This window comes from Bombus bifarius, unplaced genomic scaffold, assembly GCF_011952205.1.
Source record: "Bombus bifarius isolate JDL3187 unplaced genomic scaffold, Bbif_JDL3187 scf7180000008038, whole genome shotgun sequence".
Classification (NCBI taxonomy): Eukaryota; Metazoa; Arthropoda; class Insecta; order Hymenoptera; family Apidae; genus Bombus; species Bombus bifarius.
The window spans coordinates 4,920-77,008 of record NW_022884408.1 but is presented as its reverse complement, the minus strand read 5'-3'; the positions used below and the strand labels follow the sequence as shown (position 1 = coordinate 77,008).

The 72,089-nt window shown below is 37.6% G+C and overlaps 1 protein-coding gene and 2 long non-coding RNA genes across 8 annotated transcripts; 2 read left to right on the top strand and 1 right to left on the bottom strand.

The window, feature by feature from the left end:
• Positions 1–12,817: 12,817 nt before the first annotated feature.
• LOC117207556 lies at positions 12,818–66,220 on the bottom strand. 5 transcript variants are annotated; one of them, XR_004487545.1, is made up of 4 exons: positions 66,020–66,220; positions 15,508–17,351; positions 14,187–15,319; positions 12,818–13,699 (listed from the first exon to the last, which is right to left on the bottom strand). It is a non-coding gene; the product is annotated as an uncharacterized LOC117207556 (long non-coding RNA). The 5 variants fall into 5 exon arrangements; XR_004487547.1 differs by lacking the exon at positions 12,818–13,699 and having other exon boundaries at positions 13,706–15,004; positions 15,113–15,319; XR_004487548.1 differs by lacking the exon at positions 12,818–13,699 and having other exon boundaries at positions 13,706–15,156; positions 15,225–15,319.
• Positions 23,136–33,306, top strand: LOC117207557. Its single transcript, XR_004487549.1, has 3 exons — positions 23,136–23,311; positions 33,078–33,185; positions 33,254–33,306. It is a non-coding gene; the product is annotated as an uncharacterized LOC117207557 (long non-coding RNA).
• A 280-nt stretch (positions 66,221–66,500) lies between the features above and the next one.
• LOC117207555 (nucleolar and coiled-body phosphoprotein 1-like) lies at positions 66,501–67,874 on the top strand. 2 transcript variants are annotated; one of them, XM_033447874.1, is made up of 4 exons: positions 66,501–66,669; positions 66,721–66,849; positions 67,076–67,184; positions 67,410–67,874. In XM_033447874.1, the coding sequence occupies exons 1-4, from the start codon at positions 66,559–66,561 to the stop codon at positions 67,778–67,780; spliced, it is 720 nt and encodes a 239-aa protein (XP_033303765.1). In that variant the 5' UTR covers positions 66,501–66,558; the 3' UTR covers positions 67,781–67,874. The 2 variants fall into 2 exon arrangements, with proteins under 2 accessions (XP_033303765.1, XP_033303764.1); XM_033447873.1 differs by having other exon boundaries at positions 66,501–66,849.
• Positions 67,875–72,089: the final 4,215 nt, after the last annotated feature.

Genomic DNA, 72,089 nt, shown 5'->3' with positions numbered 1-72,089 from the left:
GAAAAAATTTATATCTTTAGTTTCCACGATACTACAATACATTTTTGGGAAATTTAAAATGCAATAATATGCGAAAATATATACAATACGAAGAATAGAGTAACTCGTAAGTATCTGTAATTTTTAATAGAGTAATATAACCAAAAATTCTGCTCAGATTCTACTATAATTTTGATTATGAAAATATAAATTTTCTCAAATCCTGCAGTATAAATATGGGTACTTTTGCTTAAAGAAAAACTAAATTTCAATTTACAATCACTGATTTTCGGCGTCACGCTGAAATCTGCAATTATTCCAACCCACTTTAACCAAAAACTAATTAATAATTTTAACCTCAAATGAATATTCAATCTAAAACTGTCAAAACCGTGCGCACATACCGGCTATAGTTATTCTTTCTAACATATGGTCGATGTTGCCTTTGTTAAGAGCAGCGATTTCCGCTTGCGGAATTCTTGCCAAGGTTTTCGTGTTTAATACGTCCCGATTTCTCTGGTGAACTCGGGCAAAGAGCTAACGAAGGTGGATGAACGTCCCTGGCCAGTGGGTAAAATGACGGAGCAGCTCTCTCTCTTTGTCTGGCATAAGATAAACAGTAGCCAATTATAAATTCCTCGTATGCAAATCCTCGGCAGTGAAGCGCCTACCGTTGCTTCCTTCCTTCCGTGTGCGCGCTCAAGAACCGGAAGAGACAGCGCTGTGTCGCGAACAGTACGACGAAACGAACGACGAAGGACAGAGACGATGACGACGACGATCAAACATCGAGACGAAAGACTCTGTACGCAGATGGTGAGATAGAGGGAAATTCGTAACAGAGGAAACGAGAAGGAAAGGCAAACCCCGAGAAGAAGGAACACACAGAGGGGATGATAGGATGAAAAGAGGTGGAGGTGGAGGTGGGCCTGATTGGCGGCGGCGTTAACTGGGAAAGCTAAGCCAGTAGTCAGCTCGTCGCTGCTGCGTCGTCATCCGTGTGACAACTTATAATTTGATAGAAACCCGCTTCGTACTGCGCTTGTACCAGTTGGATACCCATCCTCGTTCCGCATGCTACCTCTTCAACCCCCTTTTGCTTCGGTCATCCAGTTATCCCGTACCTAATACCTAATACATGTGTACGCAAACATATGACACGTATGTATTTTTAACACTTTATGTACCGAATTACACGATTTTTATTGTAGATGTTTTAAGACAATTTTAATAATACACACACTCCTTACAATGTGCATTCTTTGTATGCCATGTTTTCTAAAGTCACATTGTTAAAGATTGTTATAAGTTTGTAATACATGTTTACATTAGGTTGTTCAAAAGGTGTCTATCTTTTACAGACCCGTCTTTTACAAGGATGCATCTTTATACAAACATGAGACCTAATCTGTCGAACGTTGTGATCTTTATTTTGATAGAACAAAATGGATCATACGTAATTTCATAAAATAATATAAAACGGAAAATGTTGTGCATCCATTATTTCCTTATGAAACGAAAGAAACTTTTCGGGCGACCTAATATTTAGAATGTTTGAGAAGTATACAGAATAAAAATTGCATTGGATAGAAAACGATGATGTAACTTAAGATTTAAAAGGTTAATTGGATTGATTGTATCGCGATGTTTGCACTGGGATGACGCTAGTTTCGAGGAGTTAGTCGACTGACTGCGTCCTCGTGCGATTCAACGCGATTCGCGTAGATATTCAGACGACGATTTATTATGCATGTAAGTCGATCGTCGGCGAAGGAACTTTTCCAAGACTTCGTGTACACGATTTGCAAAAGATGAGGCTGGACGAAGGATATCGCGAAGAACACGCGGTTAGATCGCGGAATCTTGATGAGAATCCTGAGGTTTGTGTGCTCTGGACTTTTTGGTAGTTTAATGAAACATTCCTTTCTTTATAGTGTTATCTCATTACTAAACTACGACTATCCATGCAAATTTTTGTGAACGCAGCTGAAGTAACAGAACATTTAGGTATTTCCATTTCGCCAAAGTTAGAATCGATTCAACAAGCTTCGTTAGCTAAATCATCTGAGAATTGCAAATTTGAGTGTGATTTTACACTTACGAGACGCATTGTAGTTCCATTTCACGCAAGTTAGGACCGCGACAGCTACCTTCACTAACAAAATCATCCAGCCAATATCTCATCGTTCTCTAGGAAGCTGGATTTCATCGTCTCGAAGGGTGTCTGAAAGATAACCGAATTCCGGAGACCATCGAGCCGGACCGTTTGTAGGCGAACGTGTAAATTCACGGGCGATATAGTGGCTGTGATACTACGTTCTACGAGATATGTTCTCAAACGAATGCCGTTGTAGAAAGAGACAGTCCCTACATCGTTGGTGGAAACGCGAGGAGAGGAGAGAAGGAAGGGAAAACGTTGTGCACGCTACCGTAACTTCGCGTCACGGCCGGTGAGCTTCATCGATCACCGGCCAACTCAATTTGTCTCCATTGATACCAATCTGCTGAGCAAGCTCGTCCCCTTTCCACCTTCCATCCCCCAGTACCTCTTCCAACCTTCTCTCTCTCACTCTCTCTTTCTCTCACTCTCTCTTTCTCTCACTCTCTCTCTCACTCTCTCTCTCTCTTTCTCTCACTCTCTCTCTCTCTTTCTCTCACTCTCTCTCTCTTTCTCTTACTCTCTCTCTCTCTCTTTCTCTCACTCTCTCTCTCTTTTTCTCTCTCTCATTCTCTCTCTCTCTCTCTCTCTCTCTATTTCACGATGCTTGTTGGTCCTTCTCTCGTCTTGCCCTTTCTCTTTCGTCGACGAAATTCCTTCTTACAGAGCGTAACACACGCCTAGACGACGTAGATCTTTGTAGTCTAGCTTCCACTTAACAGCGCCTCGTCTCATCGCGTGCACATCCACCTGTTTATCCGCAGCAATTTATACCGCGATGGAAGCAGTCTGACAAGCGATGCAGTTTTACGAGATCGATTACCAATGGTGATAACGTTCTAACGTTGGATTTGAACCTTTTCGAGGCAGATCTCTGTTTTAATCCTGTGACAGTGCTATAAAATAACGAAGAATTTTAAACGAACCTTTCAGAGAGTAATTATTTTTTTGCGAATAAGATTTTTTGCGTTTTTTCTATCAGATTTTCTATTCTATAGATTTTCTACACGTGCAAAACATAATATATATTATAATACTATATATATTGTAGTTTATTAGTCGTTTCATAAATTTCGGTAACAAGTTCTGTTGTCAAACTTTATCATTATTGTATGTATTTAAAAAAAAAAAAAAAGGAAATGTAGAATTTCTGAAGCGTAAAGCGAAAGCGTTGGATAGAATTTCCGAGAAACAGTAGTATAGTCCCGTATCGAGTTAGACTCCGGGGCACCGGAATTCATCGTCTTATCCGTTCTTTTCTTCATCCGGACCGACTCGCTCCTTCCCGGAGCAAGTCGAAAGTCAATAATCTGGAGTAATCTGTCTTTCCGGCAGAAGCTATTTTCATTGTACTCGAGATCCACAGTGAGTCACGGTCGGCGTGCGTTAATCAACTAAAAGCTGGTAGTCTGAGTTTACACACCGCGTCTCAATAGCTACTATCGTCTATCTCTCATACCGATAGCGAAGCTTCTCTCGAACGTCGGCTAGAAGATGCAGATACGTATGGGCATACAATCAAATTGCCTTGGTAATCATATGACATTAGTTGATTACGTTGACAAAACTCAAACTCCTTAGATCTTTATGTAGGATTGTATTTTTATAATATTTTTTTTTCGTACGATGTTCATGCTCGTTGTTTAATTTTAGTGCGTGTAATTCCTTACAAAAATTTACTTCTAATGCGTCGTTACCGATACTTGAGACGGAAAACTTAAGACTTACAGAAGTAGCCAAGTTTCCTGCGAAAGATCCTACTTAGTTGCATAAAGTATTATCGTCGTAAGGACGAAACGGTGAAGAGCTCTCGGAATCTCGAAGGGATGTTCTGCCATTTTAGAATCTATAAAAACTTCTTGCTTAAGAACCGACCGTAGTTCGTAATGGAACTCGTAAAATGCTTATTTCCTTCGCAAACCTCTTTTGCATCAACTCTCTCTCTCTCTCTCTCTCTCTCTCTCTCTCTCTCTCTCTCTACGTATCAACAACAAATAATAATATTGATTACATTTAATAAAAATATCAAATGACTTGGAAATAGTTTACGGTTATTAATAAAAAAAATCGCATTTGTATGAAACGACCACGAAAGGGTAATCGCAATTCATTATCACAAACGATACTGAAATTGTTGTCCATTCGCTGTAGTACGAAAGAATATCATTACGTTAAGGTAATTTAAAATTTATTAATTTATATAAGAGTATAATCCTAATTCCAATATGTATATAGGTCAATAACAAAAAAAAAGAAAGATAAAATACAATATATGTTTTAAATTACTTTTCTATAATTTTATGACACATAAATTGACAATTTCAAAACGTGCTTTATTATATTTGAAAGAATCATACATTTAAAGGTTAAGTATACTCGTTCAATCATTTGTATTCAATCAAATGCAATTGAATTCAACATTTATTTATTCGATCGTGGCGAAGAATTATTCGCTTCATCAAATTTATCGAAAGTTTTACTTAAACGGTGTGCGAAGAGCAAATAAATCGATTTCAACGTTTGTAAATGGAAAAGAAAGGACTCGGCTATCGAGATCGAACCGTCAATAGCGATTTCGTATTTACGAGGCATGAATTTTACAACTCGTTCAGTGTAACGTGATTATCAGAATTCCGAGCCCCGACTGCAACCCCGGACACGTTAGCGTGTCGAAAACGTGGACGCGTATGGAACCGCTCTACACGCTCTATTTCCCGGCATGCATAATACACGGTACAGGCGAGTTTACATTCCCGACGCCGAATCGAAAAAGTTTCGATTTTCACATCTATTGTCTGTCGCGACTTTTCGAAAAGCCGCTATCGTATTATACGTGTAGGACTTTATCAGAGAAAGAATAATTTTTTGAACTATTATTCGATAATAATAAGATATCGCGTATATAGAAAACTAGTACATATAGAAAAATTGTAATGAGATAGTGTTGAAGATTAGGATTTCATCGATTTCATCATATTCTGTTCTTCAAGCAACGTTTAAAAATGTTTAATGATTTGTCAGACTTACCTTGTTGCTTTATAAGTGTTTTAGCACAGCCTTGTAGACGGGGATCCTCATGAATTCATAAATAAGATTCTATTAAATAAAACAATACTCTCTAATAATATTTTCAACAATATGTTCAAGTGTTTCTTTAGTTAGAGTTAAATAAACGAGGAGTCTCGTAATTTTCTAAATTGTTCAATTTTACAAATACGCTATTTACGTAGATTTCAAAAAATCTGAAACCATTCATTTTCTCTGGTTTTTTAATTCTAGCGTTAATGAATTGATGTAACGACACAAATTATTTACTCGTGAAACTTTCTGAAACATCACGATTTCGACCGCAATAAACGTCACCGACGAGACGCCTTAAACTTCCTGCTCCTCTTCACCACAATAATTCCCGCGACTTTCAGTTTCGAAACGAGGGACCAAGAGCGGAAGCCCCGGGTCGATAGGCGCGATTCGAACGATTTCGTCTAGACGTTCGGCTCGATCGGTCGGAAACGATTTGTCCCCGAGGCCGTGTGCGGGAATTCGGATATTCCGCGTCGGAATCTTGGTTCGTTGATGGAAAAACGTGGCCGCGGAAGTCGGTAACGACCAGCCAGCCACTGCTGAAAAAAAAACTTTTAAAGTAAATATCGTAAAAATTCATTTCCTACCAGCAATACGTTTCCATTCGTTCCCTTTCCGCCTCTCTGTTTCCTGTGCTCGTTTTTGTCACTTTTTCCCCCTCTCGTTTTGCCTCTGCGAATACAATAATCCCGGCTACTCGTATTCGTAAGCGTTAGAGGGGTTAAAACGCTGCGTAGAGAAAGAAGGGGTGGCTAGTCGGTGTTAGGGGCTGCTGCAGGTGTTAGCATATATCGTTTAAACGAGTCGGTTCTTTATGATGAAATTAAAACAAGCGAGTACAGGCGTAGACACTGGTTAACTGGTATTTGTCGACACAGAATCGGTGGCTTCTCGCGAAACTAAACGAGAACCAGACGTTCAATTCGTTTAATAGCCAGCGATTCAGTGTATGATACACCGATCGTGTAATTTGTATGCGGCTTATTGAAATCTAAGTGAATCGAACTCGATTCAATAAGCGTTTTCTGCACTCCTTTTACGTAGTAGTATTTTATGTTGTATGATAATTATTTAATATAAATAAATGTTATTTTTTCATAGGGGTTATCTATTTTTATTTTTATTCTAATTTTTTTTAACATTTCAGATGTATAATGCAGATGTTCAGATCGCAATTATTTATTTGTAATCATTGAAAACAATAATTTCTTTAGTTTTTATTTAACATTGTATATTGAATATTAATATAATATTGAATTTATAATTCTATAACTACTAATTTCTTACTAAAATAAATTTTTTCTCAAACTCCAAATAAAAATCCGACCGGGAAACGTTTGTTCGACATAAATAACAATTATACGTTCAATCGCTATAGAATCAAACATAGGAACATCAAAATCTTTTCAAACAATCAATGAATCCTATAACATAGTTACTCACGATTGATAGAAACATACCTTCATAATTTTTCATTTAACTTTTACATCTGTCTCTATTCCATACATTGACACGCTTCGAAAGAGATATTTTTCAAGGCATCGTTCAAATTGATCAGAAAACAGCCTTCGAACGGTCCATTTTTCTCCATCATTCATACAACGGTAATAACGGCGGCCGCCATTATAAATAACGACGGGGTCGCGAATAAAGGTTGCGTTTCCCATTGGAAGCTGTGCGTCCGCGCGAATGGAACGCGCCAGCGAGTTCATCTCCTTTTCACAGGGATATTTTCGTGATAGAGGGAGGAGCTCGTTTTAGAGGGTCGATCCCGATTATTGACACAGAGAAAATGCGATATCGATTAGTTACGAGCGTTATCAGGAGCGTTGTACGCCGAGATTCGAAACACACCTCGGAGGGTCTCGTGACGAACACGATCCCGTATAGACCAGCACGGTAATTATCTGCTCGTAATTGCTAATCGATTGCCGCCAATCTCTGATCACCCGTGAAACAGTATCAATAGAGGGAGGGAATGGAACATCGAAGCGGTTAGATCGTAAGCACTATTGATAAATTTTCATCAACGGCCTCACCCACCGATTCAATGAAAGACTGGTCAGGTATTTTGCGCGTGTAATCGCCAACAAGCGAGAATAAGACCGATTACAAGCTTTGTGAAGCTTAGAGATTCTCGATTGCTTCTGTTATCGATGATTATTGCTCGCTGAATATCGAGTATATTGATGTGGTTAAGCTATTGGTTTATGATAGTACACATCAAACGTCGTTTTATACAAAATTTAATTGCACGTGGCTTCTTTAAACTGTCGTATGTTTAATTAAGTTTCCATATCAAACAATATACTTTCTCAACGGGTACTTTGTTTCATTATCCTAGATAATTTCTAAATTTTCTTAATTTCTAAATTCAATAATTCTTAGAATGGAGGTGTTGTAATTTCTTTATTTACAATTCTCTTCAAAATAATTTATGCACTCAGAAATATCTTAAGGAAATGTCTTTAACATCTTCCAAATGCTAAATTTACGTTTTCACTATCTATTACCTTCGTCTCATCTTTTTTAAATTTACATAATTCATGCATATTGACATAAAAAAAGTTACGCGAATATTCTGACTACAAATGAATGTCGCCATAATGAATGAAAATCGAAGCAGAACTTATGTGCGATCCTTACATTGCCAATGAAGTTTCTATAATTTGTGACGGAGAAGGGAAACTTGGTGTTTTGTAGGCTGCTGATTAGCAGAAGTCAAGCTGCAGATTAATAGCATTTACCGATCAGCGTTAGTTACGGTTAGTGCGTTTCAACGCGGTACCTTGAAATTAGGCACGTACGATAATTAGACGGGGTGTACTACAATATTACCCTATTGGCTATTCCAGAGATCTCATCGTGATGTGAGGGATAATTCGTACCGTCAATAATACTTGTACGCCGCTGTGACACTCGTGATCGATATGGAGTTGATAGTTGATTGGTCCATGAATAACTTGCCTTAGATCCTGCAAGATGAGTAAAATTCTATTCCCAGCTTAAAAATTCAACAATGTTCTTGTCAGCATAAAAATTCAATCAACCTAATACATGATAAAATTTGTAATTTATTTGTAATTTGTATTACATTATATATAATATGACATTTACCATGTGTTGATGATTTCGTTATCAATGTAAGTAATAAAATTTGTATTAGATTGATACATATGAAATGAATTTAGGACATTTCCTATTCCTGAACAATTTCCGAATGTATAAATTATTTGAAGGAAATTTCTAAATGAAGAAATCGTAACAATTCCGTTCCAAGACTTTCCCAATTCCAAAATTGATAATTCTTCTAAATCTGGAATATTAAAAAAAATAATCATTGAAAAAGCATACTTTGATGGAATATATTATGACATTTTGAAAAAACTACGTGAAATTAAAGTTTTATTACCTGAAACGACAGTTGATAGTATGGTATGTAGTCCAATAGTTAAATGAAAAGTGATATTAGTTTTGATAGCACTTGATTTTGTTGATTTTTTCATGGTTAGATAGCCATTTTGAAACACCACCAATATTTGCAATATTGAACGTGAAAGGGTTAACGAGAATTTATATATATCTATATTTTATTTCACGTAAAACGTCAAAAATCCATCAGTGCAGGAAACGATTTTATAAATACGAATATTTTTTCATACAAGTTAACTTTGGCTTATCGTTGAAAAATTTCGATCGCTATTTTAAAAACGTTTTATACTGCAAAAATGCTCTGTGTTTTTATCTTTATCATTTTATCACTGAGGTAATATCCGACATAACGTTTCATGATAAATGTTTCAAAGAGTGTTTATGCGTCCTCTGATCATTTGAAATGTAATCGATACGTAAATAAAGCAAAACATTCAGCAAACAATTTGTTCCGATACAAAATAATATTCGCAAATTATTTGCAGCACGATAATACATATTTTGAAACTGTAATTTCTGTACAATTCAAATAGAAGAACGAATGAAATTAAAAACACCTTAAGCAAATCTTTCCAACTTCTTCTGATCAGCACAATATTAAAGCATAAAACTCAATCGTATAAATTTATATATGAAAAAAAAATTCCAAATTAGATATTGCTTTAATGCAACATTACACCTTAATTTACAATTTACAAGACCTAACGTTACAAAGGCCTGAATCCACATCTGGTATTTTATTTTCATATTCTTTTTGCCATTTCATCTTCACTCTGTTGATTAATTACGTATAACTATCCTCGCTTGAATTAAACTTGCCACAATTATCCAAAAGAATTACAACCGTCCATTCTGATATTATCACGAAAATGTGGATACGGTATTTAACACCTTAGGTGAGTTATACGTAACCAATGGGTGGCAGGAAGTAATGGTAACGTTGGACAGAGGTCTGCGTCGGTATATGGACGACTGGGGAGTATTTCCAACTGGCCGAGTCCTGGTGGCTGTCGACACCCTAGCGTGGCCGTCGGCGATGCATCGCTCGTGGAAACCCCCTAACGAACCGCATTTACATCTGAAAGGTGCGCCAATTACCCTGGCTGCGTTTTACTTCATCGACGTTGCGCGCGAGCCGCGTGGTTGCACACCCCCATAGCCCGCTATTTCATTCGAGCCGCGATACCCCTCCATTTTCATCAGCTCTCGTTGATACCGTTTTGCTTTCGTTTTCCACTTCTTCCTTCTTTTTTTTCTTTTTTTACAGAGAATTACCCTTGTTGCTCCTTTTTTCGTCAAAATTTTTAGCGAAGAAGAACTTTTGATATGGTTCGGTTCTTAGGGCTTGAGTTAGATATTCTTGACTATTTGGCAATATTTAGGTATTTTTGGTTACACACACGTACGCACATAAGTCAACTTGTAAGCTCACTAATTTAATTCACGAATAGAATCAAGATCATCTACTTGATGCTATACAAAATTGCGTTTCGCTGTACACGCAGGTCCTCTTCTTCTCTTTCTCTTCTCTTACGAGATTCTTGATTGCTGTTGTAGGAAGGTCGTTACGCAATAGCGATGCATCTATATACATACAATATTCGACGGCTTGGTGCTCGGGTTAATTTTGGTTGCCCTAGCCGTGCTTTCTCCGCCATCCTTTGCTTTCAACTGCCTTCTCCAACCCGCAATCCCGTATGTATGGAGGCACACGGCAGCCCACTTTCGCCTTCATGGCCTTTTTCGTCCTGCCGTGTAATTAAATTCTCTCGCGTCGCCAGATCGTTCGACCGTGTTGCCTAAACGCCGTAATTAAAGCTGCGTGTATAATGATCACAGCCTGACGGCAGACCTTTGCGCTATTTCAACGTGTTCACGTCGTGGAATCGTCTCTGATCAACGACGAAACATTTGAACTTCGTTCGTCTCTATGAAACTCAGTTGGGCACTCAACGAGAAAAAGTGAATTTTTCGAACAAATTTAAGTGTTTTAAATCTATACATCCATTTGGTTTCATAATTAGTACGTTTAATTTCATAAGTAATATGTTTGTCAAAGGTTATTCGTGCAAGAAGCGCCAGAAATTAATTGTTACAATGAAATTAAATCAATTCAACAATCTGGATACATAAATTGTTTACCAGATAAATTGTTATCTTTACCAGAAATGAACTGCAAGAGAACCGAAACGATCGAACGAATCCTTCCTTATGACTATCTGAAAATATAAATTTTCTATTAATTACTTGCTTAATCAGAAATTGTATCTGTAATGGAAGTAAAAGAATTGAGGCGTGCAAAAGCTTCGACTTTAAAAAAATAAAGAAACAGTTTCTTTCGCCTGATAAATCAGATACCACTTCTTAACTGCGAGAAATGTGCGACGTAAAAACAGGCTTGACCTACTGACACCCGCATCACAACGAAGAAACGATAGACGAGATGTGTGAGGAAAAACGAGTCCGCCTTTCAACGGTACTTAATGAAGGCGTGAAACGCGAGCGATAAAAATTCAAATAGCAAAGCCTAATGAGTTTCGTGAGCTTTTTTTCGCGCGCAAGAACAGCCGGGTTTCAAACAATCACGCGTCTCCGTGACAGGAAGCTACACTCGCGACTTTTAAAAAGATTCTATTCAGAAACCGAGGCGAAGCTGGCAAATGTCAATGAATCGTTCCCAAATGACGTCATGTCTTAATGCATCTGGCGTGTGACTAATACCAAAAGAATTCTTCCCGAAACCTTATTCCGCGAAATAACGAACAATTTACACGTATATACGTTTTACTCCATTATTCTCTTTCAAACTTCTTCTATATTCTTTAGTTTTTAGTTTATGCATTTTGGTTTATTCGATGACTAGATGGTTATTCAAACGATTCGAAAGTTGTTGCATAAAATTAATACGTTTTACAATATACGATACATATACATACATACATCTGCAAGAAATTCCGAAAAGTCCATTGGCAAGGAAACAATTACATTGGTCATAAGAGGAAACAAATATTTCGTGTTTACTGTTTAGAGACAACGATATCGCGCCACGTTTCTTTGTCAACAATTTAGCTATTTTTGCGGAACAACAGTCGGGGCCCGGAGGGAGCACTTTGAACTTTGGCACGTCCATAATTTTCGCGGTCGCGCGCCATTCGACCAAAAATGTGTTAGAACCATATATACGACCCTCACGTGCTTTATATTAGGATCGCAGAAAACGAAGCTGCCTTCTTCATCTGTTGCATCAATCGAACTTAGGAAATATTTTTCAGCGAAAATTTATTATATTTTATGGTATATAGTAAGATGGACTTGTTTAAGTCAGGAGGATATGCTGGTTGTCTCAAATAACCCCAGCACATGATTATTCTAATTGTTTTATTGGTTTGATATCGTGATGATTTTATTGTCTTTGATATTGTTTTCGTGCTGGGCATGATAAGTACATGATATTTCTCATTCTTTCGTATTAAAGACTAATGGTGTCTTGTAATATAGGTACAGCCAGTTTGATTATTTAGTGGAAAGTTGGAGATTCCATTCTAAGATTTCGAAGCTTAGACGACTGAAATAACCCTATTTTGCTATAGCGTGCGCTCGTTCGGATCGAAAATCAAGTTACCGGAAGAACGGTCGGAACTTTCGCCAGCAACGAGTCACGAATCTACACTTTTAGGTGCGTTACACACGCTTTTTGTAGGAAGTGGTGCGCGTGCTTGCGTAACAAGCGTCGGCGGCGAAGAGGGTGATATTAATTTTTGTCGGAACTCTGCCTTTGCGCCGCGTTTCAACGGCTGCTCTTTTGTCGTTCGTTCATTAAACGCTGGAGGAAGGGCCAGAGCATTTTTAATTTACGTTTGCGCGCTAAGAGAGGAGGGGAAATCGACAAACGATGCGCTTTGTGACGCATAGAAACGGTGACCCTGTCTCTCTTCCGTGTTTGTGCTGGGTTACTAATGTCTCGACACGGTCACGCTTCGAATTTCACAGGATAGAAGAATAAAAGCACACTGTGTGTTTCTTTTGACTTGACCCTTCTTTTGACGTTAACCGCACGTAAGGTTCGTGCGAAAATTGAAATTATTCTAACAGAATTAGAATACCAAGGAAAGGGAACAAGGAAAAATGAACTTGTAATCCACGAAATACATATAATACATGTATGTAAGAAAGAATTCATTGTTGTGTAGAATGTGAATTCTTATTTATTTATTTTTCGTATAACATTTCCTTTTTATCTTGATTTGTACATCATGGAAACGCCAAATATAAAGATACGTCTCGTTTCAATTGCATAGGATATCCTATGCTTGTGCATCGAATATAGAATCGATTTCAATCGTTCGTACGATAAAATGAAAAATCAGTAGCGGGAGGATTTGAGGAATCGGTCGTAAATAAACGGCGAAAGGTTTTCGAGCATCATAGTCAACGAGGTATGTACAATAACGAATCCTATAAAGTAAGAGGATTACGCGACGAGATAGGAGAACGGTAGTCCAGGTCTGTCGAGTTCGTGATGCTTTAACCGTTAATTCGACGTGGATTAATTAAAACAGTTCACAGGGGAGAAGAACCCTTCGTACCGGTTGTTGCTGCCGCTCTGAGACAGACAATAACGAAAGTAATATTTCGTCAGCGACGACTAAAACCGCTGTCCCGTACGTATACGTGCACACTTAAACGAGTGTTAAGCTGGCTGGCAGACGTTACAAGGGCTACTTTACCCTCGTCCTGATGAAATTCTCCGCCTGGAAATTATTTCCAAGCTTGAAGGCGAATTAACGAAGCACCTCGACATCGAAAGTACCGGCAAGAGGGTTCCTACAACAGCGAGACCAGTTCCCGACGAGATTTTTCTTATCGACGACGTAAACGTTAAATGCGTTCTCCTTACTGTCCCCGGGGAGAAACTTCTGCGTCGTATCAAAAATATAATTCCGTGCCTTCTCTCTGTATAGAACTCTCTCGCCTCTTGTTACATTCTTCTTTCTTCTATTTTTTCTTCTCTTTTAGACTTCTTTTGCTTCCTTCTTAAGGAAACTCCTGTAACAAAGATTTGCTATACACTCGACTTCTATTTGGTGTTACTCTAACGACATTTTTAAAGAATTTAGGAAATTCTAGATTGGATTTACTTACTTGCTATACATGTCGGTCATTTGCTTTTCAACGTAGGCCTCCGATAGCAAGCAATTCATGACGCGTTATGATATCATTAGTAGTCAACGTGTTAAACCAGTTACAACTACCTTCTCTACGATGATCATTTTGAATAACTCCGTTATGGTTCTGAAGGTATCACGAAACGATTCTTACTAAAATGCCTGATATTGGAAAAATGTTATTTCAAACATCAAAAAGTAATTTCACGAATCAAAAATACTTTACCAATACACGAATTTATCAAATTTCCATCGAAGGAAAATTAATCTTCTGTATACAAATACTTTTTATAAATTTCGTCTATGCGAATAAAGTCGTTATCGATTCGCGCGTAGGTAGGTTTGGTCGATTAATTTACGATCATTACCGTCACTTGGTAGCTGAGTGGAAACTATTTAACAGCGACATCGGGTTTAATTTCTGTCCCCGGTAATCCTGCATTCACGTTAATCCAAGCTTCAGGATGCTGTCCGAACTACGTCGTAATGGGGACACAAGACTAATGTGCCGTTAATTCGGAAATAATTAGCGACCAGTCTTCGTGGGGCAGCTTCACCTGTCTGACACCAGATTGTGACTCCCCTTTAACGTGGCCTAATTTGAACGTGAAACACGAGATAGTTTTCCCGACCAAGCGATTAAAAGTTCGTCTTTCGGACCACGCCTGCCTCCGAACTTTATTGCTTGGTAATTTTATATTTGCCTCGTTGAAACTTCTGTTTAATTAATTGATCACAGAGACCTGGTCGAATTTTAAACCGTTAATTATTATTTCCACGATTTTGAAACGCTCGAAATAGAGTTCATTGACAACAGTTTGATTATCTTATCGATTGTCTTCGTCTTGGGAAGAAAGATTTACTTTCTAAGCCTTAATCGAAGTAATCAGTGTCGAATTTCAAACTTGGCAACTTCCAAATTTATTTTCGATCTGTCTTTATTAACAAATTTCCAGCTTTAACATTAAATTATAGAATGCACGTGATCCAGGAGTGGAAGTTAAGATTGAAGAAAACTCGAAGAGCCATCGAAGTTAAATAGGAAAGGAGGTAGTTCAGTAAGATACAATAATAAAGAGGGAAGGGGAGAGCGTGGGGGATGCTCGTGGAAAATGCACAGAAGAAAACAGTGCTGTACTTAAGTTAATAATGTGGCTTGAAATAGGCCGGAAGCGTAACAGCTTTCCTGAAAATTAGCTTCACTTAAATTCTTTGTACGACTGTACGTAGCTGGCTCTTCCTCGTGAAACGAGGGGCTCAAAGTAAAGCGTAAGTAACTTTTATATGTGCTCACTTCCTTATAAACCGCTAATGAGTTGGCGTCAAGGCTGCTAATTGCTGGAAACGAGAGAAAATGTTGTCCAAAGAGTCTTCCACTCCTTTTAAATAATCTGCAAAGACTCTACCAGTTTTTTCTTGTAAAACGCGTCGTTTCCCCCTTGATGAATGACTTCTGTTGACGCACGCACACATTTATCAACCTCAAGTACCTACAAAATGGCTGAAATAAAGTAACATATTTAGAAAATAAAACGGATATGTTCGAAAATTAATTGGTTTAACTCCGGGTACAGTTTTCTTCATGCAAAAGCATAACAATATCCGCCACTTCTCATAAAAATAAAACAAAAGAAACGAAGAAAATATTCTGCAAAGAACAAATACTCATAAATCAATTACCACAATTACCTGCAACAATCTCCTCCACTCTCCTAGAAAATCTTCTTCTTATCTTCCTCCATATTCCGCACTGATTGAATCAGAATCAGGTTATCGCAGTATGTCAAGCAGGATTCTTCCAATTCAGTGGTCGGTCGTAACAGAAACCGAGGCGCATTATCGTCGCGCGAAGGACCTATTACCGGCCTCATTACTTTTCCATCCTCGTGTTCCTCTTTATACCCGGTTATCCTCCTTTCAACCGCGGTCCAGCAATACTAATATCCAAGCCAAGTGTTTTCGGAAGCATAGCTGGATCAGCAGTATCATTTCGCTCGAGGGTTATTGGCAAGAGCCAATACTAGTCTCGTTCTTCGTTCGACAATTTTGCAATGAGAAGACAGCTGCTCATAGGCCACGACTTTACAAGCTTTTGTAAAAGTGGGATTTTCCATAAGCGTCGGACGTATGCTTTCGACTAGATATATAGAATACAGTGTCCGTATTTCTGTAAGAGTGAAATGTGTACATATGTAGAAAATTATGTTTTTAGATAGTCGCTTGTTGCTTTATCGGCTATTTATTTTATATGAAATTGTTATAATTTTTCAGTTTCATTTCATCGCGTGCTTCTGTCTATCGCATCTCACTGTTCGATGAATAGCGTATGAATTCAATGTATTCGCTGAGAAAGATGAAAGAAGAACAAAAATGGCGCCATTAAATACACACGTAGGACAGCGAAAATTAAACACGAATCTTTCATAAAATTTGAAAAAAATTGGTTTATCCTAAGAAATCAGCCGATTTTGTAGGAAATCTAATCTCAAGTTGCTCGTAGCTTATGGGAAGCCGCCATTATCGAACAATGCGACTCGATACCAATCGTTTTACCCTCTGTTAGAGGTCCAGATGCTTCAATAGGAACTAGTATTGTACGATTGGACAATCCTGCTATGGGACGATCAATTTTGATAATAGACCCGCAGTCGGAATATTCCGCAGGAGACCGATTTTCCGAAAAATTGACGCGGGTCAGATAATGTGACCCGCCGACTGCTTTCAGTGGCCCGATCGAAACGACACGCGGCAAAAATCTGAAAATTTCTAGATAAAAGTAATGGTCGAGCGAATGGAGCGATTTTTATTTCGCTGCAATTTATGGGCACGTGGTATAGCTATTTTCAATGGTGATACGTTGTTTGTGTTGATAGCAGTGAATATAGTGACTCAGTATTTGAATATTTAGTATAGAAAACATACGCTGACACGATAAAATGCGGAACAATCATAATAACGAGGATACTAAAAACGAGATTTAGAGTTTTAAATATAATATTATTTCTTGTTCTCCTATTATTGAGCTAATTTCAATCTCATTGACTGAAGAGATTATTTTGCAGTACATTATTATTTTGTTTCAGAACTTATCTTCATTTTGATTTATAACCATGGTGTTAATTTGTCCTCTTCTTTTTTAAAGTAACGTTCCTCATTTTCTCAATTCAGAATGAAGGTAAAACGTAAGGTAACAAAATTAAAAAATCATCGACCGCAAGATCAATTCCAAGTTGCCACTGCCACGAACAGAGATGGACGTTCCTCAGCAAACTTAGGCCAGTGTAATTATCGTTAATTGATCAATCCGCTGAAAATGTGGGGTCCGCGAATTTTTTAGACGACTCTGTTCACCCTCTGGGGAAGATTCCCTTCGGAAATTCCGAACGAAGGGAATCGGATATGCGGTTGGTAGTTTTGATCGAAGGGTTAGCTTCTTCCCTCTTGTTCCCCTTATATTTCCCGATCCTTGAGAAGCAACTGTTAATCTCCTGCAGTGCTTTGCCCTCCAGATTGATGCCTTTTAATTTGTCCTCCTGTTAAATTAAAATCGACTTAGCCTTTTCCGTCTACCAGCGATGGCCTCAAATACGTTGCAAACAGATGAAAACATTGACAAATTACAAGCGTTACAACTCGTAATACATTTAAATGTTTTAATATATTTAGATATTATCACTAATCCCTTGAGAATGAAAATAGATGTACAATATATACTTTACAAGATATGGTAGTAGTAGTTCGTGAAGGTAGAGAATTAAGATAATTAATTATACTAAAGAGAATCTATTCCCGTCTGTGCTTATTAAGTGGTTAAGAAATATTTTTTAATTATGAATTAAAATATTCGTGTTTTTAATAGAAATATTTTCTATGATGTATCAGTAGAATTCTAGGATCCATTTATGAGAAAATGTGTTTCTTTTTTTAAACCTTAGGTAACATGAAACATTTTTAAAATCAATGGTACATCTTGGACGTGGATATTGTGTCATGGTCGGTAACGAAGATTCTACCGTACATATTGAACTTGATCCTATCACTATCAACCACACTCCCTTCGTTGTGTCTCCTCTCGTTTCTTCCATCAGTTTCTGACTCATAGTCCCCTTTTCTCGGGCATGGCTACATAATTTGCGTTCTGATTCGCCAACAGAAAAACACTCTCTTTATGTGATAGGATGCACGCAATCCGTGTTCAATGCGCTTTGATCCAGCCTGATTTTGATTCTCCTGACAGGTGGTGTGTCTCCTCCATTCGCGTGATGAGTCTCGTTTCACTTTATCACCCTTCATCGTGGAACGCAGACGAGCCATAGAGTAGTTACTATTATTCGTACAACGCTTTTATGTCGGCTGCTTTAGCGGTTACGGTGTTTTTAACGAGGAACAATAACCATGAGCAAAATAAGAGGATCGGGGAGCAATGGTTCCCGTTTAAAAGCGCCGCTTTTACAAAGGATTCCATTAAATCGAACGCTTAAAACGCTTAAGCAATTTTCCGTATTCCCTTTTGTCTTGAGTCGCGCATATAAATTAAGCATGAAATAAAACTTGCTATGTATATACAGCTGTTTATGAATATACAGATACTTTCGTCGATTCGTAGTAACAGTGTGTGTATTTTATCAAAATGTGAAAATTCACGATGAACTAGTGCCTACTTGGGAGGAATACTTGTTACCTTTTTATAGACATCAGTCTATAAATCGAAGTTCATTATTTAAAGATGTAGCAATAGTATATTTCATTATTTACTATATATAGTATGACAGAAAAAGAAAAATAGAAACCAAAGAATAAAAATTTCCTTACTTGTACTCTCACCATAATGTTTCTCGAAATTTTCAAATTTCCTAATATCCATATTATATAAAGAAAAGTGACCGCCAAATTTCCTATACAGAAACAAAAGATTGATGTCGGAACTGCTGATTATGGGAGCAAATTAGGAGTCGAAGATACACGTGTATGAATAAGCTTAGGTTCGTAGCGACTCGTTTGAATGCGTCTGTCCAGCGTCCACCAAAAGGGCAATAGTTCTGTCGGTCTGGCAACGACAATAGCATGCATTAACCTTTGTGCAGTTGTAACTGCAGTTGCGAGATAGTGCCTCGCCCTTGTCGGGGGTGAGGAAAGGGTCGCCCCAGCAGACTGGAGTTCTCTTGGCATTTACAACCATTTCGCGTAATCTCAACGAATACATTCACTGGACAGTGGGCCGGTGTTAAGTGGACGAACCAATTATTGCGCTGTCTGGCCTTCATCCGTCGTACGTCGATATTTTGCAATCAAATCGAATCTAACTTCGAAGATACGTTTCATTTAGATCGATTTTTACCAATGTGCCAATTTACTTGTTATTGTAAGGATAACGATTTAAAGATTTTTAATATATTTATCGATATTAAAATATGGCAACTTGTCAATATAAACATCTTTGCTTATAATTTGATTTAATTTCATCGCTTACTGTTTTGTTTGTCTTCTTAAATCCCTGTTAATGGAGTTGCAGCATACGAACAAAGTGCCGTTTGCGTGCGTCTCGTTAAGCATAAAACGATCATTGTCGCTTTAAGCTGTCGGTATATCACGACAAAGCGATATCTTAGGGTGGTAGGTTTGTTTCCTAGAATTATCACATCATTTTCACCGCCTGTACATCAAAAGCTTCCGCGTTACAAGCTGTAGGTCTCCCTGTTCCTTGGCTCGGCTCTCAGCCGGGTTGTCGACGTGATCTAAGGACGAAACGCAATTACCGATATAATCGCCGAGGTTTCTCCTTGAACACGCTGGTACCGAGGTTCCTGATTCTGATTTTTAGCGATCGCGAGACGATGTCAAAGCGTACCCCTATTTACCCTCTTTGGTCCTTGATATTCCGGTTCATCGGATCCACTAGTTAATAGATAAGACGCATTTCTCTTACAGACACCCGCACCTCTCCAGAACTCAAATTCAAATTATTTGTCCCGTTTCTACATTTATTAACGTTTGACTCACAACGATAATTATCTAAATAGAAAATTCTATTTTTCGTGAATGTTTAACACAGTTGGACAATTTCTTGTATTTTATATAGCTATTAATATAGATATAGAGTTTTACTATATATCATAAAATTGTACAGTGTACTGAAGATAATGTAGGTATCAATGCATTTTCGTGAAAGTGTGTTTTTAGTTTTTTTTTTAAATAACTTTTTTATTATATCGAAAAATTGCACTAAGTATAGTAAGTTTCTTGATTTAAAATATTTTTAATTCGTAATTTCCCTTCATGAATATTTGTTCTAGTATATTTAATGGATTTGAAACGGTTATGATTACACGGTTGATTTTTCTTTCTCGAAAATTTCAATCTTATTATAATTAACGGTTAAACTCGCGATTATAGTAAACGAGAATTTAATCTGTTTCTGGGAACAAGCGAAGAGAGAAGATTTTTGGAGAACCTCCTCTACCAAACCGCTGATGATTCGCAATTAACTTACATGAAAGCTGTTCAACGCTAATTAATAAGTACGTCAAGAGCTTATGGTTCTCCCTACAATTAGGTTATTTTCAAGTTTCCGAGTTTCTGAAATTAACGATCACAAAATTCAATTTCTGACATATCGGTGAATGCCTATCGAACTTCAACCAACTATATTCAATCCTTGATGAATTTACATCTTGCTAAGGTAACTTGTATCGTTCTCTACACTCTCCTAACCCAGTTCTGTAACATTCCCTATTTTGCGTGTATTGTAACATAATGATTTAACACACCTGTTGAATTATATTGTGGAAATTCAAATGTTTATGAGAAATTTATGAAGATATTTCTATAAGGGAGGTATAATATAAAATTAAATATAAATTATTCAATATATCGATATATTTCAAAAACAAACTGAAAAGATATGAATTTTTAACTCCAGCAAAAGTGCTAGAATGAAATTATCAATATATTCATTTTGTTGATACAAGATATTAACGTAATATTAGATCTGTTGTTTTAATGATTTTAGAAATAACAGGTATATTTATACATCTTCACCTAACACTTGTACTTTTTTTCTCCTTAATAAAAGTATAGTAGACTGTGTCATCTTCTAAAAATTCGCAGTCTAGTGATCATTTATAGGGAATAATGTAAATGTCGGAAGCGGTAGTATTTAGAATCGTCGAATTTAGTATTTCGAAATTTAAAAGAATCGATGGTGTACAGGATGTGTGAGAAAAATATCGAGCCCTCAACGGGAGAATTCGCTCCCCATATGGAAACATTAAGTGCTGGCTCTTGTACAGGACTTGTTCGTTAGGTGACCGTGGTGCGATCCTGGGGTTGCTAAGCACATTATGCTAACCCTGTGACAGCAGACGATGCATTAGCCCCGGGATTCGGAGTTAAAGCGAAACGAAAAGTAATGTATGTAAGGCCGTTTGTCAAGATTCCGAAATAAATTGTTTTGCTTTGTTTAAACTTACTTGATAAAGGTTCCGGCTTAAACGCTGTCAGTGATTAATCCCCCTGTATACCGCGAAATTTCCGAATTTTTCACGTTACGAAATCCATTTTTTAATATTTATTAAACTCTGTTTAACCTGCTTTTATAACAGTAAAAGGAAAAAAAGATTGAAATTTATTTGTTTAATAAATTAGGAATTTTTAAAATTTATTCAGGTAGTTGGCGAAGAGTGATTAAAAAATGCAGGAATTTATTTAATATGTTTTTTTAACTTATATAAACTGATTTTATATATGTTTAAGTAAATAGGTAAAGTACGATCAACAAATAAAGTATGTCATTTGTTTGTATAATTTTAATTATTAGAAAAGATTTGTTATCATATAAAAAAAAAACCCCGATGAAATGGAACGAAGAAGAAGTGCAAGTGGAATAAAAAGATTGAAAGGACGTACGTCGATAGGATTACATCATGAAATAAATATAAGGGATGCAGATGTAACGTAGCAGAAAGTCTATTTGAGCTCGAGTCTATGATTATAGACAGGCTTCCTGATAAATTCATGAGATGCTCATTAAATCCCTTTATATTCTCTTTGCTAGTCCCTTTCTGTCATCGACTTATGGAACAATGCTTCAAGCGCTGAATCTATTCAATGGAATCAAATTGTCAGATAGAAACTTTACTTAATTACGTTTCAACTTCTATCACGATTTGCTTTTCATTATTATGATAATTACACGTTAAATGCAAGTGTAATTACAACATAATCTCTCGTAAATACGCACTTTTTATGTTAATACGTAAATAAAGACACGATAAATTAAGGAATTAGAATTAACTCCTGTTCAATGGTGAACAGTTATTGAAAATGAAAACAACCAAATTTGTCGAAAGTGTGATTCAAAATTAAAAAATTTACTTTTCGAATTTTCATTTCATTAAAGATTAATATATAGATACAAAAATGCGTAACAGATAATTGTTGAAACGGTTAGAAACAAAAATGAAAAATACGTAGAAGTTCGAGTATATCGAATCTGATCGACTATTCAGTCATATTCCAGTAGTATTGAATTACTAGTAAGAGAAAGTAAGCAATCAAGCTTTAAATTAACGCAACCCGCGACTGAAAGCATCGAATTTAACGCTCTAGATTTCGATAGTCAAACGTACCTTTGACATCAAGATCCCGTTAAATTGATCTGATCCACCATACATTAATTACATGCTGGGTCCTGACAATTAAACGGTCCCAGAGTTCATTAACTAAATGGATCAACTCCAAGGCCCCATTCCGCGAACCGAATGATTCACAAACTCTATGGTTAAAATCATTTTATATCAGGCCTTTTACGTTAGCCATCAAGTGCACGATCTTTCTCTTTATATCGTAATAATATTCTTTGAAATTACCAATTTATGTGTTAGAGATTGGCAAAGTAAATCTTAAAGTACTATTTAAAATTTCTTTCGTATTCTTTTATTTCTGAAAAGACGCAAGGACGTTTTTCTATATAGGGAGCATCGTAATTAACATGGTGATAGCATAATAACACGACAACATATTTTGAATCGTTCAAGCTATTTTTCTATGAGTTTGACGTATATGAATCGACAATTTTAAAAGTTCTCGTTTTATATCTTGGAAAGATCGTACGTTTAGGTCTTAAGTTTCTTTTCTTATCAAAGTTAAATTATTCTAAACAAAAGTTTATCATTCTAAACAAAAAATGATAATACAGATTGAATAAATAGAATAAATTTTTTCAATTATTTTCTATCACTATATAATGATGTGATGTAATGAATATGAATAAAGATCGTGTATTTAACGGTAAGCTAATATCTCTGTAACAAACAGGATCTAGAATCGACGATTCAATGCCAGAGACACGAGCTGATGACAATCACCTCTGAATAAATCGCGCGGTCGAAGGCAGTAGAAGAGAGTTTTCAGAGTCACGCGTCGCGGAAGGCTGGTGAGGATTCCGGAATGGTTTACGGGAGGATCGATTGGGAGGAGGAACGATAGAGAGAAGGTAAGACAAACTTTCGCCCGGCTTGGGGTGCACGTTTCTTCCTTCTCCCATGCTTCGCCCGCTTTGTTCGCTCAGAACCGATCCACCTTCAGCGCCGTAGTCGTCGTCTGGGCGCGTTTCGCAGTTGAGCGGCGCGCCGCTCTAAGGAAACTGATATTGCCGGCAATATCCAGTTGTTTGCATTGATTCGGGCTGTCTGAGAATCCCGAAGAGCTATTTCTATCTCTGGCTCGGTCTATGCCTGCTTTCGAGGCTTCGCCAGCGAAAATTCAGCCCTTTCTCTACGCGCCTATTCCAACTTTTTCTTCTTCTTTCCTTTTCGAGCACGTAGATTATTGGAAGAACTACCGACAAAAATTTTCGCAATTCCAAACTCGTTTTCGTTCAACGTGTCTTTGTCTTGTCTTGTTTCTTCTTGTAGTTGTTGACGTTCTTGCGTGGCGCACGGTGGCCTAGAAATTGAAATTTCATGGCTGATTCTGAAGTTCAAAAACAATTTGTTTCTTCCATTGATTTTATTTTCAAACTTATTTTATCGTAAATTTTGTTACTTCATTTGCATCTTGTCACTGTACCAATCACATAAAGCAGTTAAATAAGTTATACGTTTTTTTTACTCATTGTATGTAATGTTAGTTTGGTTTTCGATTAAAAGCAGGGGATAATAGATGATATCATATCGTAAAGATCGTAACCGTGACGTTGGAGAGCGAGGGATCTTAACTTTCCACCGAACGGCACTCGATAATTCATGGTAAGAAGGCTTAAGTCGTGCATCCACGCGAGAGTACGAGAGTGGCGCCGGGACGCGTTCAGACGCTGTCGTCTAACAGGTGCCGATGGATATATCATCCGAATGGTGGGGTAGTTTGCATTGGGATACCCCTTGTCGTTCCTATAGGATGGTGACGTCAGCCGGTGATAGATCGTCTGAATTTTAGGCACCCTACTACGTTCCTACCACGTTCCTAGATGCGCAACCAGCTTCCATGAATATTTTTTCCTACCATCAAACTAGTTACACCTTTCCTATAATATAAAATTAATACCCTGCGTCACTCTTTCTCCTTATAATCGGTTGTAACGTAATTTAAAATACTCTATTTCTCTCTATACGTAATAAAAAAAAACTATTTGTTGGAAATAATTATAGGAAATTCGAAGGTAGAAGACTGCACAGAATGCGCATTAAATGCAAAAATATATAAAATATGCAAAATAGAATAGTCATGGTAATATTTAATAAATAAATTACTATTTAGGTTTATTTAAAAATATTTATGAAATATTGAATTGCATAAATATCACAGTTTAGGAATAATTAATTCCAATATTCAATATTTCAATATTGAAGTAGCGAAATAATTGGTAAAAGTTGCTTAAACATGATGTTCCAAGATCTAAATGAAATAACTCATTGCTATTCTATTGACATTATATTTATTTACACGCGTCGTTTTGGTCGCACTACGGTATATTCGAAGCTTGGCTTTGCTAGAGTTACAGCTGATGTCCATTTAAATCAAATTGCGTGTCGCTCGATGCGTTTGTTTACACGTGTTCAGTTTCCTTTGGATCTTTATGTAAACTAGTCTCGAATGACGGTTGAGTCCGCTAGGAATAATTTCTCGTTCAACTGGGAAACGATAAATTTCGACTAGGTTAGGGCAAAGGGGTCTACACTGCTGATGTCCTGCAAGTCAGGAAACACGGTTATTTACGGAGCTCTGTTGCAACAGCAACAGACAGTGTATCGTGGCCGTTTCCCCTCAATTGGGTTAAGCCTAAACCCCGGTTCGCATGATGGTCAGGTTCAGACTTCTCGTGTTCTGAGCGCATCACGGGCTTACGTTTCCTTTGACTATGTATCAGTTTTGCCTGCATTTCCGTTCGGACGATACACAGCTCCTGGACGTTGTTTCCGTAAGAAGTCTGCCAGATCGATTGTGAGAAACTAGCTGTTTTTTTAACCGTAATTGAATAACAGCGAAATTAATGCGTACGTATCTGGATAACGCACATTGCTCATTTGTTGCAACAACGAGTTAAATAAAAATTTACAGTTTTTGAGCCATCTTACGGGTTATAACATTGTTGCAGGAAATGAACTATAGTTGGTTTGTTGATCGAGTTGGAATTCGATTGGAATTCGAAATTACATTAGAGTAGATATTAAACAGGAAAAGGCATACCATCATTTTATATATGAACAAAAATTCGAACTTTGGCGTTAGATTTTAACGTTCTTTCGTACACTTGGTGCAAAATAAATTGGTTCGTTAAAATTCTGTTATATAAATATAATGGTGTCGAGGCGTATGTTTCCATTGAACGTGTAAAATACAATAAATTACGCCTATAAATAACAGGTCCACGCGAGAAACTATACCGCACAGTGTTGCGTAGAAACATAAATTCACTCGGTCCGATCCGCAAAGTGCTGAAATTTACGGTGAAAGATTTATTAAATCGTTGCCGGAAAGATGAAATATCGTTTATTAATTTATTACTGTATAAAATAATTAAAAAAGAAAATAGAAATATGACGCAGATAAATCATCTTCCGTCAATGTTATTCGTATTTCTCGCTTGTCTTTTTAATACATCTCTCCATGTAGTACCACTCTGTAGAGTAAAACACGATAATATCTATAATAATTTTTATCTGATTCAATGTCAATCGTGGTTGTTACGTTCTTTCGAATGTTCTATTGATTTGACAAAGTTGACTAACATTGTGAGAATTGTGTCAGATTTATGAAAGAAATTCAAATGTTACTATTAGAGGACGATTGTATGTCATCACGATGAATAAAAAATAAGAAAAGTTTGATTGATTACAAGATGAAGAGTATTCAAGGGTTGGTTTCATCACGTTTGAGAATGGTTACACGTCATTAACCACCCTTTTAGTGGATTTCATAGTATATAAGCTGAGGGTCATAATAAATGGCGCCAACTGGATGTCTGGCGTGTCAAATTTGTGATTGATCTGGTCTGCTTCAATTCACTATGTTTCTTTTAAAAATTGCACTAAAATTATTACATATTGCTGTGTCACTATATTCAAGAAAATGAAATTTTCGAAATTCTATTTCGTTTTTAATACGTTACGTAACATATTCTTATCTATGAAGCTTAGGACAGAATAGAACTTTGTATGAAAACTAGCAGTTTAAACTTTAATAAGAATTGATTTTATTATATCAATATTATTTTTAAACGTTTAAATGCTAAGCATGACGTTAAAAATTAAATACTTGATTATTAAAAATTATTCGTTTCTTCAAATGGAAATGAAATTAATAAAACATTAAATGGTATAAAACAATTGAATTAATTCCGTAAAATCCATGATCAACTTAATTTCTTACGATATTCATCCATAAATCATTAATTACGTACAAATCTCGATACTTCTCAAACAATACAAATGATTCTAATTATAATTCCAATATTATAAATATAATTTCAATCCAAAGTTTTAAACGAAAATATAAAATAAACACCCAATTTGTAATTTATATTCGTCATTGTCGTTTTCCGATGAAAATTTACAACGTTCGAATCGTACTGAATAAATTACGGAAGAAAAAGGGTATTTCTACTGGAAAAACCGTATCTGCAACGAATTTCAGCAGGAACTAACGTATGGTCGTCACACAATCGACGGTTGGTTAACGCACGTGATCCATCTTGAATAATTAAGCAGCGTGGCCGCGTTGATAAAAGTATTCCATTATGCGAGTTGTCCGCCATTCCACGTTGAATCTCTTCCATGGTAATGGCAGTTCCTCGTTACGAGGTTTATTCCAAATGCACTGATCGATCTGCGGTGCTTCAGATACTATAGTAAAGTCTTATAGTGCTACTGGATGAACCGTATGTAATTTAACACGTAATTAAGAATATACTGTAGCAAAATAAATAACCTGAAACTTTTATGCTCTCCATAATTTTACTTTCGTTTAATGCTTTTGTGCTTAATCATTGAAGTTTGGTATTCTTACTTGATATAATATATAATATATAAAAGCGAAAACGACCAATTTTACTTTTTGCTAATTTCTCAATTACATTGCTAAGATGATATAATATATATAATATAATATAATATCCAATTTTCATGTTTGACTTCCATAAGTTTATTTACAACAAGGAAATGAGACGAATGTCAAAGGGAATTAAAAAAATAATGATAATTTAATTTTAAAAGCAAACGAATAAAATAATTTCAAAACTAGTAGTCCGCTTATAGCTATCACAGCTCTATTGCCGATTATCTGAAAATCTCTTAAGGATGCTTCGCATTGGATGTGCTCACGAGCATAAAATTCGTGGAAGATGTACGACATTGGCAGATATATGGCGGAAAAGCAGGAAGGAAGGAAGCAAAGGGGGCGAACGAACGATGGAACAGCCCTCGACGAGAGCAAACTAATGATATCCATCGATATTAAAGTCGAATGACGCGATGCCACTTACGCAAGATCATCTGCATTTAAATGAAATCCCATAGGTTACGCCTAGACTTCGCTCTTCCGACCATTTCCCGCGTTTACCAAAATGCGTGAAATCAATCTCTGGAACGTCGCGATCCTTCCCTTCTACCGGAAATCTTTCTATCACGCGATCCTGCTATTTCGTAAAATAGTTTCTAATAGGTTAAACGCTGCGTTAAGATCCCTTCGCGTGTCGCGTGACGAATCAGAATAGTGACTGACTGTCAGTTGTTTGAAGGATGAAATATTTAGAAATTACAGTCATTTAAGAATATTTGAAGATTAAAAAACATAATACAGCGTTACTATATCTTGAAATTTGACGACCGATCAATAATAAATCACATTACTCCACCGAAAACGGATTGTCTCTTTAACTTTCAATAACTGAAATTGATATCCATATCTAGGAAAGCGAACATCAGTGCATTTTTACTACCTGAACCGAAGCTTAACCTACAAAAGCGAGAATTTTAATACCGGAAGTTATTACCAGCGTCCGTCCAAGTATTTAGTCGAACATTATGAACGGTTTTATTACGATAGGATCACCTTTTTTTTTCCTTCTCCCGCCCAGTGAAATGACACTCGAGGAGAAAAGAGTCCGTGATTTAGAACTAAGTGAAGTCTTTATGAGAATTTTTAGCATCGAGTGGCCTAGCTTAATGATCACTGGCAGATTAAACGCTAGTTGGCTAACGGTTTTGGTCGATAAAATTGGTCTGCAAAGGGTCAAGAAGGGAGAGGTACCTTTTCTCTATCGATTCTCGTTGCTGCTGCCAGTTCAGCTTGCCTTCTAGAGAACTTTATCAATGGCCAATTCCTAACTCTCCTTCCTTCTTTTCTTCCCTACCGTATTTTAATACGAGCTGGGAACAACCAGCCAGGAAAACAATGGTACTTCAACCAACGTACTTCGGAACTTTGTTTTTAAACATATACTCTCTCTCTCTCTTTTCTCTGCCTCTCCCTTTGTTTCTTAAAGTATTTGAATGTAAGTAAGTGAATGTTGGAGACTTTTGGAGTTTCGTTTTTGACGAATGTTAAGGGCCACTTCATACATATATAATATAATTTTTGTTGGACATTTTGCAGTAGATATTTGATTATGTGAGTTGCTGGTAACAGGTTCGTTAAATCAGTTGTTAAATTCAATTATTATTACAAACGCTTTATTGTAAAACAAGAGTATTTGCAAACCTTGTTTGTAGTCATTCTATACAAGTATATCCAATCGCGTTTTCTCAACAAATTTCTCAGATTCGAGAGAAACACGAAAGAATCGTCATTGATGTGCAATATCACATTAAATTGTTGCCTTTCAGTCAAACAAAAGAGATCGTCATAGAAAAGTTTGATAATTGCAACAAAGAATACATATAATCCCAATACCTTTTCTTTTTCCTTCAAATTCCTCTCACTATAAATCTTTCATTTCTAATCTACAAAAATTTCATTTCCGATCTACAAAAAGACACCACCGTTTTATTTTGAACAGTCGTTTGATTGGAAAGAATTACGTGACGATCGTTGGATCGGTTGGGTTGGTAGAACGAGATAAACGCGTCGGCGTGTAGAACAATTACGTAAACGAGATGACAGGAGGGTGCAAACATCCAGAGCCAGAAACATCCTGCCTTCTTACGTTCGTTGGTTTCAGTGTCATTCACACGATCTTAACGTCATTTAGCTCGACAAGGTCCTTACGGTAAAACCGCGCGTTTTCTTTACACTCGGCCTTCTTCGTGTTCCTCCTCGATGCGACGACTTGGTCGCTTTGCTCTATGAATGAGGCGCGCACCGAGCATTCATCCCTATTTGCGTTTAGGAGCCACTCCGCAGTGAACGCGAGCAGCAAATTAGACTCTCGCAGAATATTTTTCGTTTGGAACGACTAAGATATCTAAAGAGAATTAGATCTGTAAGATTCTGATTATATATTTTTACGATAAAATTTCTACAAAAATTTTAATTCTCAAATGCATGATTCGTTCAAATGTAAATTAACTTTGAAATTGCCAATTTATGTACCATAAAACAAAATAGAAAAATTATTTTCTGAAGATATTTCATCTCTTTGTGTTTTTTTAGAAATTTGTTGCTATACATGATGGATTATAATTGTCGTAACTGCAATTAAGTTCTACTGTTTTAATTGTGATGATATGAATAAAATGAACATATGAATAAAAATATGCAGTCTAGCAATCACTATACATAATTGGACTGAAATTGCCACTATAAGCATGAGAGTAATATTTTCTATGAATATGGATCGTAGAGAGAGAGAGAGAGAGGGGGGGAAAGAGAGAGAGGGAGAGAGAAAGAGAGAGAGAGGGAGAGAGAAAGAGAGAGAGAGTGTTCTTCACAAATGCGTATGTGTGGCAGCCGTCAGGCTATTGAAAAATGAAAGAAAAAATACAGATGAGTATGCATTTCAGCCTAGTGCTATCTTCGATATGAAACCCATGGCAGAGCGAATGTACCCTTTCTACGAAAGCGTAATGACGGAAACTTGTTACGGGATGTGCATGTAATGAGACTTCTATTGACTTGTTACTATGCATGTAATGGATCAAAGCGGTATTCATCCAAAAATTGAATGCCAAAATGTTGTATGATTTGCTTTGTCCAAGCGTGCATAGATCATTTCTGTTTATTTAACTGTTAACACGAGCATATTAATTACAATCTATTATCTATATAATCTACTAGCTTCCTGGCTATATTTGGATAAATTTTACTTAAAACAAAAGCATTTTAAAATAACGAGACTTTTAAATTATTTTATTTATTTATTTTTTAGAAACTACGTCTGACGAAATTTATTAGCAAAAACATTTAAACCAATACAGAATGAAATAAAAAATTCTTTCATCTGATAGGTAAATAATGAAAAAAATCTAGGAAAAATCGTTTGTTTATTGAGAATCAGAATTCGTCCCTCGGTCAAGACGGCCACTCGGTGTGTAAATATAATTAATCGGACCGTAATAATCATAAGAAACTGTCAGAAACCTAAGCCTTTCGATATTACTGGTAAGACCGTTAATTGGTATAAAACACCTTCAAGTTAGAAGGTTCCTTATGGTTATTGCTCCATCAGGTGGAAAATGAGAAAGTCAGATTTTTCCCATGTTCAACGGTCATTTCCACCCGTAAGCAACCGGTGCTGGGGCGACCAACACCCAGCAATAGCTTTCCCCTGCGACAGTATCGTCACCGAACTTCATTGGTTTGTCATCCTTATTCTCTATGTCTACAAAGTTGGTGAAATAAAGTGTAAATTGTATCCTGTTAACTCAGTATTATAATCAATTCAACCACCTCTATTATCCTAAATGAAATAGGAGATCGACCATTTCGTGGCGTCGATTGTATAATCGTAACGAGAATTTATGACGCCGTTGACGCGCTTCCTCGCGATCACGTCTCTCCGCGAACGGTCAAACAGTGTTATATTTTCGATTCATACAAAATTAAATTGTCGAATAACAATATTTGTTAGTCTCTAATTTAAGATAAGAGATGAATAAATCGTAAGTAACTTTCGATGAGAAGGCTTGTAAATCGACTGTGCAATAACGATAGGAACCGTGAACATGCCAGACGGGAAACACGTTGGGAGCTGCATTAGAATCTCTTCCCCGTCTTTGCGTTCGTCTAGAACAACCGTAGCTTCCAATTATCTCGCGACACTACCCCTTTATTGCGCGCTCCCTCGTCGTTCATCCATGCGGTTCTCGTCGTTCCTAAACGAGCCGTCGTACTTGATAAAAGGATGTCAACCGCCGCTTTTAAGCGCCGTCATTGTACTTCTTAGCGAGTTAAGAAGGTAATTTATCATTTTGATCGTCGCAAAAATATCGATAATTTTCGCAAGCATGGTACTTGTTATAATATTTAATGAATAAAATACATTCCTTTAATTAAAATTTACGACAATATAAATTTGCATAAACATCTGCGGACCACTTGTCGCTCAAACAATCGACATCGGTATTATCTAACATTAGAAGGCGATTTAAATATTATTTCCATACATTAACAATTAAAAGTTTGCCTAATTTATTACTTCAACCCTTCGTCTCTAAATTCTTCTATTTCCACCGTTCCACGAAATATTGTCACCTACGGAGCCAGTAATGATCTTAAAAATTCGCGGGTCATCCTAACGAAGTACGACGTAAGTGCAATTCGCTTTAGGTGACCGATCGTGCTCAGAATCGAAACATCGTGTTCGTCTAGCTGCCTTCGGATTTTCAGCCGCCTCCAGGTTCGATGACATCGAACAGAGCCGCCGATTCACCTTTTTCGATCCCACTCTACCATGACTAATCTAGGTTTCCGTAACGCCTGGCAAAAGACGGTCCGGTAACTGTCGCAGCTTCTTTTGGCTGCCGATCACGTCTTGACCGCACCTTGTCCCATCGAATCCCACCCTTAGAGGTTGCTGGTCAACGTACCGTGAAGCAGCTTGATTGTCCATATTGTCCAGTCGCGCTAAGTTATGGAGATTCCTAATGCTAACCGGGTCGTTCTTAACGCGTCGCCGCTCTATCAAAGGATTCAGCTTTATTCGAGTATACAGTTAAATATGAAGATTACGAAAGAGGAATGTTATATATAGTGCAAATGTGCAGGCTATACAAAGTATTAGCATATGCCCTTATTTTTTAATGAAGCGTTTTTTTTTTTTATCAATCAGACATTTCATTTGTAAAATATCAGATTTTGAGAAGAAATAGAAAACCCGAGCATAGACGTGTATAGAAATAAGCGGGAATAAGTACTAATCTAGCTGACTGTACATAAACGATGTACAGAGGAGGCCCTACGTGGCGGTACGTAATATTCAAGCCAAGTGCTCGTGACTACGTTCCGCTTTTATGTACGAGCTAGACGGGGTGCTAAGCTTGTCCACCGCCACCCTCTACAGTCGCCGCAACCACTTGAATTAATCGTGGCGCGTTGCGAAAATAATTATTGCTCGTCGCTTGCCTCGCGTGCGAGCCACGATAATTAACGTTTACACGTCGCGCTCTTAAGCGTTTAAGCTGCGTTTCTTTTCTCGTGTTGCGAGTTACCAACCTCGTCGAAGCGTGATTTCGTTCTTTCTTTCCTTCGCCACGTTTCGAAACGTTTATTACTTTTTTTCTCCATTTCTTTTGTGTTTTACTTCGTTATTTTCTCCATTCTCGACGGAATTTCCTATGTGAATGTAGAGAAGATTGTATATGTATTGTATGCAGTGATTGTTGCAGATATTGATTAATGAATACATACACTGGCTGGAAAACTTACATCGGTTGGAAAAAGTCTCGTTTCGTTGCGAAATTAATTAAATGCCTTTCAGGAGGATCCAAGTCATTGTAAATATCGTTAGACAGTGCTGCAGTAGTTTGTATATTGTTTATTACGTTTTTTTGTTGTTCTTCAGATATGTTTTATTGTCTTATAAAGCAGCAAGGCATCGTTGCTTTTGGTTTAACAAGATTAAATTAAGGATGATTATTTGGAATTTTGAGTGGCCGTCCGTGTATGGCTCGGACGGGCCCTATCCCTTTAGAAAATTCCGAATTACATGTCCTCCCCGAGCTTAATAACTCCGAGGTCAGAGAAGGACTCCAGCCGGGAAGGCACGATGGACAGACGAAACCCAACGGCTGATAGAGAGAATCTGCAACGTAGGAGGACACTTCATCAGACATCGTACCGTGCGGGTGAAATACTTCACTCTCAACAAGATCTTACCACCGCCGTGTTCATAACATCACACTTTACTTTTATACTAATGCAAATACAGTGCTAGATTACTCTAACACTCGATCTATTACCTCCTTCATCTTCACCTTGAGCGTTAAGTCATTCGCAACAATGATTGAATTGAAAATTAAAGATGAATTAGAGATTCTATATGGATGTCACCCAATAAGAAAATGGTACATTCTGCTCATTCCTAACGTCTAAATCTTTTCTTCTTTACGATTATTAATTTTATATTTCCTTGTTAAATTAACCTTTTAGTTGCTTCTATAATATCATTATTTCAACTAAAAACGGAAATCCCGTATGCCCTTAACACAATTCCAACCTTATGCAAAGCGAAAAAAAAAGGGCAAAGGAAAGATGAGAGACTTCCATACCTAACCATACTTCTCACGTTTATTTGAACCTTTCTACTTCTAATAATTCCTCTGACCACTAACTTTTTCTTCTTAATTTAAACCTATTACTTCTCCTATCACACTATTATCCCAATTAAAAATTCCAACCTTTTTCAGAATAAAAAGCAAAAGCCCTTTCAACAATGAAGGAGAAACTATGTTTCTTACGTTCATTTATCCTTTTTACCTCTACTTTTTATTATCACTAATTTTTCATCTCCTCTTTCATTTATACCCTGTTAAATTAACTCTTATTATATTATTATTATTCCAATTAAAAATTAAAATTTTGTCTGTTCTTAATACAATCCCATCTGTCTGAAAGTAAGAAAGAAGAAGCCACGGAGAAAGAAAAAAAATTCAAGAAAATGAAGATAAACCGTGTTTCTTACGTTTATCTAACGCGTAAAAATTCGAAATCCGTGCGCGAACCAGCACGTTGCCACGTTGAACAGAGTTTCCTTTATCGTGGCTGAATATTCATACAGTTAAATGGGATTTTTCTTCGCACGGAAGAAGCGAGAAAGAAGTTTCCCGTGCGGGCGTTCTCTCGCGTGTACGTAAAACAGCTATCAGTTTAATTTCTTAGCAAGAACAAGCCGGATAATCGCGCGGCAGTCTGCAAGTAGAATTAACCCGTCAAGCGTCAGTCGTTGGTAAGGTAACGCGGTCAGATAAGGGGATAGAAAAATGTTTTGCTATTTCTGCCTTGGCACCTTGAAACCGATTTCGCATCTGCTTCATGGTAAACGTGCGCTTAGTGGAAAATGCAACACGTAACTTGATAATTCCCGTCTTGGAGCTCGATTTGAGGTTGATACTTGCACTTATGCAAACGATCACTTATTATTTACGTGCACACGAGAAGCTGCTATCAAGAAGAGAAACGATCCTCGTTTAGATACGCAGCCAAAGTCATGGTAAAATTATTGCAACGATTGAACGTCTGCGAGTGTCGGAATCGAGTTACGTTTGATGTTATACGTTGAAGATTGAGAATCTAATTATGAAATTGTAATACTGTTCGTTCAAAAGAATTTTCCTTTTTTAATATTTCTTCGTGCCCCTAATTAAGTAAGATTAATTGATGTAGCATGGATGCGTATTAAAATTTGGATAAAGAACGTGGTTTAGAGAGGGCTCGTTTTGTTCACACGTCGCAATCACATACCAGATATTAGTTTCTACGAAGCACGACACGACAGAACTATTCTCATTGCAAACCAACGCTAGTAATGTTCTCAGTCACGTATCTGTATACTTTGGCTACGTACGTGAGTACAGGCTCGTTCACAAATTGTTACAACTTTCATCGTTTACGTACTAAAACATTGTAACTATCATGATACGTTATAATTAAATCATGGATATATTTACGCAACTCTATATTTTTTTCAAATATAATTAAGAAAACGGAATCTAGAGAATGCTTTTATCAAGCAAATATTATAACGAATATTATACTTTGGATATTCTATATATTTTAAGGTACTATGTGCGTTCTGTACATTTTTGCAACTTTAAACGTTTCGTGCATGTGTAAAAATCTGCAGTCTAATTATAACAGACGCAGCATTATTTCTACTTGCATGTAAAAGTTTGCTCGAACTAAATTTCTGACTAATTGTAAGTCAGAGGAAAAGCTGCGTTTTATGAAACATTCGTATATCACTCATGAAAAAGACTGTAGCACCTTACGGAAGCGCAAGATGGTCTGGGGTTGGTTTAAGGCGCGGTAAGGCGGGTCGAGTTAAGGTTAGGCAGGGGATGTTTCCTCGCAATTACGCGAAGCTACATCCTCCCGTTGCTTTATAGACCGTCGGTTACTGGAACCGCCGCCCATCCTCCTGGATTCCTCGGTTGCTTACGATCCGACAAATATCCTTAAGGACTATCCGAATCGTATGTTCTCACTTTTACGTACGATTAAAGCGGATACTAATGATACATGGAATGAACATTTTTCTTGCTTTGTAATTGCTCTGTAACGAACTTTATAATCATTAAGCGATAAAATATATTAATTATGTTTTTACGATGAATTTCTATTAATCAATGAAAGATTAATTAAGAGAAAGCGTTGAAAATTCATTAATAATACGAACGCGTTTTATTCTTTCATTGAGATAATGTCAAACTTCATAAATCTGTTGCGCTTATTCATCACAGTTAGTTTCGTTGTTTCATTGTTGCTTATTCTGATCTTTAAAAAAACATAAGAAAATCGCGTGTTCAAAAGACATAAGAAAATAATCGTTATAATTATTATTCATTATTCTAAAATAGTATTAAAAGTATCCTAGGAACTTTGTAATGACTTCAATAAAAAAATACTCCGTATTGCTATCAAGGAACGTTTGAACGGGCCGACGACGAAACAGAGATTCCTAGTTGTGTAGCATATTACCAGTCACCAACGAATTCGTGTCACGTAACCTGATATTCGCGGGGCAGAATGCGCGATTAATTGATAATTCTAACCGGTTTACGAAGCTCGCGGTGACGTCGCTCGTTCGCGAATTACATTACAACCGCGTCACGCGTTCCGGAGTTTTCACGCTCGTGTCGCGTCCCCCTTTCGACCCATCCGGTGAAAGAGAGACGATTTAATACGAATACACAATGCCGTTGTTACGGATCCCTGCCAACTTACAAACCGACCAATCTTTTTGAACACGCGACGACTTGCTCCCGCGACTGATTGTATTTCACGCGTCGTTTCCCTTTCTCATTTCTTCTTCCTCTTCCCTCTAGCTACACTCACCCCTCGCATTTTTCTAACTGCACCCCTTAACAAAGGGATCTCGTAACTGTTGAGCAAATTAACCCCTTGACACTCGCGTAAAAATTGATGAGTTTTCTGTTTTCAGAGTTCAATTGTTTCTTTCTATAGCAATAACATAGCTCAAAAATCACGATCTTGTCTTCCAATTCATACATACAACCGAATAATTGGAAGGAGAATTTCTTAATTATTGATGAAGAATTCGCTGCAGTGCTATACACATACTTTTCATACATTACCATCTTTCATTGTTGTATACTGATTTTTATGCGTTTATGGGAAGATGAAAAAATGCACGACATGCATATAACATACAGAAATACAAAAATAAACCTACTAAATATGGTACTCATTGTGTCAGTTGATAAGTAAAACGATTGTCTATCTAGCTTCCATTTTTTAATTACATCCATAAAAGTATGAATTTTCGGAAGTACACAAGTTTAATCGTCAGAATTGCTTATTGTAAGATTAGAACGAATAAATCACTGTAAAAACGCAACAATTACACTACGCGAGGCCTAGAGCGCGTAAAGGGGTTGTCATACACCCCTCTCTATCGGTGATCGACTTCTGTTCCCCGCGGATGGACGCTGGCAGCTTCTGTCGCACCATTCTGTTCTCATATCTCTCGGCTATCATTCCGTGCGATTAAACAGAGACCCCAGGAGAGTTGAAAGTTTCGGAGGGGAGGGGAATGGCTGAGAAACAGGTTCGTCCCGTGACGCTCAAATTGACAGGGTGGTACGGACAATAGTTCAAGACTCATGGTTCGTCGAACGCTAATATAAATGCAAATCGACTGTTACACACTTCTGAATGTCTCGTAAAACAAACTGGACTGGCGTGGAGGTCACTTCGGGCCAAAGAGAGGAAGAGAGAGAGAGAGAGAGAGAGAGAAAGGGTGAAATGGAAGGGATTGCAATGAAGGGACGGGTTAATGATCGGTTTCGTCAACGCGATCCTGACAATCTGTCGAAGGTAGTGTTTGCTGAGCACTGATGGCGTCGTGTAACGATAAAATGGTCATTGAGAATTAGCATTACTGGACGCGGCTACAGTTTGAAAGCATTGGTGTTTTTTTGCAACATCAAATGCGGAATCAATGCCGAATGTTGTAGCTTTATGCGTTGCACGGTTGTTTGGATGAACGAGATTGCTGTTTGCGATTCTTTCGTTGACCTTGGGTTTTATTAACGCGTTTGTTGCCTTTCAGTGGCTGGAATAACTATCTATGGCATGTTGATGGACTACTGACAAATCAACTTTTTTAACTGTTGAGACGGATTTTAGATGTGGTTATGATTACAGGTTATTTGGATAGGCGGTATGTAAATTCTGAGGTTATATGGTTGGAATGGTTGAAAAAAGCTTATATATAAACGGAAGAGAGACAAATCAGTAATTTCAGAGTAACTTGTATACAGTTACTTTAATGAAATTCGAATTTCAATAGAGGTTATAATCTGTCCATTGGATTTTCAATAAAGATTATTATTCAGAAGCATCTCATTCAGAATGCTTCCATTGCATATCATATCACACAAACAAGTCTCTATTCACCAGAAATTCTAAACTACAATCCTGCACGCTTCACTGTCGCTTTAAACCACCAAAAATGACCCCCAAAGACAGTTCTTGCAACACTTTCATCGATTCCTAAGAACATTGAAAAATTCCAAGTTTCCAAAGGACGATATAACAGGTTTCGAGAGAGCACTAAAAAAAAAGGAAAAAAAGATGACACTACGAATCTGGCCATAGTACGAAAAAGATGAGTCGACGCCTGCCGAAAACGAAACGAGATGGAGAAGTCTGAAACGGCTGCTCGCGAGTCACACGCAAAAGGGATGGTCGTGGGAACGAGGATGAAGGCGGAGGAAACTCAGAGGGCTAGAAAAGAGCACCAGTTCTTAGAATTGTCTCTCACAATAAGAGGCTTGTCGGACTAAAAAGAAAAGTTTACCGGTTAGGGGTGAAATTGTACGGACCATGCGTCCGTGCAAGAATTTCTCTCGTCTCCTTCGGCATCCTCCCTTTCCCTCCGCCCCTCTTCAACCCTCGTCCACGTTCGCCATACCTTAGTTTGTATAAACAAGCGGATTTCAAGCTTAAGCGAGATACGTCGAAAAGGGGAATGGCTCGTTTTTCGAGGAATTCGAAGGAACTACGTTCGTGAGTGGTGCGCGGATTCTCGAAAGTTAACAAAAAAAAAAAGTGGAAGCCGGAGCGGAGCATCTTATTGCTGTTTCCGGGTCCGAGACTCGCCAAACAATCCCTGGGGAAACTCTATTTCCATAGATTGGACGGTAGACCTGTTCATGCCAGCATCGAATATTTCTTTCTCTCTTTACGGATATCCAGTTTCTTCTATTTCCCGTTCGAAATGAGAGATGATTCGTTTGTATATATTAGATGTTTCAATAAATTTTAATTTCCCTAATATCTTAAAGAATTTTATATATACGTATTGTCGTTCAAATACACCTGGACACTTGTTTATGTAGATGACAAGATCTATTAGGTTGTCCGAAAAGTCCATCAACTCCGTCGATATCTAAAGGCATCGATTTTCCCGAAGCGAAAATGCATTTGTCAGAAATGCGGTTGCCAGCAATTCGAACATTGGTGCGCATTCTACAATGCTTTTAATTTGACAATTGACAAGAATTGACAAAGATGGTTGCTCAGCTAGTATCAGCTCCTTCAATCGAGCTCCCAGGGACATGTAGGTGTCTAACGTCTTTTCTTCCAACGCGGGATCTCCTTCGCCGTGGTCATCTAGATCCTCTTGGGCGAGTCGGAACCGTCTCTACTCTTCCTCGAGTTGGGCTTGATAAGGTTCCAAATGGCAAATGTTATTCTTGCAAGCCTGTTGATACTGATCGATTTTGCTCTCTATGGACTTGATGATTCCGATGTACTTATCGCGTTTCTGTCGCATGATGCTGACCTTTGGCGTGATCGGCATGATTTGTGATGTGGGCCGACTTAAGTGGTTAGAACCTTCTCAAGGTTGATTGCTCACGGGCTTGAGCGCTTGGCGGCTCAGCGCCTCGGGGCCGTCAAGCAGCCCAGTAGAGGAACCGGCCTGGCACGGCGGCTCCGGCGACGAGGCGCGGTGTGACAATGGTCACACACCGCTCCATCAGCGGTGGTATTAGGCGCGCGGGGGAGGCCCCGTTGCGACGCTCACAGCGGTTCCCGGGCCTCTCTCGATCGCAGCCAGGACGGTTATCGTGGAGGTTTTAGTCGGTTGGAGTCCGACACTACCACGCCGCTTTCCCCAGAAGCGGCCTGGCGTCCGTGCAGATTTCCTCCACGTAAAATATAAAAAAAAGGTTGACTGCTCAGCTACGTCGGGACGCTGCCTGGGTGCGTGCCTCGACCAATGGGTTATACCTCTTCGAAGGTGACGCTCCTGACGTCACTGACTTCGATGGAGTGATACATTTCCGCTGTTGGGTTCGATGTGAACATGTGGCACTGTGTGGTCATTGGTGAGTGCACTTTTAAGTTGCCACTGGATCCGGCTCGAAAGACCATGAATTTTCGGACGTTCGCAGGGAGACGCGATTTCGTAGAAGCGCGCCAACGGGAGTCGTAAAGTCCCGTTACGATTTGACTAATTGATGGAACCCCGCTGGGGGTAACCATCCACATGTTATATTATTATACCACTAAGCTATAATATTTTACCAAATGTCCTACTGGACAAATTGTAAAATGTAAATAAATAAATAAATAAAAAAAAAAAATAGGCGCGAACGGTGCCGTGATTCGAGCGTAGTGAGGGTCGTCTCTCAGAGAAGACAACGAAAAAGATCGAAGGACAATTAGTCCCTTCTGAAGAGTCAAACGTTATACATCGAGCGGTCTGACGATTAAAATTAAAGTCGCTTAGTCTAACGAATTTATTGAGAGATATCGTAAAGTCGGGTCGAATTTCTGTGACATATTAACTGTATTCATCGCTAAACAATTTGTGACGTTTTTATTATTACGTTCATTATTGTTAAATATACAAGCTATATTAACCTGTTAATTCAGTGTTAAACTCATTTGTATCACCTCCGTTATCTTAATCGAAACAGGGGAACGACTATTTCGCGGCGTCGATTAGCAGAATCGTAGCGAGAATTTACGCCTCTCGCTGACGCCTTTTCCTCGCGACCGCATCCCTCCACGAGCGGTCGCAACGAACATAATAATAGAAATACGACGAAATGGATCATACCTAAAGCAATAAAATAATATAAAACAGAAATTATTGTTTATCTATTATTACCTTATGAAACGAAAGAAACTTTTCGGACAACCTAATAATTCAATCAATTTCAAATTGCAGATAAAGAGAATCTAATGATTTTATTCTTTCTGATTATGACAATTATATATTATACAAGACTAATGTAAATAACAGGACATCTGAATTTAAAAATTTCTCTTCTATAAAATTGAGGAATGTGAGTTATTACATTTATCACTTGAGACTACCAATTTAATTCTTCACATAATACTTTGAAATTTATTTGTACGCAACCTTTCTTTCAAATACAGTTATCTACTCTTTTAGTTGAAGTAACTATCTCTGTTCTTCATTCATTATTTTCATTGCAAATAAAACATAGCCAAATCTGACCCAGTTACTGAAATAACTCTACTTTACCTAATTCTCAGCAAATACTCTTATAAGTAAAGGTTCATGGTCGTTTCTATAATTGGCGAGAGATAAAGACCGTTCGCTGGAAGATAGTCATATAACTTTATGCTACGATCTTAATGAAACAGACTGCAAGTGGAAGAAAAAGCGGCACTATATTCGACTGTTTGCAGAACGAGAAGATTCAGAACTCCACGGAAGAAATCGTTAGCAGGAAACTTAGAAGGGAAACTTAGAAGACATGTTGGTCAAATAAAGCGGAACTTTCGCGGACCGTTAAGTCTGTTACGTGGTGCCTGCTTCCTAACGATGTTCCTGGGATTCTTTAGGAAGCAATAACGAGATATAGTTACCCCGCTCAATCTTATCTGTATCAAACGTCTCGAACGTTTCCTTGTTACACGCTTCTTTCCTAACTTTTACCCTTCGTGCTTTTCTGAACAATAGACACTTACGGAACATATCATTTTTCGATATTGTCTTTATCTCGACTTCTGTCTATCCTACGAGAAACAATCAGAAAATCATTTGTAAAGAATTTTATAAAGCCAATTATAAAATCTTTTTATGTATACATTACGTGTGTTGCACGAAAAATTTTGAAATTTCATTAGCTCTATAATAACACACGATTTTTATAAAATTTTTAACGATCAATTATCCATTATTCTAATCAACTTCGACTTTATTTATAAACAATATTGTTTACTAAATGATATTGATGAATAGTGTCGAAGGAAAGCGATATACCTGTGACCAACGTGAGATTGCGCTAAGGAGATACTTGTTAATATAGACTCGTTAAGATAAGACATGTTCGTCAGACGTCGAAATAAAATGAATAATATAAATGAATGATTAATAATGTTAGATCGCCCGAAAATTTTCTTTCGTTTTATAAGGAAATAATGGATGCACAATATTTTTCGTTTTATATTATTTTATCGAATTACGTATAATCCATTTTGTTCTATTAAACTAAAGATACCTTGGTGCCTTCATTAGCGGTTACAACGGTAGTTGATGTTCCTATTATCTTAAACAAGTGAACGTTAACTTCCCCTGCGAGAAGCAGTCACTATTCAACTCATTGTTTCAGCGGGAGATGATGGGACCAGGGAATGCAACCGCGGGCCAACAATATACGCAAACGTATGCTCGGGAGGTCGGTTAGAATGGTTCGTGGCGAAATAGTAAACAGTAACGCCTTCTCGGTTCACACTTGGCAACAGACCGACTTGCGAGCTTGGAGTCCTCAAGGGCGCAGTGCCTTCAGCTGCCCTTGCGGTTGACCGAACCCCCGTAAACCCCATAAATAATGACGCGGTGGTCTCCGTTGCTGTGCCAGCTGCGTCGCATCGTTGCTTTTCAGTTTCGCTCTTCCACCTTCCTTTTCTCCGGCTTTCCTCGCCACGTTTGCTCGTTTATATCGCGCAATCGTTATTCTTACGTGATACACCACCATCGTAAAGTTTCCTTTTTCTTCTTCTTTTCCTTTTTCATGAACACAGAACGAACAATGTTCGTGCAAGAATTTTTCTACAAAATTTTGTTTGATAAATTCGAAAAATTGAAATATTTGGAATTTATTCTAAAACGAGATTTTATTAACGATATAAGAATTACATTTTACATATTTTAAAATCTTACTAGATCTTGACCTATTTCTAACTTATTTATTTGTTCTAAATTAACTGAATTATAAACAACCAAAAGAAAACGCTTTTTGAGACACTTTTTATCCAATTTTCTAACTTCAAAGGGATCCTTAAATTTGAAGACAAAACCTAACAATCCTTATTGATACATGCACTTTCACCCTTCAATTTTATACGCAAAGATTTGTTCAAAACGCTAAAAATCGTTTTATATGATAATCTTACCCGTACTGGAATTAACGCTCAAATCTGGCCCAAAATTGAATATTCATTTTTATAGTACAAATACGAGATACGATATATCTGTGAGAAACAAAGTCCAGAGTTTCTAAACTGTACGCATGAAAACGAGGAAAAATACAGTTGGCCTGGCCGGGCCTGGCGATAGACGATTAGTTTCTCGTTCATTTTCGAAAAGGCATTCAGTCACCGGCACACGGGAACATTTTTCGCCGCATATGGCGGCGCGGTTTCGCGCAACACCTGCGCGGGCAATACGTTAATGTGTCAAATTGATGGACCCCTTCGTAATTAATAGAGGAAACTCAGAACCGGTGAATGCGAGCGTAGCACGAAATCCTACGAGAGGAAAGGAGACGGAAGCGTGCGGAGAGATTTGCAACGTGGCGTGGACCGATTTAAAACTGGCAACCGGCACATAGTAGGCGCCCGCTAATTGATACGTGACCATTAATTACTGTGTCATTTCCGTCGAGCTGTGTTGCGGCGTGCGCACGTGTTTCTGACAAGAGTCTACGATACGTTTTCATGCGAGAGCGAGTGGCACGCACTGATACGCGCAGAAGAAAGGGAAGAACGTAGATCTGAATAATTCATTCAATAAAGGATAAAAAGCTGAGTAGTACGCCATTGTTCGTAAGAATATGAATGCTTCGAACGATTTATAGTAACCTCGATTAATAGGAAAATTTGTAGTAAAGATCGAATGGCGAATGTATAAAAAATTGTCTTAATCTAACTTGCAAAGTAGAGATCAAAGAATTTAAGAATTAAGAGTTAGTTAAATAATAAGATAGTTGGGTATTGCTCGAACAAAAGGAACATTAAAAACAGTTGTAAGAAAAGGGGCTAGAAAGAATATAAAAAGGGCGGTTTCCTTTTTGTACATAGTTGCATTGAATTTTTAAGAGTCTTTTATAATAAATGCTCGTTTTTAATATTCATAACTTATTTGTTTTTCTTATTTGAGAGCTAAAACTTTTTACTTACTGTTTTGTTCGTTGTTGGCTTAGGAGATATTCACGAGGGACAGAAAAAGAAGTTCGTTAAATATGTCTTCTTGAAGATTCTTCCGACAGGTGGCAAATTTCTTTAGAAAACCAATCTCGCCAACGCTTAATAGCTAATTTTTCTCGTAGAATTGCTATTTACGCCTTGATGCTGAGAAAACAGATTGTGTTCCTCGGCGCATTTACTTTGCCGTATTTGTTTCTTTAAAACGTTGGATAGACTCGTATATGAAAATATTAAGCTGTGCAAATTGAGAAAAATGAGCTTCGAAGAATATTTCGAAATAAGTAACTGTCATATAATTTAAAATAAACATCAGTACTTTTAACTAACTGAATTAACATATTCGTACCTCCGAAGTTGTATCTCCTTTCATAACAATTCCTGTTACGTTGCGTGAGACAAACGCGTAATGGCATGAGAGCGGACAGTTAGTAAAAGTCACTCGTCACAGTCGCCAAGTCGAAGACAGTCAATCGACAGAAGTCAAATCATCACAGTCGCCAAGTAAGAGTCAAATCTCGACAACAGTCAAAGTCAAAACGCAGTCGCCAACACGAAAAGAGTCTCAGGTCGTACTCACTCGTAGTTTGGCAGTTAACATACACACAATTGTATCAAATATTAAAGTTATTGAATTGTTGGAAATATATATATGTTATAACCTGTTATAAAGTCAGCGTTATACTCGCTCAACCACCCCCATTATCCTAATCGAAATAGGGGATCGATCTATTCGTGGCGTCGATTATTCGAATCGTAACGGGAATTTACGACTCCCGTTGATGCGCTTCTTCGAGATCGCGTCTCTCCGCGAACGGTCGAAACAAATCCTTTTACTTTAAATGATAATCTTTCTTTCAACACATTCACTCTTTTGTTTGTCTCCAATTACAGGTTATTCTACTTATTGCATATTGCTTTTGTCGAAAACATGAATATAGTAACTGAATCAATGAAATATATGTGTGAACAGCATCGAACGTGTTAATAAACACAAGTACCGTTTGTACAAAAATGTAATATGATGCAAATAAGATATATTTAATAGTATTACACAGCACAATTTGTGAATTTCACCGAACGAAGTGGAAATTATGGCAAATTTTAGTTTTATCGATGCATGTAGAATACTGTAATGGATTTTCTAGGGAACACTCGTTCTTGTATAAACCGTTATTATTGTCAGCAGTTTATCATTGGTCTCTGGAGCTCAGAAGTCGTTGCTTAAAACTGTATTATACGGTACTTCGTGGCGGTCGTAAAGCGTTCCTGTCGCCTCATGGAAGCATAGAATATTAAGCGCGAAGTAAACACACTCTGCATTTAAGCGGGTAATGAAACACCGATTCTATGAAAGTAACTACAAAATTTACTAACTGTTGTACCCTTTCTAACGATATTCAATATTTTATTCATCATCTGAATTATTCATTCTCGTTAATTAATGAATCAATAGTTTATCGTATATCAATTTATAACAATTTACATTAATAGATAATAATAATTGAAATTATACGTGATAATTGTAATCAAATTAAATCAATTCCTGAAGAGAGTAATCTTGTACACTTCAATTACAGTTATTTTAATATTTATAAAAGATCATAGACGATGGTAGCAAATGGAATCAAGTCGAGATGACTGGAACTTTAATCGAAATTCAGTTTGAACTCAAGCGGATAAATAGAAGTTTCTAGATCAAACATCTCCGAGGCATTTCCGATCAAGATGCTGTTTCTCAAATCGAAGGCAATCACAGCATAGATGCTGCATCAACGCCATTATTGCCACGGAATATGATAAGCACAGTGGGTATATCAGCTTGTGGGTAATGGTAATTACATAGAGAGCCTCAAGGCAGCAAGGGAAGTGGCAACAATACACCGTGCTTCGGGTGACGTAGAACTATTAGCTCTGAATCTGATACCCATAATTATATCCTTCTCTTGGATCTTACTCTACTCTCGACCTGACAGACATAATTGAAATCGCGACGGGAAGAAGGACACGAATACCAAGTCACAAACATCTTTTCATATTGTAGACAGTATAATGGTATTTAAACATACATAAAATAGATTTGAAGCTCCTTAAATACGATGTCTCGTCTCCTCGTATCAAACAAACATAAAACTAGCAACCGAGAAACGATTATAACAATCATTAGAATTACTTTTAAGTTCTTAATTGATCGAAGGAAGTCTTATGTATTTTTGCAGAAGGAAACAGATACTGTACACTAGACTAGAAGGGTTTCATTGAACTTTCGCGAAGTTCGGCCACGATAGATAACCGATTAGATGGGTAGACGGTAAGTTTTCCATATCGGAGCAACTACTAGGGGGAGAATTGCGGTAGAAGCCGAATCTGCCAGCTAAGAACATTTCCCCGTAACGCGATCCATATATCTTAATCCAGATTATTAATTAAATTTGCCGCATAAAGCTGTTTCGGCTGGCAAACTCTGGAATATATTACCCGGAATCAGTGAATTAATGTAGCCACCAGAGCAGGTTGAGTGCACGCAAATATTTTGTCCATGCGGATCAACCTTCTGCGTTTGCTGAAAATAAAACGCGGAACGAGATTTATTGAGAATACTCCGCTTGAATATATATATATTTATATATATTTCACTGAATTGATATTATCTCTACAATCTCATTATACGTTTTAGCAGACCAGCATTCTATAAATCAAAGTTAATTCAGGTTGACGAGTAACGATATCGATGCTTGATAAAAGACAGGATTTATCGATTGGATGGATACATTGATTAATTGTGCGTTAATAGAACTTTCTTCTTTTTCGATATAATAACAAATTAGTTGAAGCAAGTCATTATTTCGCGCTGTTATTTTTATGTTTCTAATTGAAATAAAATTTGTTCGTTGTGCCTATATTTGGAATGGAAAGATTATTGTTGCTCGATTTACTGTTTCATGAAGTAAGATAACTCTTTAGTAACAAATGAGTAATTATAAATAGTGTAGAATACAGAAAGGCTGTACGAAGAATAATTTAAATTTAATAAATTTAACAATTCCTACTATAGAAATGCATTGTTATTGTATATTGCTATATATATTTGTATAGTTATATTTGCATTGTTATTGCATATACATTGTCACAAACTTACTTAACAGCTGTTTAATAACAACTGGACTATGACCATATCGTGATAATTATTTTTCAATTCCTTACTTACATACAGTAACATATGTTAAAATAACAGAAAAATATAAGTTAGTATTAATATTTTAGTAACTTCTTTTAATTTACCCATGCGTCACTTAATATAAAATGTGATCTACTATAAAAATTAAAAAGAAAAGAGCGAGTTAAACATTACGATGCACCAGTTCTCTGATCTGAATTTACATCTCTGTTCGAATTCTATTCGAGTTTCCGCAAACTGACGTTCGTTTAATCGTCGACGAGCGATGGCAGCTGCGAGTCAATAGGAACACGTCAGGTATGACGCGCTCGGCATCGTGATTCGCGTTACAATTATCCGCAAAGAATCCGCGCAGAGATGCGAATAACGAGGTTGCATTGATACGTCGCGTCGCGGCGATTTGCCGTGTAATAAAATTCAGTCGAGCTGCGCGTATTTGTACGAGTTTTTTGAAAAAGGCATAGCTCGACCTTTATTCGAGGCATAGATCACGGTGCGATCTTTTCAGTGGTGATTCAAAACGCGGAAATATTTATCCAACATGGTTGAATGCACAGACGTTGCCTGATAGACTAGCTTCGACGTCTCGTACTTCATCATCAACGGCACTCGTGCCGAGTATATTTATTTTATCGTATGAATAGAATCGTTTGCTCGCGAATATAAATTGAATACTTATGTTAAAGAAAATAAAACGACCTAAGTCTGCTATTCAGCCGACCATCGAATCTACATTTTTTGCGATCGGGTTCGGGCTATTGATTTCCTACGTGTTAAATGTGCGCGTGTCTGGAATAGATATGAATCGAATTGGCTCCCAGATTCGAATGCTTATGTTCAAAAGGAGTATTAATATGTACTTGATTCCGCGTTTAGAGTTAGTTCAGGTTAAGTAGTTCGAGTGGTTATTGTTTTATCCATGTTGTACGAGAATATCTCTGAAGCGATGGAAATTGTGGTATTAAAATGTAAAATATACGCTAAATTTCATTTTTTATGTTAAACTAAAATTATGTTTTAAAGCTTTCTAAAATTAACTTAGGTCTTCAGGTATCATAAAATCTACGTTTTATTAAAATTTGATCGACTGTAGGGTTATTTTAAGTATAACAAATTATCTGGACTCTCTTAGATAATAATTCATTGACTAATAATGTTGACGAATTATTTAGAGTTTAAGATAGATCAAGATAGTTTAATTGTTTTTACTCTTTCTTTTTCAGGATTAATTTTCTTTTACGATTAATTTAAAAGAACATTTTCCACGTTGAAAAGTTTCGTTTACTTAAATTTCTATTTCTTGGAACGCTAAGGTAAATTGCATTTGATCGAAAGAGTTTCTCATTAATTTGTAAGATCGATAATGGCGACCGTTTCACGAGGACGAGTCGAAAATAACTACAACGAGCAATTAAACGAAATTCCGAGCCGACTGATGAACGGTGGGGACCGTACTCGTTGCTGGCCATCCCTTTGAATCCAGAGAATTTGATAAAATGATCAAAAGCACGGGTCACCTGTAATTTTTGTCCTAGCAGAGTCATCACACTTCCAACGTTCCTCGTCAACGCTGTCCCCTGAATCGACGACTTGAAATCAAATGAAAAACCTAAACGCACCTTTCCCGATCCCTCTCTTCTTTTCGTTTCATTCTGTTAACCCGATCGTCTGCCAATTCCAACTAGATCCTCCTTTTTTTTTAGCAGTGACACGTTTCTTCTTTTAGAATTGCGAACCTAACCTTCCCCTTCATTCTCGAGTAATTATACAGGTTGTCCGATTTTAATTTATAATAGTTAGGTACAGAGATCAGTTCGCTATCTCTCCACTTAAATTTAGCATTTACTTATCGGTTTTCTATAATATCGATTCATGTTTCTTAACATTTAACGTCGTGTTATCTGATTAAAGGAAAACCCGCCTATCAGCGTGGAATTAATAACAGCAATGTATTTGGACGCCTAGACATTTAAACAAATTGCCAGCCAAATTTCCAAAACTATCCCAAAAGACTGCATGAAAAAAACTAACCCGGCCAGCAAATCTACTCGTCTCCATTTTTTCCCGCGGAGCCACGAAACTTCAAAATCCGCGTCATCCATCAACCAGTCACTGTCCCATGCGCAGTCATCAATATTTTCTCGTCGGGAACGGAGCGATGAAAAACAGCGGCCTGGCGTGGCGGTTGACGAACAAAAATTCGTCGTTCGAACGTGAACCGATGCGACGCGTGTCTGAACTATCGGCGTTAGCAGCCGGGCCTGTAATCGTGCAAATTTGGAAAAGGGTTGAGCGTTGGAACGATGGCTACCCCAGCCCTACCCTGTGAACGGGGGTGGACGAGTGGCAATCCGTAGCGAAAATGCGACTCGCGCGGGGCTCGTTTCGGACAGACCAGGACAGCGCCAGCGGCTTTTAGTGTGAAATGAATGCTTGTAATTACGACGAGGGCAAAGGGGGTGAGTTGGCGGTGCAGGGGAGATCGCCAGCCAGAAGCGGGTTGTAAAAGAGTGGTGGGGTTTGGAATTGGCGAAACTGCTCGGTGGGGATAGTATTTCGGTTGCGAAACGGGATAGAGGAAGCGAGAGAACAGTTCGCTGGAACCACACACTCTGTTCCGCAATGATAGACTGTACCGATCCCGTCGGTCAGTTCATTCGTGTTGGTACAGCGCGTGCTGGCTACCCATCCCACCATAATGTCCACTAATTGTAATAGCCACCCTTTGTGTGTCGCCGCTGTACTTTGTCCAAGGTGAAAGAACGGAGCAACCGATGAACCCGAATCAACCGAGCTCACGGACAGGTGTGTGAGAAACTTGTATAAAACTGTCTTAAGGTTCTAGGTCTATGACATTTGAACTTATCAAGCAAATTGTGTAATCGGAATCATATTTATCAAATGGATACGATGAATATAAAATAACAGAAATAGAATCGAAAAGTTCATATGGTATTCGTGTTAATGGCAGAACAAAGTCTCTCTCTTTCTCCTTTCCGATTTTAACTTATGAGCTGAATAAAACCGTATACACGTAACGATCTCTGTAAGTGCTGTAATATTAAATTTATTTGTGAGATATCGTGGCGAGGATAAGAAAGATGGCGAAAAAGATGGAAAGAGATGGAAAAAACCACGAAGAAAGGGTGGAGAGCGTGGAACTTGGAAGTTTTTTATTCTCTAAATATTGGACCCAATCAGACACCCTCGGCGCTGTGCGCGCGCGAATATAAATGCACTCCGTCTCGTCTATATAATCATGGGAGTGTGAAATTAACCAGCCAATCCTGCAGCTAACCGCAAAACCCCCACACATCGTACGGTCTCAGCCCGGACAGCCGACCCGATTGCCTCTTTCAGAATTTTCTGCGGTGTCTGAATTTAAATGCAGAGGTAAAGAATGGACCGGTTGGTGGCCTTCCGCCTGAGGAATCTTTCACCCTTTGATACGATAAACGCCACGTGCCAACGATGGTGTGAGATTTAGTATTTTTAGACACAGGTGGAATGTTTAAAAATTTTTGCAAGGAAAGATGTAGATCTATTTTATACAGAGACCTTCTCCAATAAATTTGATAACGAATTAGTTCGGTAAAGTTATTAGTCAAGTCTTTGTCAATCTGATAAAATGACGAATTTAGAATAAAGGACTTAGAAAATAATTGTTTCATTATCACCGAGATTTCTTGCGCTTTTGATATCGGTTACAAAAATGTTTATATATCCTTAATTCTTTATTGGAAATAATAGTTATGTTACGTGTGACGAAGATGTGAAATTTATAATACAATCAATCATTTTTTTCTAATATACGATACGTCTATTATAACACACTGCACATATGTGTAAATACGCCAAGCTTTATCAGCATTATCAGAAAAAGTATTTTTCCCGGTGATTCTATTTAAGCAATCCAACTTTCCGGGCGCCCATAAAATACGAAATCGTTCAGGTTTTATTTTAAATTACCTGATACTCGTCTGAGGGAACTTAATATTAACACATTTGGAGATATTTTTAAAATGGGAAAACTCGCGTGCTTTATCGACGTGACATTAACAATTTTTGCATACACGCGCTTTTCGTACAACTCCCTCGATCATCCCCCTCTCAGATTTACCGACGACAGTACAAAATCCGCAGCCATCACTATTTTTAATTACATTTGCATGGGATTTGCATATTTCCGTCGCACGTTTGCACCTTCTACGCAACTTTCGCGTGGCAACGCAATTTTTCCAAAAAATCCGCCGTACAAAAAGAAGTAAATCAAACAGACAAGATCACTGGAACCATCCAGACAGTTCAATTTTCGATATTATCATATATTTATATATCTACGAGTTTACTCGTTATTTGCTAATCGTGAACTCATTCCTTTTTATTAACGTCATTGATTCAAACGTTCTGCGCGCACGAATACTTTTATGTTATAATGCAGGATTTAAACGCATTAATTACGAAATATACCATTATACGTACCGATGTAAATATCGTCCAGAGTGTGTGTAAAATATATTGACTTAAAATGTTGGATATAAAGGAAAATTAGTTTAATGAAATATGATGGAGAGTGAAGTAAATGTATTTAAGCAGACATTTTGTACAATCACAAATTGTAAACAATTTCCATTAAGCATAACTTGTAAAATACTCTAACCACCGCCATTTCTTGCATCAAAATAATTTCAAACCTTCATAACAGCCAAAAACGTAAGAAAATTGAAACTTCTTCTAGCAACTCAATTTTCCCTAAACAATCGGAAGAACTAGTTGCCAAAAACAAAAACTGCGTAAAAAGGCGTAAGAAAGTAAAGAAATCAGCGGAAATCAGTTCCTCCCGCGGGCTTCCTCCACACCTTTCCAACTCTCAGAATGCCGGAGATTAAACGAAACTGCCCCCGCACGGCAGTTTCTGTTTATCGCATCATATAAATACAGAATTAATTAAAACTGCTGAGTTAATTGAATTTTTATAACCTTCTGTAGGGAGAACGTCGCCGGCGTGGCCGCGTACTGCGTTAACTGGGTAGTTACCGAGCCTCGACACCACCCCTATTCCGGTAAGTGTAATAGCGTCACGGAAATATTACCCTTTTGTGGAGAGAGAAACGCGGCGACTCCCTCCTCTCTTCTGCCCATTTGCAACGATGCTCCTCTCTCCCTCTGATAAAATCGCCCGGAGGTATTTACGACGACGATGCACAATCTGCTCGCGAATAAACGGCCGTTGTGTACTTTTAACGATGTAACCGAGCCGCGTTCCACGGGTACATACGTGACTGCTGTCGCTGCTGGCGCCGCGGTTGGCGTAGCTGGTGCGAGTGTTGCACACGCTGCGGCTATGATTATCGCTGGAAAAACGGAACCGCGATTTTTTAACTTATCGTTAGCCGTTTTATGTGCTATCGGTTCGATTTTTTGAAAGTTACGCGCCGCGAATTATTGACAGCACATGATTCTGTGAAAAGTTTGACAGCATTGGAAAGCGTTGAGTGACGTTTCAAAGTATTGAAAAACATTCGTAGAGTGAGTTGGTTTGTAGATCGGACAGTTAATTGTAAAAATTGCCAGTAGAAATTTGTAAAACTCCACTTTTCCTGAAGATCTTAAATGTTTACAGAACCGCACTCATCGAATCATTTATCTAACAAAATAGCAAATAGCTATCGAAACTTTAAACTCTATGTTCAAAATTCATACTCGAATATTGTAAGCGTTTTTCAGTTATCCATACCGAAGCCAAGTCTGCATTTCTGACGATGGAAGTCGAAGAACAAGAAATAGAGAGTGTACCTGTTGCCTCGGGCTGGTGGGTGGTAGGTTTGCCCTCGCGATTTTGACAAAATGACTTCACCCTGGCAAAGAACGACCGACAAACGCGGACCCATCCATCGAAAGGCACACACAGCAGGAAGAAAGAGACGGAAAACGAAACGTGGCGGCACGTAAGTAAACCTCATAAGTAATCTCGCCGGCAGCGCTTCTTCGATTTGAATTACCCTTCTGTTATTTCTTCGGCCGTCGTCGGGCGTTATCAGAAATCCGCTCGCTCGTCGGATTAGCATGTCTGAGGTAGCGACCATCAATTTCAATATCCACTCGATAAATATTCCTTTGGAAGCCGACTTCTTTCCTCTGCACCGATCACCCATCCCCCGCTCGACCAGCTCTTTCCCCCTCTTTTGGAGCCAAGAGATCCGTAGGATTCGATGGAGCAACGAGCTCGATAGACGGGTCGCAGACTGGCTTTAGATAATATCCTTCCCAATCTCTGCACGAGACTTTGCAACGATATTTTGCTTGGAAAGTTCAACCGGTGTAGCCATATAATGTCAGGTGAAAGGTAGAGGTCAGACAAGAGCCAACTGATCTGGAACAGGACTGACTAAGGGGATTTATGCGCGCGAATGTATATGTTATTGTATCGTTCATTTGTCGTAACAATGATACAATCCAAAAATCACGATTTTTCTTTTAATTCGTGTAACCTAATTGGTCAAAAGCATTCATAGGCTTAGTTTAACTCAATTCTATCCATCTTAATACGTATACACTATACACATAGTCTTCTTATATTTTACCAATACACAATACATTGAATATTTCTAATATATGGCTGTTATAATGGTATATTATGTGTGTATTGTACACAATACTACTCGGTTTGACCGCCACTGTTATAGGGTATAGAATTAAAAGAAATCTATTTTGCATCTAACGAATGGTTAACTTTGAAACTAACAAACCGTTAAAACAACCCATTAAAATGGCAGATTACAAATTACTTTTTTTTAGCCGTAGTTCATTCCAAGAAAACGTCTCGAGATTTGAGAAGCAAGTCCAGTCTAAAATTGTTATTTTGTTACAAATTAGTACTCAATTTCTCCTATATACTTCGCCCTTCTAATTTCTATTTGGTCAAGCACCGTGCTGTTTCACATTTCCCCGCGGTGGTTGTACAAGCATAGGCATAAGTAACGAAGAAATCTTCGAGACTTTTCCTTTGGTAGATTCTCTGAAACTGTACTTTGACGTAACGAAAAAGAGAAGCCTAAGACAGAGAGGAGAGGCTTTGGCGAAGAGAACTGCGAAGAGAAAAGAAAAGAGAAAGGAGAGGAAAAAAGGGACGGAAGATCAAGGTAATATTAATAAGTAGAAGGAAAAGTTGGTTTGATCAGCTAATCCGAACTCGTCCGGCACTAGACCACATCAGAGAAGGGCTCGAAGCGCCGAAGCTATTAGCATAATTACAATACTTCTGTGTCTGGCCCGATCCAACTTTCTGCTTATTTTAAGCTACAGAGCCCTGATATCTCTACCGTGATGGGATTGCGGACGAATCCATTACGCTGATGTAATGTTAAAAGGCCAAATCATTGGGATGAATGTTTTGACAAGCCGTCATTGATTCCAGAATTCTTGCGCCGGGTTTAATTGAACAACGTATTTCCAGTTTTTACAACCATCTATCCACGTAACGTGCAATTGCAACAAGTCATTCCCACACAATGGCCAAGCCTGTCTATTGTACCGTGCTTCAAGTAATTGGATAATTGCTGCGTTTCAAATGTTTTATCGTTTGATCGTTAATTATGATTAGACAATGAGTTATGGAATAATTGTGCATTTGTGACGATGACAATGACAAATACATTTTTGTTAATTTTCTTATTTGAATGTCCTTTTGTGATTAAATGTAAATCTTCGTGAAGATCGTGCAAATATATCGCGCGAAATAATTATTACAAAATTCTTATAAAAATTTCGTATAACAAGTATCGTAGAAAGAAAATGATCAAATTGAAACATCAAACAGAATAGCTTGCAAATGATTAATAAATTATCTCTTATCTTCTATACATCGTAGAACACAAATCTAACTTGCCCGCGTATAGAATTAATAATGAAAACGAAATTCGAAAGCCAGAAAGAACTAAACAATTAGGTGAGTATTTCATTTCAAAAGTCACGCGGGTTTTAAAAGTGTTAAAAAGTAATTTTTGAGTTTTATTGTTCGTATTGCGTGTATTTTTAATGACGAAAGATTCGTGTACATCTTTGCACCCTATGATCTATTACGCATGATAAAGTGCTGTTTGGGATCACAAGGGTGTAAAGCTGAATCAGCCATGATCAACAGACCGAGACGCCCTTCTAACTCGCTTATGTTCTTGCCAGAAATAAATCTCATTCGCGACGGTGTACGTAGATTGTCACTCTTTCGATTCAATCTAGGGAAAAAGATTCTGTATTATATGTAGCTACGAAAATCAATATTTCTACGATTATATGTATCTGTCAGTGGTTTAATCTATTTAAAGTTCTGTATAATATGAATTTCTTTCTATTAAAATACCATTTTCTGTTTTCTTTATTATAGTGACTATTATAATTTTCTAATTATAATGATTCTTATTGTATATATCGTCTAATATTTACCAGAGTTAGATAAAATCTAATAAACATTGCCAATCAAGTGATTTTACATTCTCATTTCAATCTCACTCGATTCGAGTTACTAAACACAGTTCACAGAGGTAAGAAAAGGGGAAGTAGAGTATAAAAGAACGTGGTTTCGATAGGATACGTTGGTAGACGATCGTCGCGAAAAACCGGTGGCTGGGAAATGAGTTAAACGAAGTTGGTCGCTGAGCGTAGAGAAGCGAAAAGCGGAGCGAGTTGCGGTACCAGTGACAGAGTTACGTTGTCGTGTGTAACGAAGTAGATTAGTCAGTGTGACAGAAGACCGTAATTTCCTAGGCAAATGACATCGATCGTGAACCTGACGCGTCGCGCTTCCACGAAACCTGCTGCGTGTTGTCTGTGGCTTTCGTGAAACATTCGATACACCATGTCATATTGGTCTAAAAAAAAAAAGAAAAAGAAAACAAGAAAGATTAAGAAAACAACTTGTTACGCGATGGAATTAATCATATTATATATAATTTAATAACAAGTAATGAAATATGTCGTTGGAAGGTCATATTGATCAACTACATAAGTTGGAAAGTACAGATGTTAGAAGTATTTTTCTTTTTTAATTAACCTTGAAATTTACTCAGAATTTATTTAGAATTTACCTAGACATTATCTTAAATAGTTAAATTAGAATTTTTCAAAAGTGAACAAACAAAGGCACAAATTGTTAGTGCAGATTCTGAGAGTAGAAAATAATATGATAATAGGAGAAATTTGAATTAATATTAAATTAATAAAAGTTATTCATTATTAACACTTTACCGACCGATAGCCGATTAATCGGTTTTTCGTCGCCGATGCTTACCGACCGATAGCCTATTAATCGGTTTTTCATCGCCGATGCTTACCGACCGATAGCCTATTAATCGGTTTTGCTTCGCCAACACTTACCGACCGATAGCCTATTAATTGGCTTTTCGTCGCCGATACTTACCGACCGATAGCCTATTAATCAACTTTTTGTCGCCAACAATTTTTCTCATTATTTGAGCAGTAATTTGTTATTTAGTACTAAGGTACCTTGCTCAGTTGCGTTAGTTGCGTTGCTTTGTTAGCTCCCACAGTTTTATACCAATTTGAAAAACTTACCGTTCACGATAAACGAAAAGAATGATATTAGAGAGTCTAAATCGAAACAGAGCCGGCGCCAGAGAGAATCTGCGCCTGAGATGCCGGTTGGACGTGCGTATGCTGTTGAACCGCTAGCGGTCGGTAAAGTGTTAATTACTAATTTTTATATTAAGTAAAATTACAATTTATCTTACAATCACGACGTTATTATATAAAATTAGGATTAAAGAAAAAGATCAGAAAGCTTTCATTCGGATCAGAAATTTGTTAAATCGAAAGTAAATTAATCGAGAATACATTTTACTGCGAACGAGAACAAGGTGTGAACGATTTCAGGGAAACGATAAAAGAAAGGGACCAAAAAGGTTGGACGAGGTTACTTACACGTTGGTCTAAACTGGTGCTGTCTGATCCTACGGGTCTGGACAGCGAGTGGTCGGAAACGATTACATGTGATTTAAGGAGCTCTCCAGGTCTTGGACCTCCAGGTTGGTCGAACCACTGCATCTAGCTTGCTCCAGACCCTACTCTGTTTTATCTACGAAGTGCAGCAGTCGTCTCCACTTACACACCCTTTGCTCCCTGTTCTTTCGTATATAAACCTTCGATTACTTTCTTGCATCTCAATGTAAGATATACGGCACAATCGTCTATCAATGTAACAAGTTTTCCTTCACTTTCAAGAATTCCGTTTAAATATAATTCTATTTTATTGCAAACATAGAAATTAATAAATTTTATATAAATTTTAATAGAAAGTAATAAATTTTAATAGAAAGCCCTATAGTCTATAATTCTCAACCTATACATTTGCTGGCTATTATTACTTAATAAATCATTCTACGAAAGATTCCAAATATATGAAACAAATCTGAATCAGATATGTTAAAGGAACACACATGATCTGTTGTTCAAAGTCAATTATTAGCGGCCACCACAGCCATGTCAAAGTCACTCGAGCGATTGATGAAGCAGGCACGAACGCTACGGTGTCCTTCGTGCAGGGTTGAAGCAGGTTGCAGCCTCTCGAGACAAGTGGCACCATCGACATGGTAACGGCCTGGTAACTGCCTCGTAAGCTATCTAACGGAGCACTAGCGACTCGAGCGGTCGATTTTCTCGTGGTGATTCGAGCCTCGGCCTCAATGACCTCTTCATCAAGGATCACACGTCTGAATCCTCCGAGGTGGACCATAGATCGTTCACTTGATCGAGCTTCGTGGAAATTCACGAGGACTATACAATGTGTACAAGCGTGCGTAAACGCTGCTCTTCGGCTGGTTTCAATCTGTATTTCGCAGATAAGATCGATGATATACCGAGAGAATAATTTGATCGATATACCAAGAGAATAATCTGATCGATTCAGCAAGAGGATTTTTCTTTCGGTTGTGCTTCAGGACATAAAAGATTCAGTTATTCAGAACACTGAAAATTCAATCTGGGTATAAACGCTGTGTCTAGTTGCAGTTGAAAGCAGTGAATGCGTATGTTCAGACGCGAGTGCCCGCCGCTTATAGGAAATCCTACCTTCAGATAGAGAGTATGGTTTGAATCGAGAGGTTTGGGATTTTTTCGGAGCGTTGGATTACAAACCGATAAGCTCCTTCGCCTAATTGGACTTTAGGCTTTCGTCTATAGTCCGTAGGCGGGTAATCGACACGATCGTGGTTACGGTTGTTGCCGCTTTTGACGATGATAGCGATACAACGTTCGGTAACGATTGATTGGTCGAGATCGCTTGTACGTTTCCCCGGTAATGCTATTCTCTTGTTTCTCTTCCGCTCGGATGAAGGGTGTATTGTGGCTCAAGCTATCTCATTACGAGGCCACTGTTTGGTCTCGGTTAGAGGATGGTCCCCTTCGCTAAATGGATCACTCCGTTCCCATTAATTTGCATTTCTAACTCCAACGATCTTATCGAGAATTTCTTTCTTTTTTTCTTTTTTTTTTTTGTGACTTATTGGTATTGGTTCTTCTGGACAATTAATAATTTATGAGAATTGAATCTGCGGGATATCGTAAATTTTATTAGGATTTCTTTATCCTTCTAATGATAACTGTTTTTAGAATGGTGGAATTAAAAAGACTAATTCTTGGGTTATTTGAAGTTTGGATTGGTGGGAGAGTAATTTCGCTTTTATCGATGAGCAAGTGAATTAATTTGCACATTACAGTGTTATTATTTTACTTAATTATTGAAAGATTCCAGCAAATAGCGTTCGTTCGAAAACGTTTGCCCGTTATTGTACGTGTAAAAGTGAGAGTGTTTCGAAATCTCTGAGAATTTAAATTATTCACGTGCCTGGCCATTCGCTCCTAATGTAAAAAGGACATAAAATTATTTTCTGCGAATTTCCTGTATTTTATACATTTTATACGTTCTTTAATCCTCTAGGATTAAACGAACCTATCCAAACGGTCTCAGATGCTTCTGACACCAATTCAGAGATATGTCAACCTAATGGTCAGATGGCACCGACCAGCCAATTTCCTTTTGGTAGAAGATACGAAAGTATCCACCAAGAAGGTTCTTACGATTTCGTATATACGAAAAAATTGATCGCCACTCGTTCTTCCATTGTTATGTATGTAACTGGAGAGCATTCGGAACAAGCATGGCCTACGATATCGTCTATACGTTCTAACAAGTTCTTACGCAGTCCCATTGTGCTTCTAGCGAAACTCTCCTGGAGAATTGAATATCCTACGCTGCAAACGCAGGAGATCGGTGGTAATTGCGTCTGACCGCATCGTGAAACCCAATTGCTCCGTATTACAGCAGTTCTATAGATTGTAATTGATTGCGTAATAACGTCTTGCCATTCACTGTTCGACACCTGACAATCTTTTGATAGACAACCTGTACTAAACTGTGAAGAAAAGAATTTTGCTTATGTAATATGAGAAACATTTGTTCGATTTGATTTGAAACAGTTTTGAGTACAGAAACGATCCAATAAAGTTTAACTACAGAGAAACAAGATCGAAATCAAGTCCTTTTTAATTAACATATATGTATATATATCTTTATATATATACATATCTTTATTTTTATATATACATATATGTTAATTAAGAAGGACTTGATTTCGATCTTATTATTATTTTATAATTTTATATATTATTATATTTATATAGATTATATATATATAATTATATAATATTTAGGACTGTCCCATTCGTGTCAAGGTTAAAGAACAAAATCTGTGACATGAAGTAATATTAGGGTTAATGTAGAACTGAAAAATCTGGGGTTTCTAGCATTCAAAGAATCGTTTCCCTCATTGAATGGAAAATATACCAGCCGGCCTTTGTCGAGCACAATGTCAGGCCTTACGATCGTTCAATATTTTCCGTCAACAAACTGCACGCGTTCATCTCGTTATAAAGTCTGTTTGATCGGCAAACATTGCAGCGCCGATGCATGCGGCCTGCATCGCGTGGCTAGTGCGACATCAGCCAGGGGAACAGAAACCGTTTCGACCCTCCTGTACCACTTGATTACGGAATCAGTTCTGTTAAAACGAATAATCTTACAATTTCACGTCAGCCAGACATCAAACTCGCTATTTCGCCTGAAACTTTGGAAGCTAATTCGATTTTTACCGCAAAACGATGCGTTTTTAATCAAGTGAATCTTTTTAAACTGTGGTCTTTTTCTAAAACTCTAAGAAAATCTTATGAAAGTAACATTATTGTTCAATAAATTCTTCTTGCAATAGGTTCCATTATCTAAATCTCAAATTGAAGAAAAGCTTGGCAGATAATCATTTGTTTGTCTAAATATAAAACTGTAAATGAAACTTGTCTTCAAGAATAAAAAATAATTTTATAATATATGCTACACACATTTATAATTCTGTAACATAGATTCAACTTAACAACAAATTACACCGAAGATATTGAAAAATCTGTACCTTAAGGTAAGGTGTTAACACTTTACCGACCGATAGCCTGTTAATCGGCTTTCTGTCGCCGACAATCTTTCTCATTATTTGAACAGTAATTTGTTATTTAGTACTAAGGTACCTTGCTCAGTTGCGTTGTTTCGTAAGCTCCCACAGTTTTATACCAATTTGAAAAACCTACCATTCGTGATGAACAAAAAGAATGGTATTGGAGAGTCTAAACCGAAACGGAGCCGGCGCCAGGGAGAATCTGCGCCTGAGATGTCGGACTTACGTATACTGTTGAATCTCTAGCGGTCGGTAAAGTGTTAATCGTTTTAATGCCAGGGGTTCATTCATTCAGGGGCTTCGTTCATTTATTTGCGAGAAATGCCGATCGAGGTGATCGCGCTGCTCTTTTTTTCGTTTATGCAGGTGGTTTAAAATTATTTGAAAAAAGAAAAGTAATTACAAGAGGAAACTCTGTTATGACTCGCGACGAGCTACATTCGGAACCGATCGCGTTGCGAATTGACAATCGTGACCAAACATCGCGACACAGTTTACCACAGTACACGAACAGCGCGATCGCGCTGCGTGGCTCTAAATCGGTTAAAACAAAATCTCTGTGTGTGAGAACACACGTTAATTCTGATAACCTTTACAACGTCCCAAAGACGTAGAACATTATGCGAAGAAGCGGTGAGCTTTATGGACGCGTTTGGAGAAGATAATGGGTCCCTCCCGTGTACGTTAGATCATCTTGTACGGTAGTAGACCCGCCAGCAATCTCGACACTTTGCATCTGTGCCCAATATTCCACATGGTGGAAGGGTAGTGGCAGCCATTGCTGTCTTATGTCTCGAAGACAGCTCACCTACGCCGGGCCAGGATGACAAACGCTGCCATCTAAACAAAGGGTCTCGGGATATACGCAGCGCAGACACGCAATTTCCGTGGCATGTAAATCGCGCGAAATGAATTTCTGCCAATCACGCACGTGCGTCAACGCCACAATCATTGCTAACCTTACCGTGTGTCTGGGCATCTATCGTTTGATCGAAAAAAACACAAGCTCTGTGGACGCTACCTTTATTCTGAATTATGACTAAACCACGGATTTTCATGCAAATTTAAACTTTTATGGTCCCAAGAATTCAAATTTAGATGGAGGTTCCTTTTATGTGTCAAAAATTATAACGAATACTGTACTTTGGATATTTGATATAATTTTGTATATTATACGCATTCTGCGTATTTTTGCCACTTTAAATTTCGCATAAATGCATAAATGCTTAAAAATTCACAGTCGAATTATCACACTCTCGATACGAAATTCACTTTACCATCAACATTTATATAAGAAGCGTTTTTTCCCGTAGTAATAACTCAAAAAACTGCAAATTTTTCGTTACGTCGTTTTTGCAGCAAATGAACGGTATCATCGAGCTTCGATCTTGTGAAATCTGTATAGGAGATACAGATAGAAACAGCTGAGGGGTAACATCGGGTTATCAAGACAGTATTCTCTTTTTTTTTTCGCGCATTCATCCGAGCTGTCGATTTGGTACGCGTGAATCGCACATGCCTGCTCGATGGCCCGATGCTTCCACGTTTGGGTGATTGATGTTTGCCGTCGTTTCACCGACACGACTACATAAATCAAAGGGCGCCCTTACTAGCGCGAACCCTTTTCTTGCCGCTCATCTCTCTTATTCGTTCTCTTTTTATACTCCGATCCACTCGGTAAGGCGGCGGGGTTGCGTTATCAAATCCGTGGATGACAGACGAGAACGTATTAAATACCGAACAGGACGAGCACATCGATTGTCGTCAGAGGGATGAAAACGGTGAGAAGTAAACGAACGAGCGCGTGCATCATCCCCGAGGCTCCTCACGATTCAGATATGTTTTCTCCCTTTCTTCGCTGTTCCCCAGCCTCCTCGCCGATTATGTGTCCCTGGGCACTTGTTCTTCGCGTATTATTCGCTTCTACGAGGGTACTAGCGTGCCTGCTTCTGACAGTTTCGTCGCGGATACTGTAATTTTGGAAGGCAACACGTGGGGCAAGAATGTTTCATCTTAGGTTTCGGGATAAGTTCTTTTATCACGAAAGGTGATAAAATTTGTGAGTGGAAATGTTGAAGTTTATTGGAAAATTTAAGATTAATTGGAATGTTTAAGAGTAAAATTTATATTTGAGATAATTTTTAAGATACTTTTAATATCTTTGTTATAAAAATTGGAAGTCTTTCTTGATCTCTGTTTGATAATATTCGTCGTAATAAATAGTTACGAGAGATCAATAAAATATGTAAATAAATTAGGACTTCAAATGTTGTAGTTGTGCAGTACCGATCGCTCTGAGATTTTTTGTTATATCTTGGACTAGAGTCGGCAAAAATCGACATTTAGAAAATGAGTTCGTAGTATAAATGAAACTTAATGAAAGCAGGGAAATTAATTTTATGATATTCAATAATAAGAATTGATAATTTGCAAGAGCAGAAATGTTGTAATTTATTGGGAACGAAAAATTGTCGACTAGTACCGATCAGTTATGTAATTAGTAGATTTTTCGGTTTAAATGATTAATAATGTTAGAAAAGAGACATTTAAAAATTAAAATATACATTATTATTCAAATTTTATTCTAATATACATCGCAAGTACAATAATTAATGTTTTCTTAGTCTTAGTGTATTCGACGTGTGCCCAGCTTTTACATTCATCGTTTTTGGAACATTCAAAGCCTCAGCAGCCTGCCTTTGGCTCATTTTATTTTCGGGGAATAGCTTCAAAGCCACATTCAACATTGTTCTCGTCTGTCAATTTTCTTTCCTTCTCTTTTAGACAAAAGGTAAAAAAAAAGAGTAAATAAACATCTTCAAATTTAATTTCAATTGCCAACAAATTAAATTAACAGATAAAAAAGTGTAATCTGTACTAGTCGGTGGCTGAATGATCGGTACGAGACAACAAACACATGGAAATGTTTAGATTATAATGTATATAATATACACAAAAAATCGCAACACTGGGGCTGGCAATTAGTAAACTAGTTATAGTAGACATAACAGAAAAAAATCATTTACTTAACTGAGAAAGAAAATATCAGCTCTAGAAGATAACTTTTTACACTCGAAATATCAACGTATACATTTAACCTGTCAGAAGAGCGAAAACAATGGCATAAACAATATGACTTCGAAATATGTTACACAGAATTATTATTTTCATTTGTTTATAACAAATAAAAGTGTACTAGCATCTGGTGAAAAGAGGCAGAACTAATTTTGGTTGGAACTGTGTGCCGGTCATTGCCGCACGACTCTCCGCTATACAAAATATTATATTTATGATTTCTAGTTTTTTAAAAAGTCCGCACAAGAATACAAAACACACGATGAAAGAACAAAATAGCAATTAATCACGCGCGATAGTAATAAATGTGTACGCTACAAGTGACGCAGCTGTTAAAACTGCTGCTCATTGTATTTCATGCAAGGGATGCACGTACAAAAGGGTGGATTCATTCGTTTCTTGCAACTCGTGCAGCTTTAGTCCCTCTTTTTACGTCTACATCGTATTTCTTGTCAAAAATGATGTATCGATAGAAATGGCAGTCAGGAATACGCATTCGAAAATAAATGTACACAATTCGAATAGTTTGCGAGTAATTGAAATTTTCATTATAACAAGCTACGTAGATAATACGAAAAATGATCATAAAAAATTATTCGATTTCCAAATAACATCTTAAATTTGATCTGTTAGTGGTTAAATTTCATGATTTCTTAAATTGAACATTGCAAATGTGAAATATTCTAAATATTGCTTCCCCGTAAAAATTGAAAATAGATTCCAAACTTAACACTCATCAGACTATTTTTACGATTGGGACATTCTAATAGAATTAAAAAAATAAACTGTCTTCGAATGATCGATCCTAAAGACAGAACAGCAGAGTCTGTACTCTCTCAGATAAATAGTTCGCTGACGGGAAAAGCGGACAGAGCTCTTATACGAATTGGCTGAATTCCAAGGACTAAGTCGGCAGAAGCAGGACCTTCTTTCTTTGTCCTTGCTAGGTTCCTTTCATCTCTGACCGGGATCTCTTTTAGCTTTAGTTGAAGATCTGAGGAATAGTTGAGAGTTCGGCCGATAGTTGAACGAAGCGGCATTTCATTCCGCTGGAAATTCCGCGAAACATATAGGCGACCGCAATAGAATCGCTGGAGACTTCAATCTTTATCGGTGAATCGGACGCGAAATATTGCGAACATTCGCGAAATTCTTCTAGGCACGACGACCCACGCACTGCACAGACTTTGTTTACGAACGATGCGAACGCGAAACGTTGAAGTCGAAGTCTTCGTTTACGAATCGGTGGAGATCTGAAAGGAAAACTTTCGAGACGGGATGCCGCGTGCTCGTTTCCTTGCGAAAATTCACGAAAATTCCCCTCAAAGATCCCGCCATTGCGTCAATCTTTGTGCTTTAACATCTCTTTGCAAGTGTTGAAAAAGAATTTATATTTGATGTCGCATTTTGTTCGTGATATTTCGTATACTATATTGGAATAAACGGTGCGTTTTTGGCAGTGAGGATGCGTTCGAAACTTAATACGAGCAGATAGTTCGAGCAAAAGCTCTTTCGGAAAATTGTATTTCTGTTTCTTGAATAAATTCTCTAATTTTAGTGTGTTACAAGTTCTATTTGATGAAATTGGACGTAAAATTGGACGAATTTTTTTATATGCGTATATGATTGCACATGGTTGAAAGAATTATAGCGTTAGAGTAATAAATTAAGAGATATTATTAGGTCGCCCAAAAAGTTTCTTTCGTTTTATAAGGAAATAATGGATGCACAACATTTTCCGTTTTATACTATTTTATCGAATTACGTGTGATCCATTTTGTCTTATCAAAATAAAGACAACGTTCGACAGATTAGGTTTCATATTTGTATAAAGATGCGTCGTTGTAAAAGACATATCTATAAAAGAAAGGCACTTTTCGGACAATCTAATACATCAAATAATTATTTAACTTACGTGTTTTATTTCTAACCTTCTTACTTTCGTGTAAAAAAATTGCTAGCACTAGTAACTTGTAATTTGCAACTAGTAAAAATACTGTTCATAATATTATCTCAAGTGTAATATTCGTGAAACGTATACCTGTATGTAAATATCTAAAACAAACATTCTATCGATTGGAAGTTACGATGCAGATAATTGTCTTAATAGAACGCAATTATGCACGCCACATGTATGACGAAGTTCTGGCATTTGTTTGACGGTTGACGTATCTTGTAAGAGACGCTATTATTTTTTAAAAAGATATGATGCATTACAAGTGCATCGATAGTTAGGCATTCTTGACATAATAATACATTACGATGTTCGAGGGATAAAAAATGCAGGAAATTACTTCTATACAAATGCCATCGTTACGTCGTATTTCTAAAACACAGGTGTACCTCATTAGCATTTGTTAATTAGTAGACCGCTATTCTTTAGTTTCGTATAAATATGTGGCAGTTTTTTTAGTGGATCAGTTGATTGCACGCAATTAATAACACGAAGCAAACATGGTTCCGAAAGTTTTGTACCTCCTGCTCATTGCCTGTATTTTGGGCACCGTCGTCCAGATGAGTTTTGCCGGACCATCCAACTCATCTGAGACAGCCGTCTCATCCAACTCATCCAACTCCTCCAACTCCTCCAACTCCGAGGCATCCGTCTCATCCAAGTCATCCGAGACATCCGTCTCATCCAAGCAATCCGAGACATCCGCCTCATCCAAGTCATCCGGCTCATCCGAGTCATCCGACTCATCTAACTCATCTGACTCCTCCTCCGATTCATCCGCTTCATCCGAGGTATGAAAATACGTACAAAATCGTACACCTAAGCTTCTACATCTATAACTTTTTTATTTATTAAACAAATTGTGTTTGCAGACAAAATAATTATATTTATTAAATGTTTTCGTAATAAACATAAAATACCAATAATAGTATCCAACATTTTATCATAAAATAAATGTTGCATTCTGTTCCTTTTACGTCAAAAAAGGACTAATATGTTTGTTTTTTATTTGTGCAGTCAGAGGAAAAACCGGTGGTAAAACCTGTAGATAATCCTAAGAAACCTGGTGGTAAACATGAGGATAAGGACAAGCGAAAACCACAAAAACCGCCCACCAAACAGGAAGGTAACCTCGCAAAGACTATTATTCTCCAAGATATCGTAGGTTTTCAAAAAATCGAATTCTTTTTTTCTTTTTTTTTAATTTTCTTACAATTTCTGGCGCAAATGGTTATTAATGTAAATGTTACGTACTTTCTGAACAACCCAGTAGAAGAATCACACGTGACACTAATGTCGCGTTAGGTGGTCGACTTACGTCAAATATACCGATAAAACATCTTCTCTACAGAAGCTGAAAACAAGTCTGTGACGAAGAAACTCGAGATCGTGTTACCAACGATTCCAACTTTCTCCCCGATCCCAGGACTTAAATCGAACGTCGACAAAGCTAAAGACTTGATTGCACGCCGTTTGAACAACGGAGGCAGTTTTGTCAACGCCGTTGCGGACAGTATAAGGCAGGCAGTCCATGCTGCTAAGCCTATCCTAGCCTTAGGCGACTTGATCAGTAAAATTATACGGGCATTCGCCGAGATAGCATCATTAAACCCAGTCCGACTCGGAGCTCTTGTTCTTCAGGAAGGTGTGAAAATTGCCACAAGTATCTTGACCGCATCCTCTCCTATTCTGATAACTGGAACTGTAATGGTTGGACGTTAAATAATCAATTACAGTGTATTATAGTAGAACATTTACTTTATATGCAACTATGTATTAGTTTTGGTTGCAATTATATTTACGCATCATAAAAATGTTTGTTGTTCTGTTTCTTTCATACACCTTGTGAGACTTTTTAGCGAAGCTCATAAATGAATATGAAGATACCTGATATCGTTACTTTTTAAAAGTGTTTAATTTAAGGATTATTGGTACTTTGACTGGAAAAATATTGGATCCTTTAAAATAATTAATATTTTGTGCGATCTTTTTCTTCTTCCGACAACAATAGTTTTTTCGGGGATTTTGTAAAATAATTTTTCCAAAAATTTCTTTTTTACTATTTATCTAGTACTTTGCTTTTAATGTTTAAATAAATTAAATCAACAAATTATTTACGTTCTTTTAAATTGTTATAATTTTTATGATTTTTAAATAGTCATTAGAACTCTATTTAATAAAATATATGTAAAAAGTCTAAGTTTGAAGAATAATTGTTATCGATATAAATGATATTGAGTGATACATTCATATCAACTATTTGCTATGCCTTGTCAGAGCATTAAACACGTTCGTATTTTTTAAAATGAAAGTATACGATTTAGACATAAAAATTCGGGTACGTCTCTTTCAGCGTGCAACAAAAACGGAAAGGTAAATATGAGTTTTCACGGTCGCTGACCGATTCATCTCTCGGTTCTCCTAACAATCTGTTCCCACCTCATAAAATTGTCATCGTGCGTGCATAAAACATGAGGAGACGTTCAAGCACGCAATAGTACAGCGCGAATCTACACCTGAAAGTATAAGGAAAGATGGTATATACATAGTACACTATTGCTCAAAAGTATCAACATCTGTAAGTTTTACATCTAATTCGTAAAGAACTTTTCCAACGAGGTTCGTGCATACGACACGTATGATTCTTAATTCACATTCATCATGTTTCTCTTGTGACGCTTATAAATACTTTTTACGAACTTTCACATGGTTATTCTGCACGAGTGCAAAATCCTGATCGCTTAATCATACAAACGATTACTTATGCGAATTACCGCGTTTTATACGAAAACAAAAAATATCGTAATACTTATGAACGGGAGTGTATGTGGTAGCTCGCGGCATTGAATGCCTACAGGGTTGTCGATGAAGACTCCAGAGGTTTACGTTCGACGACAGGAGGCAACCTGAGGGAAACGAATGGCGCGGGAGAAGGAAAGGGTCGTTCGAGCGCGTATTTCCACCTTGCCGCCTCCATCGTGAACGCTAAAATACATTTTCCTACGAAGTGTCGTCACGGGAGGGCCTCCAGCTGCTGGTCGTGATATTCTACATGCGTAATGCTCGCGACGATATTTCCATACATAAATTTCATCCGGAAGAAAGTGGGCGGCTCAGTGGTTGCACGTCGACGCTGATGACGCGTCTTCGCGACGTGCTCGAGAATCCGTCCGTTGATCGCGGTTTGCCACCAGTTATCACAATCATTATTCTTTGTTTCGTGACGTCTTTCAGAAGGGTTTTGTTATCGTGGATCAGAACCTGTACGGGCAAATATTCTACAGCGATACAGCGTAAGTATTCGTCCTTTATCCTTTAAGGGAACGTGATACGGTATAGGTATCTTAATACCTTATTTTTAGATAAGTATACCGGACAAAAATAGTGAATAAACAGAATATACATATATTCCAATAACTATTAGATTGATTGATCTTCGTTTTCCTGTCCGATTTTATTCGCGGAGAGGCTCGTTCGCCATATATCGCGTCAATGACAGTCGTAATTTCTCGTTTTGACACGATAATCGACGCCACGAATCGGCCGATCGCCTATTTCGGTTAAAATAAGAGGGGTGGTTTGAATGATATTCACACTGAGTTAACAATTAAAATATCGTTTAATACTGGGTTATCAATTACAATATCACTACTTTTTTTTAACAATTTTTGAAGAATATAAATGTCTACGAATATTATATATGATAAATATAAAAAGTGTTCTTAACGAATCGTTATTCAGCGACGATGATGTCGGAGAGGAAGGATGGGTGGTCGCCGCCCCCCAATTAACGATTCCTTGGGGGTTCGTACAAATACGTCTAAGCAGACGTTGGACATCTTGGCCGTAGAATGGATTAGAACATATGATAGAATATATGATTTATTTTAAATATGTACATTATATGGTTGGCGCAACAAACATAAAAAGAAGATTAAAAAGGAAGTACCCAACAGATCTCACGAAGGACATAACATAACATCACCACACTAAAAAAATAAATCAAGCAAATTCGAAGATGGTATCCCACTGGGGGTAGCCATCCACATGCTATATTGCTATACCACTAAGCTATAATATTTTACCAAATGTCCTACTGGACAAATTGTAAAATGTAAATATATATATAATAATAAAAAAAAAACATCTCTATCTCCATCGTCACTCCATCGGATTTGACATTTCCATTGGGTTGTGACATTGATTGTCGTGATTTATCGAAAAATGTTGATTTATCAAAGAATTGTCGACATTTGAACAAGAATCGCTGTAGTTTACCTGGAACACCTCGCCATTTATACACGAATTTTGGAGATTCGTCCACGAATTCTCGAAATGTATGCCGTAATTCTCCCCATTCGACCATAAATTGTGATTATTCGAGGACACATTCATGCAATGCATCCGCGGATTGTTATCGGTAATACGCAAATTTTCATCGTCCCTACTCAAATTGTCGCTCTTTATATGCGGATTTGTGTTATTAATGCACGAACTCTCATCGTTCATCCACAATTTTTTCTCGTCCATAGAAGAATTCAGTCCTGTCGTCCAGACATTCACACCAGTTGACCACGCATTCTCGGCAGTTGTCCACAAATTTACGTTCGTTATCGAGGAATCTTGGTAGTACGATGGTATCCACTCAGGCACTTCGTTGCTGGTTTTGTAGCTTTTTGATGTATCTCTCATGGCTCCTGTTTCCTGTGTTTCCCCTGGAGCTAAATGTGAGCAAGGATTTCAGTGATTCTACATTATTTACGGGCAGACATTTAAACGATGACAGTTTATTTATGAACAAAGACTCCAATGAAATTATTATAGGATAACATATTAATGACGTGCATCATCGAATTGAAATAAAACAAAAATGCGCGATATGAATTTTATGAATGGTTTATTAAAAGCCATTACTTTCTTGTTAGAGAATGATAAACTCGTAGTTTGAAGGACTCGATGATTGACCCAAATTACTGATAGTTTGTGTCAACATATTGATAGTCACAAATTTACATCTAAATACACATAATCGTGAATAAACTGTGAATGTTTATGCATTTATTCTGCATACATGCTTTTTTTATTGCACGTATAAAAATAAGAATTCCTAAACATTCGCAGTCTAGTCGTAATATTAACATACCTGTCACGGGCTTTTTTTCGGGGAAGAAAAGTGCAAGAACACGATCTCTTAGTTTCATTGGATCTGTAGGGCCCACTACGCTGTTCTCCACGGATCTCGAGGTGCCTTCAGGATCCGAATCCTGAAATCCAGCTGGTGGAGCGCCCGGCATCATGTACGAAGGGTTTGGCATAATTGGTGTTTGTTTATTAGAATCTGGATTGTAATTCTCCATCAAGCCGGCCACTAAGCGCGTTATGTTAAATAAACTGCACACGTTAGTTTCGAAAACGTGTCTATACAGGTCAGCAGAATGTGGCTTCTTGTTCTTGAAATCGTAGATATTTTCGTTGTCAACAACCCTAGCGGAATTAATTAGCACGCTTACGCCCCCGAATTTCGTCTTCGCAGATTCAATGCTCTCTAATACGTCCTTGTCGAACTTCACCTAAAAAGTTAAAAAGTATCATACAATTATTCATTGTGAAAACATTACGTACTATTGTTAATTCAGAGTTTTGTTAAAATATGAAAATTTTACAACGTAAAATTTCTATCGGATTACTTGTATTTTGGTCGTTTTGTCGTCTTGTTAATTATCTTATAGAGACATTACTATTATATTAGGTTGATTTACATCAAATAAAATTTGAAATCCACCTAGTTTCTTCTGATATATAAGTATAAATATAAACTAATTTCCTTCTTATTCAATGTACTTTTGTTCGACCGTATTTGCGGGGAAAAGCGTTCGCGGTATAACGCGTCAACGAAGGTCGTAAGTCGTCTCGTCTCGATAAGATAATCGACGCCACGAATCAAACACTCGCCTATTTAAGTTAAGAGAATAGGGGTGGCTTGAATGATATTCACACTGAATTAACAATTAAAATATCACTTAACACTGAG

Coding starts and splice junctions, on each gene's coding strand:
- LOC117207555 (XM_033447873.1), top strand. CDS start 66,559: ATGGTTCCGAAAGTTTTGTACCTCCTGCTCATTGCCTGTATTTTGGGC. Junction 66,850..67,075: donor ATTCATCCGCTTCATCCGAG/GTATGAAAATAC, acceptor TTATTTGTGCAG/TCAGAGGAAAAACCGGTGGT. Junction 67,185..67,409: donor ACCGCCCACCAAACAGGAAG/GTAACCTCGCAA, acceptor TCTTCTCTACAG/AAGCTGAAAACAAGTCTGTG.